At 44.3% G+C, this 57191-nt stretch overlaps 1 protein-coding gene across 1 annotated transcript; it reads right to left on the minus strand.

Annotated features, from left to right (window-relative positions):
• Positions 1-3856: 3856 nt before the first annotated feature.
• ZCCHC14 (zinc finger CCHC-type containing 14) lies at positions 3857-53735 on the minus strand. The gene is made up of 13 exons (XM_086469349.1): positions 53172-53735; positions 39676-39799; positions 16994-17067; positions 14155-14226; positions 13841-13950; positions 11885-11979; positions 11736-11790; positions 9987-10260; positions 8651-8742; positions 7333-7460; positions 6786-6926; positions 5226-6701; positions 3857-3933 (listed from the first exon to the last, which is right to left on the minus strand). Exons 1-13 carry the CDS (start codon positions 53733-53735, stop codon positions 3878-3880), a joined length of 3261 nt encoding a protein of 1086 aa, XP_086325475.1. The 3' UTR covers positions 3857-3877.
• Positions 53736-57191: the final 3456 nt, after the last annotated feature.

The following is a 57191-nucleotide window of genomic DNA, read 5'->3' on the forward strand; positions in this document are numbered from 1 at the left end:
GCCAGTAAGCAGCCAGCCAGCCAGCCCCTACGCGGGGGTTTCAGATGACGTCACTTTGATTTTGGGGAGGAGCGTCGCTCTGCCGAATACCACAAAAGACCACGTTTAATTTTGGAGTGCCTTCACCCTGAAGCCGGCCGGCGAGAAACGGTTTGGTGAAACGCCGGCGCAGTTTGCCCAGAGAGGCGGTAGAAGCCCCATCCCTGGAGACATTCAAGGTCAGGCTGGACGGGGCTGTGAGCAACCTGATCCAGCTACAGCCGTCCCTGCTCACTGCAGGGGGGTTGGACTAGGCGAGCTGGAAAGGCCCCTTCCACCCCAAACTCTTCTATGAAACAGCATTTTTGGTAAAGGTCTAGCGCCAGGCCGTGATTTTCGCAAGCCCGGCCCTTCATTTGCCAAGGTTTGATGACGGCGGAATGAAAAAGCTCCACGAAACGTAGAGCGCGACGCGCTGTTCTGAGGAAAAGCACCGCGGAACGCTCCGGTCGACACCTCGCTTGCCAAAACGAGGCTTCCCTCTTCGCTCTCCCGCTGTTCGCCGCCGAGCCTGGCGTATTTATTAACGCTTCCTTTGCAGACTGCCAGCGCGAGGAGGAGTTTGCTGGGAATTCCGTCCTCTTCCGAGTATTTCCATCACCAACGCTCCCGAACGGAAAACACCTCTGAAGCTGCACCGCCCGTCGCTCGCTCCCCCGAGGGAAGACTCGTCGCTACCTTCTCCGTGCCCCTGCAGGGAGATGACTTGGGATTCCCTTCTGCCTTGCACTTAAAAATCGTTCCTGTTCCACAGTGAAATCCAGTTTGAGAACTAATTCTTTTTATACTTTTAGGACAAAGGTAGGAATAAATAGCGTTCTTTGAAATCGCCGTCTTTCAATGTATAAAAATAGGTTTTAACAACGGGTTCTTTCAGCCGGCGAAGCCGAACTACTATTCTAAAACAAGCTGCCTTTCTTTTTGGGGCGGGGGGGAAAGATGGATTTGTGCCTTTTAAAAACAGCGGAAGGATTATTCAACGGAACTCAAGCGCTCCGTTGGGACTTCCCGGCTTTGGTGGCTCTCGGTACAAAGCGGGCAGCGTTCAGCGGCAGGTCCGAAGCCGCAGCTCGCTCCGACCGAGGGCAGGCTCTGCGACGGCCGCCGGCTCCGCCAACGCTTCTCTCTTACACTCGGGGCGCCTCAAGGTACTCAAGACTTCGGAACTGGAACTTGCTCTAAAACCAGACTTCACCATTCAAAACCGTTACCTAAAAGTACATCGAAGCCACTTCAAGAAACAGCATCAGCCTTAACTTTACACAAAGGAAACAATCCCAAAGAAAGCTCCGAAGAAAGGAATGGAACAGGTTGCTGGACAGAAGTTCAGTTTTACAGTCCTTTCGTTAGGGTTTCGGCTCTGTGATGAACATCAGAGGAGACTCTGTGCCCAGCCTTGGGCATGAAAACAAACGGCAACCGGTACAGAAACTATTATATTTTTTATTTTCTTTTTTGTTTTTTTTTGCTGTTGATTTTTGCTATTTCGAGAGGGTTTTTAACACTTGCACGTGTGTCGAAAACACAGTTTATTGAAATAGAATTCAGTTTTAAAATACTGCTTAAAAAAAGTGAAAAAAAAATTAAACTAAAAACGTTAAGGTTTGGCTTTCAGCACATGGTCCAGGCCACTGGAGAGACCCTCGAAGCTGTAAATAGTAAACGTCACCACTGCAAACTGCACGTTTCCTTCAGCGTGATACAGCGGGACGGCTCGTCCCTACCGTTGTCTCAAGCTCATTAAGGCAAAGAAAATTGCATTGTCAGTTTTCATCCCTTTAGCGTTGTAGGCCTGAAGGGTGTTCGTGAGAACACGGGGGTGACCTCCTCCAGCGCAGGCAGAGCCGACAGAAGCGTTTCGGTGCGCGCGACACCGCGGGCGGTGTGAGCTGGGCCGAGGATCCACAAATCCGGGGGGGCGGGGGGTGTGTTTTGTTCATTGCATAGGAATAAAAAACACTTTTTCTTTTGAAAACCAAACGGATTTGAAGCTTTTGGTTTCCCCCAAAGCCAAATCCGCTACGAGCCGCAGATCGCTGCCTGGCCTGAGTTTGGTTCCTTGCCCTCCCGTGTGCCCGCGCCTCTCCGGCGACGCTCGCTCCTCCCGCGAGGCTGCCGACCGCCCCGGGAGCGAGCGTGGGCCCGACGGACGGCCCAGAACGGTTCTTTCCTATGAACGTGGTCCAGGCGGGGCTCCGAGCGCCAAGCTCCCGCGGTTCCCCCCTCGCGCTGACGTTTTCCCTGCTCGGATCTCCTCAGGGCAGCTCCGCTCCGCTGCGAAACCTCTTCCTCGGGTCTGGCTTCCCTCGCTTCCCAGCGAAAAGTCGGCCGCGCCGCTGCGAGTGCTACTCATCCTGGTGTGGTTTAAACGGGTGTAAGAAATACCTCCAAGTGTAAACAAGGCTTCGGACTTGACCGGTGTCTTCCAAATTACAGTATGCAAATACCTCCGTGTCAGACGTTTTAAAGAGAAGGCCTCACCCATTTAATGCCGTCAAATTCCTCGGGTGAGCCGTGAGGATTAGTATCTTCTTTCAACCAGACAGGACCAAACTGTTTCAAATTAGCAGTTCGAGATTTGTTTGGCTTCCTCTCAAGTCCTAATTTAGATTTGTCACCCACGAATTATGTACGCTAAGTAGTTAACACCAAAGCTAGTCATCTACAATCTATTGCAACGAAGGAGGCTGACAAGAAATCCTTCAACGTCTGGATAATAATGAAGTTCACTACCTTTTACATGTTTGACTTCTACCACTTCTGAATCCTGTAGCAAAAGCCTTGGGGTAGGAGTCAGAGGTTGTTGGGTTTTTTTTTAATATAAAGTAAAGCAAAAGCTTCCAAACTCTGCTGCCAGAGTTGTTGTGGTTTGTTTTTTTTTTTTTCTTTTTTCTTTTTTTTTTAGGATGGTTTAAAATTCATTTACAAAAGCAGAATAATAAGGTTTCTGTGAAAGAGACCTATATACAGTAACAGGACGTAAAGGTCGTTTTGTGTATTACAGGAAAATATCCTTGAAGCCTCTATGACTCTGGAGTCTCTGGGACTTGGACCCTTGGAAACCAAGTTTATTCCACGGCTGGGAACCCAGCACTATCTAGTTATACGTGAGACAATGAAGCGCAAGTTTTGTTTCCAGAAGGAAGCGCCACCGCCGTGTTTGGAAGGGAAAGGAGAGACTTACTTCAGGTTTTTATTGTGTAGTGAAGTCACGTAGCCTGCTGGTGCCAATTTTGAAAAGTTGGAACTTCTTTGCCTCTTGCACTGGTCTCAGAGTGACACTGTCTGCTAAAAGTGCAGAAAGCTTGAAGAGTTTTACATTCTTCTGTAGTGCAATCCTTAAAAATCCCAGAGATTAGTGCCTGATCACTTTTGAAAAAAAGTAGACATTTTACCTAGCCCAGGGGTGCCAAAGTCCTTCGGGCGAACGGCCGCTCCTACCTTCCGCCTCCAGCTTCCACTTCAGAACGTAGCTGCCCTGGAGATCGACGTTTCGCCTTAGAGAAGTCCACAGACGGCAACATTGGCCGGCAAAAAAAAGTACCTCGGATGTTGTACTCGCGAGAGAACAGGCAGCTGGCCAGCTCCACCATCCGGCGGTACCCATCGCTCCTACGCCGCGCGGCCAGGAGTTCCAACAACAAGATCCAAGCTTGAATTTGGCAATCGACAATGGGTTCGATGCACCCCTAAGCTAGATTTTCTACCTAGTCTAATAAAGTAAAGCACCTTTGGATTAAAAAATACATTAAGCTTAACAGCAACTGGACGTCTCAGTTTTGTGTTTCAATCTCCTTATATCTCCATGGCTTACAGTATTTTCTTGCCGGGTAAAATATCAGTCTGTGGAGTCAAGGCTTTCAGAGGGAGGAGCGTATTTCAGCCTAAACGTACCTGGGGGAGAGGAAACAGAAGAATTAAACAACATCAACCTTTTCGCCCCCGTTAGGTCCTCAGAAGCTTCTACCCCCACCTGCTGCTTACTCGGCCGCCGGCTTGCAGCGCCGCGGTGAAGCCGCAGGCGAGGCCCGCGAGCCCGCCTGGGCAGCTGGGGGAAATGGAAATCGGAGCACAGCTTTGCACAGCACGAGTCACCGGCTGGGATGTAGTTTTAGGGCTGGCAAAAATGCCCAGTTTGGGGTAGTTAAAATGGAACTTTCATTAACGAAATGGAATTCAGCTTCGACAGACAGCGGACTACGGTGCCCAAGTTCTCCCAATTTGGACTGACGAGGCAGCGTCGCTTCTTCCCCGCTGGCCGCTATCAAAACATTAGCCACAGAAACTCCGCTAATTCATTAGCACCGCTGTAAATGGCGCTCTCAGAACCAGTCACTTGTTCATTTATACTGGCCAAATACTTGAGACCTTGCCTGCACTGTACAGAACCGAATAGGGACACAGGCTAGAGACCAGCCACAGCGTAAAACAGAACACCCCAGTGCTGTTCGCTCCGCTCAGGAGTCCGCATTTCATTTTTTAAGCCTACACCACAAATTATCTCAACACAGTATGTCAATCAAAAGAAAAAAGGGACTAGAAAGCGCTCTTGGTAAAGCAGCATTTCTCTCTTGAGCTGTTTCCCACCTGGAATTCAGGATTTCAGCTTCTTCCTGGAGAAGCCTGTGCTGCAACTGTGTAAGCAGCGTGCCCTACAAAATAATTACAGCAGCGAACACGGGACCCTCAAGAGCATTTGAGCAGGAATTCTTCGCTTCAGTTACTATTTTGGGGGGGAAGGACGAGGGGGAAGAGATGTTCAGTTTGTAAACTTGAGGGGAACTTGCGCTTACAACCAAAGGCGACCTGGGTGACAAGGTGTAAGCGGCAGCGACGACTCCTCTGCAGCCTGTCCGCGGAAGCTCCCCCCCTCCCGCAGCGTGGGCTTCTCCCCTCCCCAGGAACCAGCCCCACAAAGCCCCCGGCTCTGCCCCAGGGGGGGGCCTTACGTGGGCCCCCTCCTCCCGCTGGGTCTGCCCCAAACTTTCAACTTGGGCCAATACCAGCTCCAAAGCACCAGCTTTCAAGAAGGAAGATTCTTTTTTTAATGCCAAGCCAGAAAGGAAAAGACTCGGCGCTGCCACCGGGCTGCCTCCTGCCGCCGGCTGCGCGGCCGTGCCCCGGGCTAAAGGCGACGCTCGGCGCGCCAGCCGCGTCCCGCAGCGCTTCCCTCCGCCCGCTTTTACCTTGGCGGTTGAAATCCATCGGAGGCTGTTTGCAGTCCTGAGCTCTGTGACCACTGGCCCCGCAGTTGTAACAGGAGAGATTCCCGTTTTTTTTGTGACTCGAACCGTTGCCGTTTCCCATCATGCCCTGCGCCTGATACACCCCCGCCGTCCCTGCCATAAAGTTCTGCATCGGCGGTACCGCGAACGTCGACTGCCCCGTCATGACGGAGTCCGGGGCTATGCCGCTGTTGTAGGCGGTGTGGACCACGGGGAAAGTCGTGCTGCTGTTGTACTGCTGCGTGTTGATGTAGCCGTTACTACACAGAGGGTTGAAGGGCAGGAACGGAAAAGTAAACATGGAAGGTCCCGAAAACGGGTGCTGAAAATAGTTGGCGTAGCTGACGGTCATCCCGCTCGATCCGCAGTTCCCGCTACACCCGCAGGAGCTGCACACCATGCACCCGGGCGGCTGCGGCTGCTGCTGCTGGTGGTGATGGTGGTGATGGTTCTGGTTCGGGACTGGGATGCTCCCCGCGGATCCGCCGCTGCTGCTGCTGCTGCTGCTACTGCTGCTGCTGCTGCTGCTGCTGTAGAAGTTGTTCTCGGCCACGGAGGAGAGCGTGGGGCTGGAGCTGGGCGCGGGGCAGCTGGGCAGGTTGGCCATGGTTGCGAAGGACGTGGAGGGGTGGCTGCTGGAGGAGGCTGCATTGCTGTTTGCGCAGAAGCTGCCTTGCATCGGCGCCACTGGCACGCTGCTCATTGCAGAAAAGGCAACTTTGGTGTTGGCTGTGTACAGAGCAGTCCGGGGATTGATTATTGCAGGGGACACCGTTATTTGCATATTACTGGAGCACGAAGTCTGTCCGGCCATGGCAGAATCGGTAGGAAGAGACGAAGACACCAGGAGTTTGATGGGCGGGCGAGCCACGTGGAAGACCGTGCTGGATGTTACAGTGGCAGCAGTACTCGTTTCGACTATTAATCCCGGCTGCTGAGCTGTTTTGATCACTCTGTCCAGAGTCGAAGCGTGTACGACTTTGGTTCGAGGACCAAAGTTAATGGTAGACGTGGGCGAGCTGTTCTCGGCAGCCCCCGACAGCACTTGCAAGGGCTGGTGGGGAGAGGACGCGGACATGACGTCCACCACTGCATTCCCAAAGCTCTTGTCCATTTTTATGCTGCCCCTAGGACCAGGAGAAACTTTATTTCTTTCTTCTAAAGATAAAAGGGAATGCATAGACGATGAAAGGAGCTTCATGTCTGCATTGCCGCGGTCTGATTTATGCACCGAATTTAGCATCCGAATGGGGGTGATATGAGTCGAGGCCGCTGACATCATCTGCATTGGCAGCGTGTGGTGGCCGGACGGATTGGAGCCTGCGTCGTTTTGCACTGGTAAGACCTGAGCCGTGGGTCTGGCCGAGCTCGAAGTGAAATGGTTCAGTAACATCACTGGCTTCTCCTTTTCTGAGCCGTCTAAGTGAATCTCCAAACCTGGGGACAGAAACATCCATCAATACAACCGCGTCGCCAGACAAAGCTGGGCAAGCCAGGCACTCTGCGCTTGGTTCTGCTTACGCCTCTCGTTCTCCTCGGCGCTGTCCGAGCTCTCTTCCCTCGTCTGGATCCCCATGGGGCTGGAAGAAGAGCTGGAGTACTCGGAAGAGCTGCCCTCCCGAGGCAGCGGGTGGGCTGGCTGATCCACGTCCACTCGCAGCTCTGCGGATAAAGGGTGTACGAGCCGTCAGGGAAGGCGAACGAGAGCGGTAACGCCTACTCCACGGGACCCAGTTACAACCATTTCACCACACCTTCGAACACACAGCGATGCTCAAGATTTACAGAGACAGGCATCAGCTAAGAAGCAGGAGTCTGGAGGCGCAACAGCCGCTGACCAGTGCAGCCAGCCATGCGCACGGCGGCCACGAAGAGGAAACTACTTGTTACTGCACCCCACATACCCAGGAATCGGACTTTTTGATCGCTCTCTATTAAACCAGTGACATTTCGGATGATAAAGCTTAGGAGAGGTTGGTGAAAAAGCGGTGTAAGAACGAGCTGGCTCATGTGCAAGGACATACTCAGCCCCGAGAGCACCACAGCGTGCTCTGCTCCCCCTGCTTACCTGCAGCGTGGTTGCCACGAATACTCTGGATAGGCCCTACGTGCGTAGTAGGGGGAACCCTCGCCACGCCGCTGCTGGTAACTGAAGAAGGTGTTGTGGGGTTTAGGCACCGTTTCTCCGATTTTTCTCTATAGGGTGATGGAGAAAGGTATGAAGAAACAGAAACGGGCTAAAGCGCAACAACAGAGAAATCGATTTCTGAACGAAGCGGACAAAGCCACCGAATAATCCACTAGATGTTAAGCTAACTTCAAATGGGAACACGTGGAACTCACATCAGTCTTGACCACAGCTTCTTGCCAGCAGTTCCATTTGGATTATTTGCCATTTGGCTGCAATACCACTGCTCTTATTTGTGCGAGGCCAAACATCACCCAATGGTGACTGAATTCCATCGTGCCTTACGCAAGCGCGCCCCAAACCTCGCCACGCACACCGAACCCACAGAGAAGCCAAAGGCAGTCCCAAGTTTTCATTTTGCAAACACCCTCTGGAAAAACTACGGCTGATGAAAAACGCTGTCCAGGAGCTTTGATAAATGGGCATGGATTTGGATTTTTTTAATTGCTTTTTAAGTAACTGCAGTAGCTTCAGAATAAACATTTCCCTCTGAAGGGGAGATATAAAACCCAGGACAACCTGTTGCATCAGTTTCCCCCAAAGGGCTATTAATACTGCACAGAGCACTGGTCTTTTTTTGTATCACCTTCACACAAAGCTGTGATCTTCCTGGGATTGCCTGCAACAGCCCTGCCTTTCCGTGGTTGGTCCCCATACAAAGTTCAGATCCTGTAAGGGTATCACCTGGCACCCCGCACCCCAGCTCTGGCAGTCAGCAGAGGCCGGAGCACCTGCAGCAGCCACAGCTTGGGTCACCACGGGACACCAAAGAAGCTCTCAAAGTAGCTGGGCTCCGTCCACGCTGACTGGAAGCCCAGCAAATTGTCAGGTCTTACGAAGAAAAAAGCCCTGCTGGGCATCCTGACTTTCCGTGTGCATCCCCCTGAGCTTGCAAACCCTACAGCTCAGGGCTCGCTGGCCTGATTCCCTTTAAAACACAAATTCTTGGCATTTGGTTATCCTTACCACAACCCCCAACAGGCAACAGGAAACCCGTAAGCACTAAATATTACCCAGCGAGCCCCCGTTTCAAGAGCTCTTCCAAGTAACCAATGCAACTGCAGAGGAAGGGAGATAAGCATTATCCAGGTTTACAGGTGGGAATCCTGGTAGGTTTATGGTCTGGAAAGCAAAGACCGGTGTGAAATCTGCATTACGTAGCTTACGACCTTAAAAGACAGGTTCCCCCCCCACTTACTTCTCCAGCTCTAGCTGGGTCTTGAGCTTCTTCTTTGCTCCCATGGTAAGGGATTCAAACTTATTCAGATCTTCCTCAGTAAGACTCAGAAACTTGTAAAGAAAAAAATGCGTGCTTAGTTTTACAGCCTGAAATATTCTTATTTACATTTTCAGTACAGATCAATTCAGAAAGGCAACTTTAAAGACGTTTTTTTAACATATGTTAATTCAAAGAAACCCTCTACTTCAGTTTTAAATTATAGAATCAGTGTAGAATGGAAGTGTGGGGGACTGGCATGAAAGAAAGAACATCTGTAGATTAAATTTAATTAGGTGTGTGCTTATATTAACTACTCACACAAAAGATGAAGTAATTTGTGTACATATTAAAATAGAACTTTGTGCTATAAAGGAGTTTGAGGAGCTGTTTCTCTTAAAAAAAAATCACTCTAGTTTTCCTAGTTGTGTCATTTAACACAGAAATCAACGTGCAGTCATTGTCACGGTCCACTCAGTGGACTCATGATGGCTCGTTTGCTGTTTGATTGGAAAATATACTCCAAAAACCTCACTATGTATCTCCCCTCGCATGATGAAGAACATCAAATCGGAAGACTCTGGTAACAGCTTATAATTAAAATACGTACAACATGCTATAACCAGCACAGAGCCAGCCCAATTTAGACCTGGCTCAACCTAAGCTCTTACTCCACTGGAGGGCGTTCGAGGCTCAAAGACACCAGGAGGCCATGAATTTCACAGACGGAGCTGGGTAAATGCTGGAGTTCTATTTAGATAAAATCCAGCACACATAGGTATCATTCGTGACTCTCTACTGCGCAGATACATAAGTGATTGTTTTTCCACAAGAATTTCCAGAGAAAACCAAAACCTGACATCCACTTGCAGGGACGTGCGCACGCTAACGTTCACGTCAGAAGTCGGGGGGAATCTATTTTTTAAAGTAAGTTACCCATTTGGGGAGCAAAATCAATCAAGCAGCAGAAGTTAAAAACCCAACAAATTTTAGTTATCTACTGCACATCAAAGGGATGAACAGGGAGCCAAAGCAGAGCTCCTAAGGCAACACGCATGTTGGATCTTCAAGCATCCAGCGAAGAATTCTGAAACAGGCGGCAGCTGTCGGACAGCCCAGGCTCCGGACACAGCGCTGCTCAGAAATAGAAAGAAGGTTTTCATCCAAATATTACTGCTTCAAGAGAGAGCAACCCTTCGCAGCGTTTGCCAATGACTTTGGCAATTCTCAACGCAGGTGCTTGCAGCCCCTCTCTCCGCGCTAGGGAACAGAAGGACGATTTAAAAGCCGCCTCCCTTTTCTTAATCTACTGCCCTACCTTCTCCATCGTGAGCTGTTTGAAGACAGGGTAGTATTTGTGCAACCGCAGTTTCCTGAGCCAGTCTAAGATCCCGTTTTGCTCCTGTGTCTGAGGGGTCTGTGGACTGGAAGACATTAACATGGGTGAAGAAGAGGCGTCCATCTGGGTGCGATAGGCCAGCGAAGAGCCAGTACCTCCTGCATGGGAACAGTGGGGTAGTGCAACGGGAGCAGCAGCCGAGTGCTGAACATGATTCTGAGAAGCCTGAATGCCAGCCACTCCACATATAGGTCTGCAAAATAGTAACGTAATTTCATTTAGCACACTGAATCCAGAGTTCAGCCGCTACGGCCACGCAAATCTACCACTTCCAGGATTTCTGGTAAAACCTGCACTGTTTGGTGCAAGTACCTACACTGCCCAACAGCGCAACAAAACCAGGGCACTTTACGGCAAACAGTAAGCCTTCTCTTCAGCTCGAGCAGAGGTTTCCTTCTGTAATCGGAGATAATACATGTTCTACTACCTCTCTGTGATTTAAAAAAGGTTTAGAGAGAACGGCCATGGTTCAGCTTTGCATTATTAAAAAGAAGAAAAGAAGCCCAAATATAATCCTGTGGAATTTTTTTTTTTTTTTTTTACATAGGAAGTGGAAAAATAACCCACAATATTGGCTCCTTGGAGGGCTCTGGCTTTTGTTGGAGAAAATGAAAATTGCCTCTTAAAAGAATGAGTTTTGAGTTTGCTAAATCCTAACAAAAGGCAAAAGAATTCCTTTCCTCCTTTTCCCAAGGCTGACTTCTACCTCCCTTGGAAGAGGTTTCCTTCCTCCCTCCGAAAGTAAAAGCCCTGCTGTACAAGGAAACACTCAAACATGCGGCAGAGAGAAAAAACCCTTTCGGAGATGGTCTAGTCTGCCTTGGCCCGCGAAGGCTTATCCTAGGGATGGCCAGATCTGTGCCCACAATTCGAATGATCATTATTCCCTTTAAGTATGTGATCGAAACCGTCATGACCTTGGCGGCGAGCGGCGGATCACAAAGAAATCATCCATCGCCACCGCTCAGCGTTGAGGCGTTGATGCCAAATGGTAGTTACAGCTTTAAACGTTTTGAGAAACGCTGCTTAGAACGGGCGTTCACGGGTTTTTCTGCCAGCAGGAACGCTGCAATCGTCTGATCTCATCTCCCACAGACTGCTGGTCAAAAGGTTTCCCTAAATTCTTCCCTGAACGCACACGTTTCTTAGGACCAGAGAGCCACTGCTGATTTCATAACCGCCAGTGACGAGAGATTCTGTCAGGATGCTAGAAAGCTTGCTCCAATGGAAATTACATTTTATATCCTTTATTTTTGAAGCTGAATTCTATCTTCCATTTCCAGCCATTATATCACGTTATATTTTGACTTGCAAACTGCCTGTTACCTAAGTTTCGTTGTCTTTGCGATCAACTCACTGCAAAACCTTTCTTCGAGCCATTACCTCTACTGAGCTCTTGCAGTTATTATTGTAAGATGCGTTTTCTTAAGGCCCGTAAAGAACGAAGCGATGACAAGACTAGGAATGCTGGTAGTACCGAACACCAATATTCCCACCACCTGTCTGTTTTGGGCAGGCTGCACACTGAGGCTAGAATTTCTTAATGTCTTCTGCGGATGAATATGAAAGCGCAGCCGCAAATAAATCCCCAAGGGGCGACAGAGAATTACCCATGTCACGGGGTTTTACAACTAACCAGAACAAAGGTGAACAAAATAAGTATCTCACCTTCCAGACGTGCCCAGCGTAGTTCCTACTTTATAAAGGGAGGGGTTGCCAGGATCTGAAAACGGAGAACAGGAGTCACAAATGGCATCGGTTTCTGAAACGTACATCAGTACAAAAAAACCTCATTTAAAAACTTTACCCAAACTTACTTGAAGTCTGAAGCTGCTGTGAAGGAGATGAAGTGCTGAAGAACTTTCTAACGTGGTCATTTTTCACCACATGGGAAGGTAATGGTGCCAAATACCTGCACGTTCATCAAAAGCAAACAAAACCCCCGTTCCGTTATACTTGATGGCAGCTGCCGATGCAATCATGACTGTAGACTGTACAGGACATTTTGACGTTGCATTTGAAATTGTGAAACTAAAACGTAAAAGACCTTCCAATTTAATAACACCATCCAATTCTGAATCAAAGTAGGCTTGAAACGTATGGATATTCTTATCCCTAACACTACTGACACACGTTTAGCGTTCCAGCAAAGATGCTTAATTCAGGAACACCGAACACTCCTAAGGCAGAAAATGTTCAAATATAAACTTGAACATCTCCTTTCGAATTCACAAACCTGAAGACCAGAAAATATAGATGTATCTGTTATTTTATTTTCTCCTCTCCGAGATAAACAGCAGATGCAGAGTCTGGCAGTGTGGGGAAAAAGGCTGTAAAACTTATGTCACATTTTCCCTGGGATTGCTGTGCCTCTTTTGCTGGGAAAAAACCAGCAACGTCCTAAAAACTTTGCAACGCATAAAGCGTGTTCTACCAACACGCCTGAACTTCTTGTTGTTGCCACCTGCCTTTTGCCATCGATTTGAAAATGCATGGGAAATTGTTTAAAAAAGACAGCGTTTTGACCGTATCTTTGTCATTTTAAAAAAGGCTTTGAGTAAAAAAAATAATTCGGCTATACCCACACACAAACGGGCTTTCCACCTGGAAAAATCACAGTTCATTTCTGAATTTTTCAAGTACGCAGCACTTAACAGCTCCTTTCTCTGCTCCACAGATACCGGCCTTGCTGCGTAAATGCAGATTGCTGCTCTCTTAACCTAGATTTGCAGACTTGCTCGCTGAACAGCAGCAGCAGCAGCCACACGCATCCTCTCTCCCCCTTCCTAATTCTCAGCAACAGGCTGTGGTCCTCAGAGCACAGAAGGGGCTGTTTGAAATGGCAACGCTGTTTGCCCTGACAGAGAACCTAGGCAGGGACCTGCTGGCTCTGCCTCCGGAAAAACAGTATCTGCTGTGGCTCTGCCAACGGACAAAAGTCTGCCTTGACTTGGGGGAAAACAGGGGTTTAGCAGAAGCTCTAACAAAAATTAATTAGTATTTTAAAAGTTAATACTTTGCATAGATACAGACAGTAGCAGCTGAAAATAAGTGAAGTCCCTCGAATTTTCCTCGCAAAACTATTTCAGCGTTTAGAAAGAACGAGCTGATGTGACCTGCCACAGCTGATGATTTTTAAAATGGTCTTTAGCTTAGATAATGGCCAAGTGATTTGTGATAATGTGAGGAGGTACTACCTAAGGCTTCAGAAATGTCTTAGCTGTTAACGGCTTCCAAAAATTTAATGGCTATAATACCTACCTTCTTAAAATTAAAGTAAAATAAACACCACAACCAACTGAGACAACTGAGACAATAAAGAACTCTTGTGAAAGGGAAGGGCGGGGAATAAAATCCCCACAACCCATCCCTCAATACAGGAGTATGACTATTCAGGCAACTGTTTTTTTTCCAGAGTTTTAGGGGTTTTTTTAAAGCGGTTTTGGCTATTTTTTGAGCCCAAACCAACCTTCTGCAAAGCCCATGATCCTCTATTTGTTTTTAACAAGGAATGAGGAAATGTCAGCTCTCCAGGAAGATTAATACAGAATATTATTACCAGCTGTATTTCTGAAGAAAGAATTCCTGAAAAATTCTTATGCACTGGAATTAGTAGGACATCAAGAAATAACGCTTAGGATCAGGCTCTAATTTCTTGGAAGTAATTTAGAGCATGAACATAAAATTTCTATTTCCTGTTTTTTTCTTCCACTTGGTGAAAAAAAGCCAAGTGTCAAGATAAAAAACCCCCCACCACAACAAAGCCAGCATACCTAAGGTCCGATTCCAGGTCCATGTGGTTCCGCTCTAGGTAAAATGAATCTGGACCAGCTAGGCAAGGAATGAATTTCTCCAAGTTTTCTTCTGGATACAGCTGAGATAGCTAAAGGTGGAGTACATTACCAACAGTAAGTGAAAAGATGACTTGTTGCTCATGTGAGATTCAAGACAAAGCAATTTAGAAGACAAACAGTATGAAATTCAATCTGTAATAGCTCAGCACCTTTTGAAAAATGTCATTGAACAAAATTACATCGAGGGACAAAACATCTGTCCGTTTTCAAAGTATTTTTCATATCTCCTTTACCTTTGAAATAAATTCAGTCACTTCAGAGGAAGATTTGGTTACCAATGTCACTGAAGAATCAGACCACAGGACCTTAGGAAGTAAAAAGGGTTCAGTTTAGTAATTAAGTTTGGTTCCAAAAGATCAACAATAGGTATCAAACGTCCCCCACAGACTGCAAGAAAGTTTGTAACGTGTGACATCAATAAGGAAAAACTCGGGTTTGTTCACAAGTAGCTATTACTCAGTCCTGCCTCGCTGCCCGATTCTTGCTGTTATTGTACTTAATAACTATCCTGAATGCTTCAAAAAGCCCTTCATAGTTTACACAGCCACTGCACACTGCAGACATCCAGTATTAAGGGACAGACTACTAAGTAATGGAAATTCTTTTTTTCTTAGTCTTGTTAAAGAAAACAGCTGGTTTGTCGAATCTGATGTACGACGTGAACAACTCACCACAGCACAACAGTGCCTATTTATAATTAATCAACTCCATATGCCAGGCCAAGTTGAAGATGGCAGCAAATCACCCCGCTGCAAAAAAAAGGCGAAACCTTAGAAACGAAGCCTGCTCTAGCTCTGCTCTCCAGACACCATCTTGTCTATGCCCCAGCCGAAGGAAATCGGCCCGTATCTCTTCCCATACGCTTTCTGCATGAAGTCATTACATTCTTAGATACAGAGGCATTTATTGCTTGGTAGAGGAATAGTTGAACTGAGGCAAAAGTCAGGATTTCTTGGCACGAAGAGTATCAGCAGGAGACTGGCCAGCGATAAGTCCCTTCAGACTCAAGATACCTATTCAAGGCGTCTGGAAGGCACATGGATCTTCAGCGGTCCTACAGGGGAAGAAGCTGATTTTATGTGTTTAAGAATCAGGAGACCATCTTCTCACATGACACCAGTTTCAATGACAACTGAAAACATACACAAAGTTTTTTCCAGCCGTCAGAATGCTGCCAAAAAGACTGGTGAGAGGAGAGCATTTCAAAATACATTACATAATGAAGGAATTTCCTCTCTGCAGAGCTGTTACACAAAAAGTAAGGGGGGAAAAAAAAAAAAAAGAAAAGAAGGGAGAAAACTTGAGCAGTTTCTGGTTTTACAAAGCCTGTGGGGTTGTTTGGGGTTTTTTTGAAGTTGGTGATAAACGAATACTTTCTTTAGATTCATGAGGAATTTCAGAAAACATAGGAGAAATTTCTCTTTCTTTCTAGTTTTGTAATAACTCGACATTTGTTAGGACTTACATTTCACTAACTTGTTATAATTTTCAATACCGTGGACCGTAAATGCAGGGAACAATAGCATTGCGAAGTGATGCTGAAAACGCTCAATCGCTCTATCTATTGACCTATTCCCAAGCCACTAAACAAAACATTTCATAGTTGGGTTTCTAACCCTGCAAACAGCAGTTTATTAGCTGAGCTAAACGCTCTCCTTTCAGTTATGTCAAGTGAAATACTGGTAAAAGTAATTTCTGGTATTTATAGGAAAATTTGTAATAGGAAAAGATGTTTCACAACATTCTAACATGTAACTGGAGTCCAGACAACCGCATACTTCATAAAGATTTTTAAAACCCCTTGCAAAAAGCTTTCTAATATTGATGACATTTGGATCAACGGGATTCAGAAAATTCAGAACATTATCTGTGAATCAAGTCAGGCAGAGGTTAACACTGTCAGCATCACAAGAAGACGCTGGACTGATGCTCTGTCTTGGGTGGTAGTTTTAAAGAGTAACTTTTTCTTTGTGGTAAAAGTTGTAGATAATTGAAATTCTACTGTCCGTTTTCTTTCGGGTTCTCCTTTTCTCACCAACTGTTTGGCTCCGTCGCCTCATTAAGCAAACCAAAGACATTTTCTGGGCTTTGCATTCTGAATTTTGGAATACGTCGTTCCAATGAGACGGGAGAAAAGCAGTTTGTCATTCCTTCTCGCCAGCGCCCAGAATCCAGTCTCCGCTATTAACACAAGGTTTCACGGAATGAAGTCATTCCTCCCCAGAAATGGTGAGCGATGACCGAACCTCCGAAAGCTGCGTAAAAACAGGGAGGCAGCCGCTTCTCCTAGCAGCTTGTGGCTAACCGCTCTCATTCCAAAGAAACTATTCTCACTTCCAGTTTGAATTAGCCTGGCTTCAATTTTCAAACTGTTCCTGTCACGCCTTTTTCAGCTCCATTAACACCCCCTTTACCATAAAGTATTTTCTTCCCTTTGAAAACGCTTTTCTATGACACTGAAAGTCATCTTTTAGTCCCGTTCTTTACGTCTCTCGCTACATAGCATTTCCCTCAGGCCTTGAAGAATTTCCATAGCTATTTTCCGTACTCTTCCACATCCCTTTTAAAACCAGTAAGGCCTGAACCATACGCCACAGCCTCACTCTCCCCTCAATGCTCAGGGCAAAGACAAGTGACCATCCGACCTCCGTTCCCTTCGTGCAGCAGCGCCCTAAGAGTCTGAATTCTCGTTTGTCCCGATTAAGACTTCAATTCTTGCTAGCTTCTGCATTCCAGCCCACAGATAACCATTCTGTAAGTGTGGCATGGTATTTTCCCCTAAATAGTTACTTTGCCACAACGTGCTGCATTAGAGCGAGTACATTTGGGTTTGGCCCGTGTCCCACTTACCAGCCAATCTCTGCAGCATCCACAACTGTTCATCAACAGCCACTTACAACTACTTCCAGATCACTGACTGAAAAATACGACTACCATTTATCCCAAAGGAGCTCCACTTGACCAATTTCTGGGATCTAACAATAGTTTGAGAGTTTCTTTAACTCCTCCTTACGCATTATCCTCCCTTCTGTCATAGCGAAAAAAAACCACAACCCAATCACCAAAACTTACCTCAAAGGAATATTCAACGTTTCTTTCATTCTTCTTGTGTGCCAGTCCCTTTAATTCCACTTTTTCAACACTCACTATGAAAGAGCAAAGAGAGAAGAAGAATGAGGAGGATATTCTTAAATGCAGGCAGAAGGGATGGCTCCTCGGTAGTGCCAGGAGTTGCTCCGAGAGCATGCGGCGATGCTTCGGGTGATAGGAAGGCTTTCAGTTCTAGCCTCAGCGAGGTTTTGTTCCAACCAGCACCCAAGCAACAGACTAAAGGCAAAGTTCTTTATTTCCTCCCAGCCTTATCATCCCGCTCATCGGTGTAACCACAGAACGCCAGACAAACACGCGTGGATTTATCTTAATAACATCAAGTCGCAAACACCATCGCTCCGTGGGAAAACTGGCACACGGAGAAACGAAAGACGGGCAGAAGTCTCCATGTTTTCAGGGGCTGATTTTGCAAGGAGTCTAGTGTGTTTTGACTGCTGTGTTGACATCACGACTCCTCCTGGACTGCTGTTTCATGGAAAATGTTAGCCTCAATTACTGCAGTTTGAGTAAGTTGTAAGTAAAAACAGGATCTTGCTGTGGAAAGGGTTGAACAACAGTACGGGTCACTGCTTCCATCCCCACATACGACACGCAGCCTTTAACGACAGGATTTTACGCATCAGACACTTGATGTGCCAAATTCTTGGAGACTCTTATTTCCCAAATCAGAAATTCCACCATGCTCCACTTCATGAAGATTATTTTACCGACTTTCTATTTCTCTTGCAAACTTCTCCTGCCGTCTGACTGCACGCATGGCGACACACACAGAAGATTTTTTTCTTAGGAAAAGCCAACATACATCGGCTTAAAAATTCAAAGTCTCCAGAATTTTACCTCCAAGCGACTGATGCTGGAGGGATGCATGCCGTGTATGTTGTCTTTTCACGCAGTGGTTCTAACAAGCAAAACCCAGAGCTGTACCATTTTGTTTCTGGGGAATCACCATTTACAAGATGCTTACCTGTTTTCAAGACTATTTATGAGCTATATTACCTGTAAGACTCCAACCTGTTTATCACATGTAACTTCCTCATAACACAACTGCCTGACAAATTGCAGTGCAAAAGTCACAGCGACAGCATTGCAACAGGCAACCTGTTTCTTCAGCCTCGCATCTCCCTGTTCCCCACGGCGAGGCTTCAGCCAAAGCCACCCTCTTGCCCGGCTGGAGCTCGATTTTCCTCTACCTTAACACAATCATGAGCTGAAGTCTTTATGGTGGCCATTTAAAATGTTTTGTTGCACCCTGTTGGTTTAAAAATGTTACAACCTAGGGCTTGGCTGTTTTAAAGACCTCCTCTTTGAGTCTTACTTATTTGCAGTTGAAATTTTTAGAACTGGCAAGTTTTAAATAGATCTATAAGGTTCAAGCCTGTCTTTAAAATACAGAATTAACATTCCTTTTATGATCATCTCTGCCATTCCTTCTCTACGTAATTCCCAATGACAACAACATAAATCCCTGAGCTCATGAATAATGTCAATTCATTACTCACTACTTTCTCCTGCATATTATGCTTTTTTGTAGAGACTTGCTCCTCTTAAAAGTTTTCCAGTGGATTCCTCTCACGCTTCTGAAATGATTTTACAGTACTACCGCGCTGCTACACCACATGCTGAGCGCCGCAGGAATAAATCTTCCGCGTGCCAGATATTGATGAGCTATCTAGAGAGTATGTAGTGGCACGAAGAGTCAAATAGTCACATGGTTCGGAGGTTTTCTTGCCATTTCAAGAACAATCTACCTTGGCACACTTATTTAAAAGAATTCAGGGCACCCTTAATTGTGATCACGGTTAAAATACACTGAATAGTGATTGGAATTATGTGTACTCCAGAATTGTGATTAGAAAGAACTTGTAAAGTGGATATTGAGAGGGGGTATCGCTTGTAAAGTGGATATTGAGAGGGGGTATCGCTATACTGTTGGTGAAACAGCTGAAGGATGAGCAAAGAGCCTAGCGTCAACTGCTGCATCATCTGTTTTTGGAGTGAGACAAAGAAAGCCAGAAAGACACAGCAAGTGTTAGTTAACATTTGGCCTCTACAGCAAATCCAGTGTCACTTTACTGAAGCTGTTCTTACCACTGGCATTCCTGCAGTATTCAAACACCACCTATCTGTTCGTTAGCCCTCGGCAGCGATGGAAGCGACAGAGGATGACCTATCAATATAAAATAACGCCATTTCTGTTCTACTACGTGGGTTAGTAACAAACTCTAAATCACCTCCTGGATTTTGTTGTGCTGACGCTTACGTGACCTTTTCACGCTAGAGTTCTGTTCTGAACTTGTTCAGTTAATATAACCTGCTGCAGTGAATTTATCCTCTGGAAAATGATTGCAATTAGCACGGTGAACCATTAGGTAGATATTTCTGCACTGACTGCAGGGATCCGAAACTGAATCTCGTAAGATTCGGTCTGTTCTAGAGCATGAAATACAGTTCACTGTGCAGCAGCAATATGCTTCTAGGGACAACTGACTGGCTAATTTCTGATATTATACAAAGTGCTCTAGTAATTTTCTCCCAACAAGCTGAAAAATATCATCCATTTAAAAATTCTGGAGTTCCTGTTTAATTTGTCAAGTTGTATGTTTTTGTTACTCTTCATATTATTTAACTTGCGGTTGATTTTATTAAAATAGCCTTCCTAAACCTACCATGAAGCTTAACTTTATTCAGAGCAATCAATCATAGAAAACTCAGGAAGAAAAAGGTGCCATCTACCAAGCAGGAGTGAGTGGATATTAAATTTGCCAGTAACAAATTATTTAAAGAAAAAAAAAAAAAAAAAAAGAGACTTTTTTTTACTGTATTTACTCTCAAAAGCATAGGAAATTGCTCAAAGAGCTGACTCCACCCAATATCACTATAAATGATGCCATGACCAGAAAAAGCTTAGTACAGAATTAAGGACGCATGATACTGTTGTCTTTTCAGGATGCTGCATTCAGCAAAACTCATGCTTCCCAACTCAAAGGGTTAACAAAAAGTTAACGTTTCCAATTCAGGAGACAGCCAGAGCGCATGTATTTGCACTCCTTTGAACCTGAGCTTTCGGTCTGGAACTAATCAACGGGAACTCATCCACCAGCAGTCCAGCTCCGCTCTCCACGTTAGGCTTTGCTGTGGTGCACGGGGCAGGCACTGACCGGAGCAGCTTGGCAGGTATCAGCCACGAGACAAGAGCCCAGAGACGTACCTTGCTGTCTGCTCCTCTCCCCCAGCCCTCCCCTGTGAAAGGAGCCAAGAGAAGCGCTTGTGTGTGCGTGTGCGCCTCCCTCGCTGCTAGGGTTGCAAGAGGGGCACAGGAGACTTTTTGTCACGGAGATTCAGCCATAATTATCTGGGAAATGAAGGCAGGTAAGCGAAACAGCGGGATGAGATGACAAACGACATAGGAAAGAGCGAGCGAAATACAAAGGAGGGTTGTAGAACTCCAGGGCTGTAGGAGAGGCTGCCCTCGAGGCTGCGGCACCGCTCAGAGGACGCAGCCACACAACGCTAAGCATTCGTTCGTAGGCACCAGGAATGGGCTTGTTCAATAGCTGAACCTTTGGTCTTTTGCTGAACTCGACTTCGAAAGGGCAGCAGATGGTACAGAAACATCTTCATCCACTCACAGCGATTTTTCTGTAACAAATTTCCTAGGGGCTTTTTTAAAATGATTATTACTACTTTATGTGCTGCTTGCTTTTAAACACAAACCAGAAGCATTCTTCCTGGAGTTTGCACCGGTACTGAGAACTGTAGCAAGGAAGGAAGCTTGCATCTGAAATACTACAGCACAGAGGCAGAACCGCAGATCACAGCCCTCAGGAACCGGGTGATCTTTTCAAACTGCGCTCCCACCCCACCCCGTTCCAGGACATCCAGGTAAACCAGATGCAGCGAGTTTGAAGACATTTCATTCAGTTCTGTTTTCCTTTTCCAGCCTGTGATTTTTTTTACCCGTTTGCCTGATATCAGTGCATTTGTCATCCGACCAAGTGAGTGTTTCTGTGAAGGCACAGGCAACCCCTCCCCGCTCCTCACACCCAGGTATGAAACCCTCTGGCTTTCCTGATGCCAGCCCTTGACCTGCCTCTCCCTCTGAAAGAGCAGGATCTTGGACACCCTCCTCCTCCCCAAATGTCAGCAGCTACATGAAGTGAAACCCCAATTCAAACGCTTTAGGACTAGCTACTCCCAGCAGGTCAAGGTCCGGGTAAAACATAGAGGGGATGTGGGCAAGAGTGGAAAAGACTTCATTTTTGGAAGTCACCTCAATATCCCATTGGAGGTTGTGTGTGTTTGTTGTTTGTTTTTTTTTTTAATAATTCCCTTTTTTCAACTTCTGGATCAAGGCACAGTTAACTTGTAAAAGGACGAGGCAGATCAAGGTATCAACCCCCACTGACAATTGTTTGTGTTCCTCCTGAAAAACGTAAGAGAACTCAATCACAAGTGTTGATTGAAGGCTGGCCCTTTTTCACAATACCCAGTATTTCAGCACTAACACCAGCCCTCTAAATTAAACACCCATTCCATCCTTCACCAGTTTACTGTGCATACCAGTATAATTTGTACCAGTAAGTTTTTCCTTTGATTTCACAAATAGCTTACACAGCATTTTTTTCCCCAAGCAGTTTTCTTTACCAAAATAAAAAAGCCATGAGTTGAGAGCTTTTTCTGTACAACACTAGATGAAAACTACAGCTAAGGCTGCAAGCCAGAAGCACATCACGAGAGCTGAGCAATTGTAAGGTGAATGACACTGAAACTAGGAGGAGGAATTTACCACACAGTCTGAAAGAGTAACTCCTACTCCTTACCTACCTAAACATTTTCCTTTTTATTAAATCACTGCATGTAGGTTCTGTTTGTGTGGCACTTGGCATGGAAATACTGTTCTCCAGCATTGAGGTGGTAAAATTTGAGTGTCATAAGACCACGCAGCTCTTGAGACACAGCACTTGACAAAAAAGCAGAAATGCTTTATTTTTGAGGAGGAAAAAAACCGTAAGTAAAACCCTTTAGTTTGTGTTATAGAGGAGGCCAAGTACATAATCATAATTGATGCTTCTAGATTTAAAGATTTATTCATTTTTATTCATGAATTTGTGCCTTCATGGAAGCAAGCACTCAAACACAGCAACTCCAATTTCTGCTGAAAAGGGCTACCTAACAAAAGGGAACTAACAACATACTTTCCACATCCTTGTTTACACAGAAGTGGTAACCAAAAATGCAACACCAAGACTTTAACACGCCATCTCCTCTTGGTTTCCTGAAAGAAGTACTTCAAAAGCAGCATTACTCAACTACTGGTGTCCACTGGACATGGGAAGGTAATCCCAAGTGACTGCACAAAAACTGGAAACAAAACCCCACACTGTTTCCCCACTCAACCCTCAAACCCACCAGTATTTATATTCCCATATTCCCATACATACAGGCAAAAGAGAAGGAAAGCAGAAGAAACAGTTTATTTGCTAGTTCCAAAGGATATTTATGGCAACAAAGCACAGGAAATTACAAAGTTTGGTTGTTTGGGCTTGTTTTTTTTTTTTTCTTTAAACAACCAATCAATTGAATTGAAGCTGAGAAACTGCCTATAATTATCAGGTTAAGACTTATTTTTTTGCTTGTTTTTCAGAAAGCTTCCTGCTTTCTGATCTTTTTAAAGCTTTTTATCTAGGTTCTGATGGAGAAGGAAGAAAAAACTAAGATACACTCTTCTTACCAGCAAATACACCGATCCTCTTCTGCTACAAACATACAAGACTAGAGTTTTCTCATCAGCTAAATTTATTTTATTTCCCTAGCCTCCTACTTCTCAAAACTCGAGTTATTCATCAACTGGAATACTGGAGGCCTGAAGAAAACTTGCAGAACCAAATATTGCGTTTTCAAAGCACATACAGAAATGGTTGGCCAGAGTCTGTAGGATGAGCAGATTAGTGAGAATCGAGATCTAAATAGCTTGGGTAGTGATCAGCATCTTTCAGGTTGCCGAGAACTTGGAGCTAATGATATGCCCCAAGACCTCAAATTTAGTAAATAAACATGAGGTCAGTCTCCTGTTTATTTACCAAAATGCCTTTCAACAAAGCAGAGAACCACAATATTAGCTTGTCATAGTTTTGTCATTAAAGCCAAGAAAGACCTGGCACTGTTGATCCGGCCCTGAGGCTTCTTCAGAGGAAGGTTTCACTGGAAGAGTGCCCCCAAAGCCTCACTTCAAACTTTCAAACTCGGACCTAACAGGTTCTGAAGCACTAACTACTAAAAGAATGAGTGACACCATTCAACTTGAACTCTGCTCCATTCAACCACCAGCGAAAAGCACACCTTGGATCGTTTCATGACACATTAACTCACACACAAACTGTTCATTTTCAGAGATACCCAATCTGCACCCAAATATTGATGGCCAGAGGCCAAATAATGAGTAATACGAGATGCTCGCTGGTATGTTATGGTCATACTTACAGAAACTGTGCTTCTGGGGAGGGGAAGAACAAGAAAAGGCAGGACATACATATATTCTTAAAATGTATGTGTGTCAAACAATTAAAAAATACCAGAAGTAAATTTAACTGAAGCGACAAGCGCATCTCTCTGCTACGAGCCTGCCCACCTGTAGCTATACAAGAGGGGGAAAAATGGTTTGACTCAAGACCGTCAAGAACTGTGTTTAGAATATTTCCTTAGAAGTGAGGGAAAACAGGTAAGGAAATAAGTGTTTATCTTTGAAAATGATCTTATTTTACTGCTAGAAAAAGTGAAATACAGGAAAGGATGAAGCAATTCTCTCCAGTTCACTAAATCAAGTTGTCATGTAAGAATGACCTTTCGTTATTATGTTAGTAGTGAAGAGAAATGACATCTCATCCTCAGAACTCTCCAGACACAGCAGGGTAATTTATTAAGATATTAACATGTTTTCACAGAATACAGTGGTTATGGATTGAGAAAACATCATGTGAAGAGGTGTAATTGGGACATTTAAGTGATCCCCAAACCTTTATGCAAATATAAAGCTACTGCTTTCGCTAGGGACTATTTAAATTGAACCATAAGTTATACGGCATTTACCTCCTCCTTCTAAAAGATGGCAGAAGGATTGTGGCCGATATGAAAGCACAGTGAGGTCTTTGCTTATTTTTCCCACATCAGCTACCTTCAAAATACTCCATGGAGCCTGCCCCATGCAGGAAATCAAAGACTGCGTCCCAGGGAGAAGACCTACGGCATTTACAGGATCTGTGGAACTTCGCAATGACTACAGCGATACAAAAAAATCACCGAAACACTCCTGAAGAGACTCCAGAAGGAGCAGGCATTTTCTGATTACCAAATTCTTGAAAGCAAGTATCCTGCAGGAACTAATTCTGCCCGGCGAACACAGGAGACAGCACTAATTACCATCACAGCTTTCATTTAGAAAAACAAAAGAGGGAAAAATTTAGAGGACAAAAAGGGGCCTCCACTTCTCGCCCGTTCCTGTGACTGAAGCTGACGAAGCAGGGCTTGCCACAGGACACGACCCAAGACGACTGGTGAGCAGTTACTGAGCACGTCACATCACTTGCTGCTCCCTGCGTTTCCACTTTGTGGCCTTTACTTGAGATTAACAGTTTGTGGTTCCTTAAGAGTCAATATTAAATTGATTTTTTTTTTTTAAGACAGATGGTTCTGTGGAGCAAAGGGGAGAAAACTCAAGTTTAAGGTATGTTGGACTTGTTAGGACCCACTTCAACCTCCTAATGGGGTCCACAAGTGACAAGTTAATCCTACTCTAACTTAAAAGCAAGACTGATGACTATGAACTGCAATATTCCACAGGAAATAATGACACAGCTTTTTTAAAAATCAAGGACATGAGCTTATTTTTGGCCACATATAGGAAGCAATAATATGCCGGGATTGTATTGCTTACCTCTGATCAAACTAGTAGTTTTCATGTTCCTGCCATTGCCTCAATTTGGCTTATTTAACTTGCCAACTAAGTGTCCTTCTCATCTTTCACCAAAAAAAGCAGATATTAAAAAAGTCTGTATATCTTAGCTTTTAAGATTTTAATTGAATTCATACATTGTTTTGAGTAAAACTGAAGGATACTGTCAGCACTTTAGCCAACCACAAAAGCCAATCAACCTAAAGAACGGTTTCGCAACTTCATTGGATTCAAAAGCTTAAATAAAACAAAAATCTGTCTGCACTGCAGGCTGGAGAAGACTCCCATCTGGACAGGAAAACATAAAACCCAGAAGAATCCACCAGCTGCTTTCAAAAAAATCAAGATACAGCTTCAAACACTAATTTTGAAGGTTTTTCTTACCAAATACTTCAGGCCAAGAGTACTAACTTTAGCATTACTGCTGCTGAACTGCCTGCCATTGCCACTGAACAGACAACTGCCTTACAAGTTGCCTTTTTCTTTTCTAATGCCAGAAAAAGCTTTTACAGAATAAATTACCCAGAAAGGGCTGCTGTATTGGACATATTTGTGTAACAGCTCCACTGCCTTGCTAAATCTGAGCACCAACACATGTCAGTAAACAGGTGCTGTGCCTTGAAACACGTACTTGCCGAGGATATGCTGTTGAGATATATGAAATAATGCTCTGAGCAGAAAGAGAGCCGTGATGCAGAGCCAAGAAAGGCTGCAGGAGCTTGACAGTAGTTAGGGACCACTGAGCCACAGGTAAAACATATTCCTTGATTCAAGTAGCTCTAGAGGTACCTCTGTCAGGCAGAACGCATCCAAAAAGGAATCCTTAACTATGTTTCTTAACACCATGGAAACACTTTGGCATTTTCAAGCACGATTTTGGGTAAACACTAGCAACGCTGAAGCCGTGAAGGTATCCTGCAACAAATTCAGAGACACTAGTCAGTGTTTGAGATTAAGCGTGTGCTCAGCTTTTGTTGCTCGGGGGCTGGGGAATGGCTTGTTTGTTAAAGGACTTCAGAATTTAATTTGTGAAATGTATTTACTGCCTAATTCCCCAAGCTGGGTAATTCTACATGTAACTGCATCTAATTAACTATTTTCATACAACTGAGAAAAGCATGTGTAGGTTATGAATCCAGCTGTGTACTTGATTTGCTCAGAAATCCAGCCCAATGACTCATCTTCCTTCTCCGAATTAACCAGAGTAGACTCCTCGGAGGAATGTGCAGCTCATTTCGAAAAGCACTCCTGCAAAAGTGACCCTAAGCCCAAACGCTCAGTTTGAAGGCAGCTTCAGTAACCACTAACGTACATTCCCGTATAGGCGATTAAAATAAGCAGGCTGCCCATATCTAATTACGCAGTCCACGCTTGTAAAAATATCTCTGCAATCAAGAGAGATGTTCAACTTTGTATATAAATACTTCTACTTACCCAGTAACACGCCGTTTTATATTTAGTCTAGTTTTATCCGATCAAGGGGTTTTATTTACTGTTCTTAGATCACTTTTAAACAAAATTGGCTTTGTTTCTTATTTTTAAGAGAAGGTTAGCTCATCCTAGACAAGTCTTATGCTTCCCTAGAAAAGGCTTTTCTCTGGCACATAATTCACCGAACCCCCGCAAACCCGAGGCAAGCCAGATGATTAGTTCTAATCTGAATGCTATATTTACCTACAAAACTAAAAATGCAAAGTCAGTTTTCCATGGAAAACACTCTTGGTAGTGTAGGCCCTTTTCCTAATCACAGTTTTTGTGCTGAAAGTGTACCAAACCCCAGCAAACCCAGGCTTCCCTAAATCCCAAACATCACCAGAGGAAACAAACCCAACGCAGACGAAGCCTTTGAAGTCTGAGCGGAACAGACACTCACCCTGAGTTCAGAAAGAGAGTACAAACCTCGCCAAAGCACCCTGAGAGGAAACCAGATGGGGAAAACATGACACATTCAGGTAGTCACCGCAGCTGGGAATCTGAGCTGGCATTTGCTTTGAAGTTTTGAGCAGTGTCCTAAATACAGATGGACAAAGAGAGTCTCACGCCAACACACCAGTCCCACCAGTGAAATAATGCAAGATGCTGCCTTGGGTGAACCAGCAACAAACCGCTCTTTTGGAGGGATGCGGGAAATGGGAACCGAGTTAAAGCTGCCTATTTCCCATTAGTTTTCCTTCATTGCACAAGATTTTATTCATTTAAGTCTTCAAGGTCCCACTTAGATAATTATAATCCACTGTCACTCCATTAAAATAAAGACCCAGTCCCCACCGCATAAAAACAATTACAGTTGAAATCAATCACAGTTGCATCCAGTGAGGATTTGCCCAGCACCACTTCAAGCTTAAAAGTCACCAAGTCAGGACCTTAAGTCTGTATATACAGATATTACATGGGTATATATTAATTATTATATACATGTATGTTTATAGATATTTTTTCCCTGCAGCACAGTCAAATACAGACTGTGGGCTGCAGGATGTAACCATATAGCGGCACCGATGGACCCCTGTCAGGGAGATTATAACGCGGCAGCTGCTCAGCCAGCACGCCCTGGCTTGAAGGGCAATCTGGTGATAAAACACCAGAGCGCTGAGATCAGATGGCCGGCTGCTCCAACCTTGGCCAAAGGATTTCTTCAGCTACCTAAAGGAGTTCAGAGTTTCCAACTCCAGAGGAAAAATAGAGCAGAAACGTGCATTTCAAACTCAAAGGCACATGAATACACTCAGCTAGTCTTGTTCGAAAGACAGCTACTCCAGGCCAGCATAGTTTAATGCTCATGTAAATAAGCACGTGCTGTTTTCTGCATTTTTGAGAACAGCTATCAGCATCTTGAGACTCATGACTAAGGCTGCAATAGCAAGCAAGTATGAGCAGCAAGGCCAAAATCATTTTATACCAGTTCAGGGTTTTTTTCCCTAAAAAATTATAGCATGAAAACCCTGTTAACAATGAAAAAATACTCAGTTAGCATACTACATAAAAACACCGGACTAAGGGACTGATCTAGAGTCTTGAGTACATACAGTCTTGCCAAGAGTCACAAATGCATTCAAGTGCTTAGTCCAGTGAGAAACAAATATCCCTCTGCACAACCACTCCTGTGAGGTTCCCCTTTTGTTGGCAATTACGTCCTTCTACATTTTCAGGTCTCTGGTCTGGGGCTTTAATAGTCTTGTTCCCCTTTATACTTTTTGTATAAATCATTGTTCCTTCATCCTGGATCCCAGACAAGATTTAACCAGTAATTCAAAGAGACAGAGAAAAGTTCCAATTCAGCATTTAAGCTTATTTTGAGATACTGTACAACTATTAGACAACTTTCTGAAACACATCTATGAAGCAAATACAAGAGGGAAGAGAAGACCAAAGTACATTCTATTAGTATTTGCCAAGGCGGTGAGAATGCCCAGGCACTGAAGTAAAAAGAACAGAAACCAACCCAAACCCCATCCACTGGAATCCTGAAGCTTTGAATCTCCATGCTTGCCCCTAGATTCTTCAGCAGGCAGCACAGAATGAAACAAAACACGCCTGTAGCAAAGCTGGAGTCGAAAGCTCTAGTTGCCCACCATCCTTTGCAGTAGTTGGGTATCTAGCAAATCCCTGAAGCATTTAATTACAGGGACAGGAACACAAACTTCGAGCTCCCCGAGCCACTAAGACCTCTTTCATACCTGCTGTTTTTGCAGACAAAGTTCACTTACTACACTCTTCCACAGGACGGTTTACAAGCAAACAAAGTCTGAAGGCTTTGCAAATACAGTGGTCCGACTGCATCTCTGCTTGAATGAGGCACACTGAATAATTCATCCACAGAAGTGGAAAACACAATAGGCAATCTTCTAAGGCACTGTTGTGTTTTATGCCATTTCCTTTCAGCTGTGTATATTAATGATGTAATTTTAGCAGGGCTACCCCTTCGAGTTACCGTTAAAAATAGCATCTGCACCGCGCACTGATGAAACGCATCCAGGCAGTGAAGTAATGCAGCAAGTCCACTGCTTTTTTTCCAGGGAGATAAAAGAACAAGGCAGAAAGGAAGCGAAATGTTAACCTTTTAGCTTAGCATTTCTGTGCACCTGAGAAATAAAGTTTATTTTAACCAAGCCCATTGTTTTGCGTAATTACAGCCTATGACTTTCCAGCATAAAAGAGCAAGAGCAGATGAAATTCGAAGGGAAATCTGACAAAGCACCTCAACAACGCCAAAGTTGACTCTCTGTCTCCTCCTCAACTTGTGTGGCACGCAGTAACAGATATACCATATGGGTCAGAGCATCAATTCCCCTATTGCAGGAACACGTCTGACAGTGCCAGCAGCAAATGCTTAAGGAAAGCACAAGATACCCTGCTACACGCAGGTTTGGGGCAGTATGACCCCTCAAACTTCTCCCAGTTTCCACTATCTGCAATCCCCAAATGAGACTTTATTCTCAACTTACTTCTTAGCCTCAACCCAGGAACAACTCTAGATGCATTCACTACCCGTACAGCTGTCAAAACTCTTAAGCCAGGTCTCAGGATCTGGCTCTGCTCTGGCATTTTTCAACAGATGCAGTTTATGAAAAGTATATTAAGCCTGCATTAAACAGAAGAATCCAACTTTCCTTAAACCCCAAGTAAAACTGAATGAATGCACAGAATTTCACTGCTTTAACTATTTCAGCTTCATTCTTTCTTCATTTTGATTCTATTTCTAATGAACCCAATGTTAATAGCACCAATTTCTTGTTTGGTTATTAGCAAAAGGAGATACAAGTTAGTGAAAGCACAGATAATTTAAGAAATAGTATCTAACTATTTAAGCAAAACAAAGGGGAGGAACCTGCTTCTGTCAACAAAGAACGTCCAAAAAGCCTTTCTGAGCACCAATCACAAAAATCCCAAACAGTCTGACATAAACCTGAGGGTTTTTTTCCCCTCAGCCACAGAAACATTAAGCCAGCCCTGATGAAGCGAGACCTACCCTAGCTTGGTGGGTATGTAAACAAGACTCTACAATAAATCACAAGCAAAGCCGTATCTAGAACACAATCTGTATGCACAGTGATCCTCAAAGGACACGAGGCACTGGTTCCTTCCAAGCCTGAATCTGCGGCCGAAAAAAGAATAAAACCAAAATCACCCACTGTCTTCTGACCTGTGAATCAAGGCTGGCATCAGCCGGCAGTCAAGGTGCAGGAGAATGCCGCTTAAAAACCACCATCGATGTCCTCCCCTCTAACTGCACATGTCCTGCAGTTACTCACGAGTTACCATTTGCAAAAGGTCTCTCTCACTAGCGTGAAGTATTATTACACGCGTTGTTTCTTCTTTGCAGTCCATCTGTTCCCTTGTGCCAGCTACCAAATGTGAGAAATCATGATCACTTCCATGGAAATAACGTGTTGTCATTTACTAAATAAGGTCACTTCTAGATTAGAAAGGAGGGAAGCAGAGTAAAGAAATATTTGCTGTAGTAGGAGGGGAAGCAAAAGAAAATTGCTGGCAAAGTAAACAACTTTCCTTGTGACATGTTCTCATCCTTCCTCTCCACCCACCTCCTCATTTTCAAACCAGACCAGTACGTCATGTCACTGCTCAGCACTACAGATAACACATCTCCTCCTGTGACTTACTGCCCTACATGAAGCCAGAATTTATTGTTTCCAATTCACAACATCACCAATTTCTCTAATGTGGTCTCAAGTCCTACAATGTCTGCTGTCTTTTTGCTACTGTAGTCAGATTCCTTTGAAAACTGCCAGCCTCCCGCGTCTGCAGAGAAAAGCCCCAGCGTGAGAATCCTAATGCCGACATCAAGAGTCCAACAAAACCCCTAAGATTTCCTTTTAAGTTCTCAGGAATTTTCAGATCTGGACCCAAAAAAAAAAATCTGTGAGGGATGACAACATTTCTAACTTGTATATGCAACTACCTGGATAAACTCCAGCGACCTATTGATAAAATTGTTGTACTTTAAACCTATTATCCTCAGGGAGCCGCCTTTTGGGGGAAAATGTCAAGGTATATGAAAACCAAAAATGCTTTGGAAAATGGGGGATTTAACAACAAGCTGATAAGGGAAAGGAAAGAACATCTATCAGCTAACAACTAACCAGCTATAAAAGCTGGTCAAGCATGCCACACAAGAAAACTGCCATTTAGTCATGAGTACACACGACAGTACATAAAAAACCAGGCAAGGACATCATGGTTTTCTAGTAATATACATGTGAATCACTCCTATTTTCTTCTTTAAAGTGACTTTTTTTGGTCCAATTTAGTTTAGGGGAAATGTAAGCCTAGACAGGATAAGCAAGCCATTTATTTTAAATTCTTGTATCCCTCTGTTTATCATGGCAGTGAAACGGGTTATGTCAAAACAGAAATTTCCAGATGTTGAAGGGTGTTAAGTTCTAAAGAGATGCAATGAACAGCTGAGCATTTCTGAACATTTCATACATCCCTTAGCCTTCAAGCAGCAGACACAGAAACGTCCAGACCTCTGGATGAGCTATTTGCCATCAGGCTGCAGCAGCAATCGCCAGGAGACAAAAAATCAGCAGTTTGTGTTCAGCTTTGTTTTTTCTCAAAGTCCTGCATGACATGTTTCGTAGCCTTCAGGAAGTTTTCAAATTTCCAATTTCCTCTCCCCACACCCCCTGCCTTTATAAAGGCCTCTCAGTGTAAGCGCAGGTTTAAGCGTTAGTCCCACCAAGAGGTACAGCAGCTACAGTTTTCACAAGTCGCTTTATTCTGACTCCGCTACGTTTTGTCAGAAGATGCGCTGCATTAAGGCACTACCTAAAGATTTGAGAAAAACTGGGTGTGCTCATTTAATGCAATTTTAATTAAAAGCTCAAGTTGCTTATGTTGTTTCCATTACTGGCAGAAGGTCACGCTATTGATTCCATAGCTGTTGAGGTAACGGCTATTAACTTCATCTGCAACAACAACTCATGTGCCATAGCAGGCACTTCCAGGACTTCATTGCCATGAATTGGCAACACAGGAGAGTCCTTCTAGGAACGCACATGCCTCAGTGTTGCCTCTGTGCTTCTGAAGAGCCATGGAAAAAAAGGCAAATAGTATTAAATAAGAGTTTATCGTCCCACACTAGACAGTGACAACTACATCATCATTCTCTAAGTCCAGGAATCTGCCTGAAGAACGCATTACAGCGAGGCCAACTCCTTGGCACGGCTGAATTTACCAGCATACTAGTCTTAGAATTTTTATTTTCAGAGTAGCTTGATTCTAATTAATGATAAACAGAAATATCACCCAACTCCCACTAAAACCAAACTGAACAGGCTTCAGACTACTCAAGATCAAATCTTATTTTAACAGAATGCCAGTCATTTTCTAATGTTTAATAAGAAAGTTATATTGCCCAGTACACAAATTCTTATGTCATGTAAAGACTTGTTCTGAATAAAACCAAGATTAACTAGGAAGGAACAAAATGAAGCCTTGTTTCCCATGGATCCACGTTGTCCGTCTCCTCCTTTCTGCAGAGCCTCCAGCCCCATAGCCCCTACAACACACCTACAACAATACTACTTTCCCTATCTACCACACCTACCTTAAATTTTGCCAGATTTCCCCCGTATTCCCTAAACATACACACCTAAGTAGCTCCCTGCCTTCCCCAGGCACTCACCATTGCAAGACACCCGCCTCTCCTGCACACCCACTTACTTCTGCAGGATGCCAGTTCAGTCTTGCATCCCCTACAGTGATGTGCACAGGACTCTCTTGAACTGCCAGCTGGGCACCACTCAGCACACGCTGCCTCTAGGCCAGGAGAAAACCACACTCAGTGAGCGGCTGGGCAGACAGAACAGGAGGGCTGAACTGTTCTGACCTCTCCTCTTGATGGAAGCATGAGCGAGTCCCATCTCTCCAGACACTACTGTAAACACAAACTCCAAATACCTCTGTCAAATTTGAATTTAACCAACAGGCTCAAGGGTTAATAAGGTAGGGACTGACAGAGCTGCCTGAGCAGAGTGGAAAAACAAGCCAGAAGCCCAAACTAGACCGAAGAAAAAGAACCACCCGGCAGATTCAAGATAATGCCCTTGGGTATATGCTCAATATAAGCATTATTTTTGGTGAATGTGCAAACAAGGCATACGGTACACACGCAATTAAAAGCGCTTATAGGAAATGCACATTAGAGAGTCTTCTGTCATATGAACTCAAAAAACCAGAGCCACTGGCCAATACAGACAGCATGACTTTCCACTGAAGGCAGCTCCCTGCAGCTCCCGGCCAAGGGGCAGAACTTTCAGTCTTCGTGTAAAGCGCCTGTGAACCACAAAGGGCTGCCCTGGTGAAGGAATCTAGGCCATGAATTACAAACTTCAGTAAGAAGCACCTTTAAGTATTTGCACAAAAAGGTTATGACAATGCCTTGCATGAGTAGGCAGATCAGAAGCCTACTTTTCATTCAGCTCGAAGAGCCCCCACGCAGCTTTCCCCTCCTCTCCCTTTGTATCTTGTCAGAGCAATCCCAGATCTCCCTGAAGTTTTGTTATGGGGAAAGGGAGGTAACGAGGATGACAAAGAAATAGTGACTCCAACCTCTAGAGAGTACAAAAGTTAACTTATTAACAGCTAACAACATAAACTTGCCAGAGTCCAAGTGCAGCCCCAGGAGCGTGGAACTCTACTCCCAGCTCTGACACAGCCCAAGGGTGAGCTACTTAACCTGGCCTCAGGCTTTGGGGACATAAGATGGGCTTCTGTGTCTGCCTACATAAGCAGAGTACAACCGCACAATCAGTAAAAACTTGATACGAAATGCCATGTGTTTGATTTTAGAAACTAAATTAAAAAACTCATGAGTATTGTCTTTACTGCAGAGTTAAGCCTCCGACCTTAATTGAACTTCAGCTTAAACTACTGAAGACCAAGCTGCGTGATTTATGCAACACACAGGCTTCAAGAAATTTCTTAATAATCTTCTAGCACAGGGGAAAATATGCAACATCAAAATATTTTTTTTAAAGTACACTAATCCTTGGATTTGATTGCTAGAATTAACTCTAAATACTTGATACTCATAAAACAGCTAGTACATTAGAGACAGTAAGTCAGGAATGCAATGCTTTGTGTGTGATCTAACCACCTAACATCGCTGAAGTTTAGAAGCGGGGTTCTACTTCAGAGTGAAAATGAACAAAGACATATACAAACAGCTGAAAAATTATATACAGTTGGTAGAGGGAGATTTTTCCTGAAGGATTATCATAGCCTGAATATTTCTTTAAGCCCTACCCTAACAGTAGTTGACCCAATATTGTTGGAGATGATGTATTTACTTAAAAATAGAATAATCCAGCTCCACAACTGATGCAGAACAAGGCACTATAAAGTCTGGACCCTGAACCAAAAGGCCTTTTTTCCTCCCCCTGTATTTTCTCCTTGCTTTCAACAGCCTGAACAACTGGCGTCAAACATTTCAAGAGGAAAAGCCTGTTGATCACCATTAACTGCTCCTGCAGCCTAGTTTCTTGTGGAAAAAGAATGAGTCAAGGAAGTGGGAGACAAAAAAAAAAGGTGCAAGACCATACAAATACATTTTGCCAAGGAAAATAAATTGGGTAGCAAAAATAGCGGTTAGAAGTTCTGGATAGCTTGCACCACACATTTCTGCTGAGCACTGTAATGAAACAATTTAGCTACCAAAGCTTGCTGCACATACCAGCCAGCTTAATCTACCTGCAAGTCATACCCTACCTGAGGTCAAGGGGATTACTGCAAACAAGGATGTATTTTACATCCTAAGAGTAATCCAAAATTAAGTCAATACACTACTGAGATGCATTTTCTCTAAAGTTTGTTTTTCCCTGTGTCCACAGACAGCAGCTCCGTTTGTCCAGTAAGTCATGTGCTGGTCTGTATTCATTCTACCCTGGGACACCATCGAGACTTTGCAGGACCCTCTATGTGCACTAACAGCACGCCTTCAATTAAGCAAGAAGTTTTCCCGTGCTCAGCAGGACTACAAAACGGAGCACAGACTGTCAAATAAAGCCTCCTGCACCCATTTTACATCGAAAAGCTTTACTCCTCTCCCGTCCACAGAAAGCAGTTTGTGCCTATCATTAGATGCATGTGTTGCAAGAATTGTGATTCAGCTTCACTATATAAGGATCATATTTGAACAGTTCCTTCATTTGAAATCAGACTGGCTCGGAGACAATTCTGAGGTTTTGTGTGGCAACAGCGGAAAGGCAAGATAAATATACAGGAAACAAGAATAGGGGAGTTTTTGTCACTTCGCAGAAAAATGAGACTTCTTCAGTCAAGGAAACCATCTTCCAGACTGGAGGAAAAACAGGGGTAAGTGCCACCTGCAAAGGCTCATAGCAGTAATGAACATCTAAACAGCATCACAAAACTTTCACTGCAGAAAATTTAAAACAGAAGCTGTGACAAATCAAAATTTTACCGAGCATTATGAGAAATTACAGTATGAAGGTTGCACAGTCTTCGTACTGTAATGTTTTGCAACTTACATTGCCTTTATTATAAAGATTCTTTTGTTCTGCACTTCAACATCTGGTCTAATGTACTTTATTCCACTGTGCTTTTGGAAAATATGCTGCGGTCACCGACCACGTTTAATACGTTGCTAAAATGTGTCACATGCACTTGCCTACAGTGCTACCCACCCAATGGCCAAATCCTTCTGCTCAGACCCTTAGAGCAAGAGTAATTAATAACATCTCTGGTGTACAGGAAATTCCTATCGCCTTTTTTTAAAAAAAAACCAACAAAATAAGCAGAATTTTTTCATTCAGCTATGATAACCGTAACTATTCTTTTGGGAATTGCCACACAAGGTCAGAACAACTCTACATCCATAGGCTTGTCACAAATGAGCTCTGTGAATGGGACTTCCTGCAGGTCAGATAGCTCCTTCTGGACTTTGGCATAACATCTGAATTTCCCTTAGCTACCAGCACAGGATTGCCTCCAAAACAAAAGCTGCGAGTGAATGCACTATTTTTAACCAGTGACCTTCTTTACCCACCTGGGTCACTTGCTACTGGGAAAAGGTTCTGAGGTGGCTCCTCAGAAAATGTCGGGTAAAATCCTAAATTGAAGACAACCAGCCTCAGTGCCTTTCTCAGAATCCCTCCAAGTAAGTTTGCTGACTTTGCTGGCATCGTGCTGGAAAAGACAAACCTGCCTTTAGAAGGGACCATCACTACGCAGCCGCACCGTTGCTAAAGTATGTGCCTACCTACTTCAGCAAGCATCTGCAAGCATGAGATCTCATCTTTAAAACTGGAATCAACACTGACACTGACACCTTCTGCAGCTACATTTGCACTGGTTCAATTCGTGTAGTATTGTGGAAAAAAGCCAAGGGTGCAAGGAAGACAGCGTGGCCCTCGATGCATGCAGTAGGCAAGAAATACTCAGGCTTCATTTGAATGGGATTGGTTTGTTCAGATCAGTGTTAAAACCCTAGTTAAAACCTGACTACGTTCTAGAAACGGTGGAAAGAGACAGAAAGATCTAGCAACACATCCCTCTTGGAATTTCAGCTACAGGTAACACAAAAATCCATCTGTATTTGCCTCTCTTCTCCTTGACCAGTGAGATCTGTCAGTACCTTAAAACCAGTAAATAAGCCTGTCCACAGCTTACCAAGACAACAGCCAGCTCCTGAGAACAAGGAAATTCTCCACCTCCCAAAGTTACCTCCAGTTAAAATAAACTTCCCCATCTGTGAGAACAAGTTCGAACAATCCTAAAGCACTGATCAAAAAGTATGAGTAAAAAGCACAATTTATACTGCACGTTACAACTATTAGACTCCAGAAGAGATCCACATCTTTCTATGCCAATACCCATCCGTATTTTTATTAAACATGCACAGGCCACATCTTTGAACTTTATTTCACAAAAGGAAAGCCCAGATAAGCATTTCAAGTATCTGCTCTGTGTCAACAGGTACAGGATCTTCCTAGTGTCACAGCTGTTTACTCTGCAGAAACATCCCTCTGGTTTACCCTGCTGCAGCACTGATACATGCAGAAGGGAGAAGAAGCTTTAGCTAAGACCAAAGGACCAGCATAGAAAAATTGGCAAATTTTGCTAAATAACCATACGATCACCCCCAGCTGATCACTGCTCCCAACAACTTGGGCACGACAGGATGGATCCAGTACCCCAATGCCTGTTCCCACTGTTAGCTGGGCCTCTGCGACGAAAGGAAAGGTCTATGGACTTCTCAGACTGACACTCATTTTATAAACTTGTTTCCCAAGGCAGCAATACTCAGTGCAGATAGGATGGGGAAATTATTCAGAAGTTCTATATTTGACAAGTCTCTACACGAAGCACGTACGAATGTTTCAGCTCACCACTCACTGCAAACACAAACGCATGCAGGCTTCCCCCACAGTTTCCTAAGGAGTATTCAGCGATATACGCCACACTTCTCATCTCTCCCGTGCAGAAACTTGAAATATTTTATGCTAAAAGCTAGTTTCAAAGTGCGGATTAGGGAAGATACAGCCACTGAAAGTCTTCAGGTCCAAGCCTACTACAAACCCATTCACTGTTCAACTACATACAGAGTACGTACGTATTGCTGACATTTCTACAAATCAGGATTAAAACCATTCACTGGATTAATACAAACTGTCTCTAATCCAACTAAGCACAAGGGATACTGCACCTTTTGTGAGCTTTCTCACTTTTCTTCCGTTTCAACTACAGCTTTTTAACTGAGACACTTCCAGCTTCGGTACTTTGCCAAGAGAGGAAGGACAAACTTCGGCAGCTCGCTATTTCTGACCACGAGCAAGAAGAAATCCTGCCCTCTCAAGCTGTCTGAAACAAGACTCACTAGAAAGTATCAACACAAGAATTACACAACTGGTCAAGCAACCTGGCCAGGCCATACTCTCATGACTGAATTTCATGTGCTCTAGGTTAAAAAGTAGTGGGTCCTGCTAACTCAAGCGAGGTGTCCGTTCGCTATGGGAATCAGAAATCTGTAAGCGAGCAACAGTGGCTCCAGGCTGGCAAAAGATCTTCAGTTGTACTCCAGCCTTAAGAGGCAGAACTCCCTACGACAGATCATCATGTATCAAGAACTCAACACAACCTTTGCTGCTGGTGCACCAGAAAGCAGCATATCAGTAAGAAAACTGTATTTGCTCCACAAGTCCTTTTACCAACTATCACTAAGGCAACCTATAAATTAAAAAGCTACATTCTCTGAAAACTAAGCAGGTATTCTATAAGAGAAAAACAGATCAGAGGAAAACCTAATTAATTTTCACAGTGTACCATGACTAATCTTGGCATATATGGTCCTGGAATAGCAATCACTGAGTACAAATGAAAACAGTGTTGAACTCTGTCCTATTTTTAATCAGATGAAAGCCACAAACCTAGCCCTGCTTCTGCTTAGTGTTGCAGTTTCTTCTACCCTGATAGCTTTTACAGCTGGAGAAATAGCTACTTACAGCACTATTTTGCTGTAAAAAATTATTGCTACTTATAGCTACTGGGATTATAGTTGAGTATGTCACAGAAAAGGAGGTCCGGTGGAGGCAAGCTGAGAACATTTCCTTGGGACGTTTAACCCTTTCCAAGCTGTATCAGTTCCTCTGAGTGAAGATGTGATGTGAAATTCTTGATCACCATTTACATGGTGATCTTGATTCACATTTACATCACCATCACATTCACACAATACAAAACTATTTTTGCAAGGTTATGCAGCAAGCCAGGGGCAGGGAAGAAAATGGAACTCTGAAGAGAAATTCCATAAAAAAAGGAAAAAAATTTACGTGGTCCATGGCAGTATTTTAATGATATTTGAAGGCAATATACTAGTGCTGCTAATGTGACAGTGTATTTCCCCTGCATTAGTTCTGCCATACAGAGCTGTTTTTATTAACACCACAAAGAGTTCACAAAAGCTGTTCTACACAAATAGCAGCTCACAGTTCAAAGACTTTCCTCACTTAACAGTGCTTTTTGTATGCATTAAACAAAAATACTGTTAGTCACATTTGAACTTAGACATTTTAGTACTTGTAATCATAGCCTGGAGGGTAGGAACAGAATACATAACTCAAATTTGCTAAGCCCAGTTTTTAGCCAGGTCAGCATGCAATATAACATTACAAAAATATACTTATTTTGTAACAAAATTCAGGGTGCACACGTGTGCCGAGAAAGGTGCAAGCTCTCTCTCCTGTCCTCTATTCCTCTTCCCTCAGCTTCTCACACATTCTTGGGAACCGAAAGAAAGGTGGAAGTGGAAGCTCAACTGCTGTTTTAAATGCCTTCTCCCCAGTAAAGCAACACTCATCACCATATGCTTCATCCAAGAAATAACCTGCTACTATAAGGATGGGAGGTGGAGTGCCAGAGATATTTACACCGTGAATATAATATTTCATGAGAGCTAAGCTGGTATTTCAACTCAGAAGGAACTTTCTTGCTCATTTCCCAACAGAAGAACAAGCATACCCGTCTCTCTCTGACCATTTTTCACTGATACACTAACACTTCCTACAAAACCCCTTCTATGACTTCCTTTGCTCAACCCAACGCAGAAGCAGCAAAATTCCAGTCTCCAATCACAATTAAAAGAACGCTAATTGCCATGAAGAGCTAGGAGTTTGGTCCCCCACTGGAAGAACGCATGCGGAAAAGGACACACCTTTGGAGTGTTTCCCCGAAGGCCTCTTGGGTAATGACTCCTCAATGGAATGTGTTGATGTATGAAGTACATTTTCCAAACTGTTACTGACACTGTTGATGGGGGTCTCAGACCTTGGAGTGACCTGGAAAGAAAACAACCACAAAAATGCAATAAAATAAACTGAGGGAACACACAAACATCACACCTTCCTCCGGAGCGAGCAGAACCACTTTGAAGGCAGTTACAAGACGTTTTTCTTCTTTTAAAACCAAGGGGTGTTACTATTGATTTTCCACAAGTAACAGTTCAGGGAGGTTGTTTTAGTCAGCAGCTATTCACAAATCTAGATTATCTTGGCTAATCTATAAAGCTACTTAAAGTATAATTCTTTTTTAAACAATAGTCACACAGGAGTCAATTGCAGAGATATTGCAGGACCCTTAACCTCTCCACGCTGCAGTTCTTAACTTTTCAACACAAAAACTAGAGGAAAAAGGCTCTTGGAAAATATCATTTTTATGTTACATCACCTATCTACACAGGTGCAGACTCGAGGCATTTCAAAGTATTTCCACACAGATGACTGGGAATGAATTCCCATTTACCAAAAACCTAATTTTCTTGTCTTTGCCATTTAAAAGCCTGCTACCATCATCGTATTTCAATGAAAAACGGCACACTAAAAATGCCCAAGCAGAAGGCTGCATCATCAAAACAGACTTCATGGCCTAATATGTACCTTCTAAACTCCATTTAGCATAAGAAAACATATTTTCACCATTACTTAAAGCTACAGAAACAAACATAAGTCATTAGAAAAGGCAGAATTGAACACTGCCCACTTCAGCTGCTGTCCACAAGAGCATTCACAATTATGAAGCAACACAAACACATCTATTACTTGTAGTACATTCAACGCCTGCCTCATAAGCAAGGCAATTACTCTCTTGTTTTCTAGGTAATGAGAAGCAGAAGTGGATAAACAGTTACATTAGCAGCACGGAACACAAGGGTTTATCTACCTTAAAGAGGAACAAGGCTTTCAAGAGGTAGTTAAGACTAACAAAAGCACTCCTACCAAGTAATGCATTACTTTAATTTCAACTGCCACGTTTTGAATCGACTTGAAAACCTGGTATGGAGAGCTGTAATTAGACTAACATGGATTTTAGCCTTTCACAAATCACAGGAGAAAACATGCATCTCAACATAACAAAAGAAACCATCCTTTATTCATGGTAACGAATACCCGCGGCTACAGGTCCCTGTAAGGAAAAAGGCTCATTCAGACCCTGTTTACTTGAGATAGTGCCATGAGGTAGGACAGTTTACGCTCAAAACAATACTTTGCTCCCTCTACCATTACCTTTACACATTGACATTAATCAGAATACACAATGCAAGTCAAAAATAGCACATCCCTACTCTATACAATTACCTATTGTAAGCTCCATTCCAAGACTGACGTTTATAGATTTATATGCAATTTAAGGCAGTAGCACAAGTAGAAGACATGGTGTACTTGACACCCATAAAAAAAGCTTATACGTGCAAAGAAATCAATCCAGCAAGACAGATGAGTGTCAGAAGAAAGCAGGATTACGAGTACCTGCTTTCCTTTTCAGCACTGTTAGTCTGCTTTTTGATCAAAAAATAAGGTTTACTCATATGCTTCTTCAGCACAGCCTTCCACCAATAACAAAACCTTAATATCACAATTTCCCATCAGAAAGTCCAGCCATTAAAGTTGAAGCTGGGGGGGCGGGGGGGGGGAGTAGTTTAAATCTCCTTGCCAAAGTCAGTCTTTACCAAAGCTCACACATCTCTCCTGGAGCTCATTAAACTCTCACTCCAGTGGATTGCTGCCGAGAGGAAGTTCCAGCAGACTGAGCAATGACACCACCATCCTCCTGGCAAGGGGAGACTTCAGGAGACTAACAGGGCAAGCTAGAAAATTAGATTTAGGCAAAACTATGTTATCCTAAACAACCAGGTTCCAAATTTTCAGAACAATCAGCAAATATTGACACTTACAGTACCTGAAACCGAGTAAGAACAGAGCCACATGGTTTCAGAAGAACCTCTGAACCAGCAGTCTGTTCCAATATATTGCCTCCTATCTTGTATTCCCTCCTCTCCACTATCCTTACAGTACGCATCGCGTGCAGTTTAAAATTTGCATTTTGTTTATACATAACCTCCAATTCTTCCCATAAAGATTTAATTTTTCTATGCTTGGTAAAGATTAATTTAGCCCATATGTCTTGACAGACTGAGCTCATATACTATCTGATTCAGTCGCACATCAAAGCAAAGCAGTTTCAAATTGGCCTAGAAAAATCACAAAGCTCTGATTAGTTCCAAATGGAGCACTTTGTTAGTGAGCTGACTGGTGTTATAACCAGTGAATCTGGCTGCTTAAAGCTTTCATTCCAAATTTTAAATAACTTTTTCCACTGACTTAAACATACCAATACTGTAAAGGTTCAGATTTGTTTAGGAAAAGTAAAATGCAAAATGTTTTGCAAATCAGAGTTTTATTTCCAAAATAGTAACAGTTCGTTTGTTGGGTTGTTTTGTTTTTTTTTTTTTAAATTTGAGGCCAAGCAACACAGAGGAACAGTAACCCATCAGCTATGAACTGCAGAAGTACTGTCCTGGGAGGGCTGGGAGAAACACTGGCAAAAGCTTAACAGTAGATGCCCAGCAAGGACTTGTCCAAATTCAACTGTAGGAACTCAGTGTCAGGTAAATCCTGGGAGGAACGTTCACCATATCTAAACGCTATCCTGTAATCCCTAGTTTGGGCTCAGCAAGTAAGAAGTGGCTGCTAGATTCTGAATAAAGAACAAGGCATTCCAGTCAGAAAGGTTGAGAAGCGGCAAGCAAATTGTTTTGGACCTTTTAGGATCTGTAACATCTCTGAAAAAAGCCAAGATGCCATTAAAGAATAAGCACGAACTGTTCAAGAACTGGTAAAGGCTTGTTTTCTAGAGCAGTAACAGTCCACAGTAAAGGTGGACAAGCTGGCATCACAGAAACCAGAAATGTTCGGGCTGCCTATCATAACAAAGTACAGGAGTGACATTTTATAAATGCAGAGAAGTTCATGAATCATTCAAGGTCTGAGAGGGTACAGCATCAGACATTTGAACAGAAGACTTTGGATCTTTCAACTGAAATTATTTGAGAACATCAGCAGAAACAGTCCATGAAGACTAATCAAATACAACAGCAACCCCAGAGAGTTAAAGCAATAAAAATATTCTTCACTCTGTTCAATTCTGTCCTTAGCACAGAAAAATGCTGTAGAGGGCCAGGGAGAAGGAAAGCCCTGTTGCACCTATCCATGGTTTCATTACAATATTCATAAATTGTTCTAACACCAGAGTGACCTGTAGGCTTATTCAACGACTTCAGAAGAGGCATCACTCAAATAGGTGCAGAAAGGATTCTTAGACTATTTTTACTCAACTCTGTTGCATCTACTCCCTCCACAGCAAAGCATCTGGCTCACAGATGAAGTTCTGATTTTCCAGATTAAAACCTAGCTTCTCTTGAATCTCGAGTCAAAGTAATAGCCACAACTGAAAATAACAATGAGAATTCATCACTGCCTATTGACTAACCGAGGCTCAGCCCGAATGCTTCTGTGCCTCATTCTCCACAGTAATAAAGGCAGGATCAAAACTGGTGTCAGCTTTACATTCCCAACAAGGGCTAGACAGAAGGATCATAGAATGCCACCCTGAAGCCCTCCACCCCCAGGAGTTAACCAGGATGAGAAACAATTGCTTTGACTCAGGGGTCAAGGACAAACATCAAGGTAACAGAGGTCACTGCTAGAATTTTAGCCATTACTGCATTTTTCCTTTTCACCTGCCAGCAAACAGTAACATTTTTTTCAGCAGAGCCCAGTGATTTTCTTCTCAGCAGAGGTGTACAAACAGGCATAGATCTTCTTGGGACAACAAAAAAAGTTCTAGGAAGCTCTCCAAAACCCTTGATCCATCAAAAAGCACACAACAAAATCACCAGCAGCAGTTCCTTCAACACGTGGTGTTTCTCTTCCAGCCACCCAACATGGCTCTGCCACTACCCAAGACAGTGAGAGTCAGTATGGAAAACAGCAAATCTGTGAGGCCAGATTCAGTAACTGTCAGCTTCGCTCCCCAGGGACAATGCCCAACATTTAATATAGCAAAGTCGTTCATAAAAATAACAGGACTGATAGAAGTCAAAGTGAATGTGGTAAGAATTTTACCAAAACAGCAATTATATGTTCATTTAAAAAAAAATAAACAGAACACAGAAAATACATGGTTTAATAGCAAAGTATTTGCTGACTTAGTTTGAAGTGGAGCCAATACTAAAAATCAACATAGCTTACTACCTAAAGTGTAACATGACTTATAATTTAAGGAAACAATGATACAGGATCTGAGGGAATAAAATACTGACTTCTGTACCTAGTTAGGTATGAAATTTAGGTCATGCATTACACAGGAAAAGCAAACAAAAATATAAAAGCAACGAGTCAGTTAAGCGAGATACCAGGACTGCAGCTCAAAGCCACACAAACACATTCTCCCATTGATCACGCAGGAAAACCTTTTCATATGATGTTTAGTTTTCAACAGTAGCCAATGATATACTGGGAATGTCCCACAGATAAGTGCTTCTGCCCATACTCGCTTTGGAAGTCTCCATTAAAAAAAAAGGTTTTCCATAATCACAAACTGACCTCCGAGCTTGGGGCTGGTGCAGGTAACGTGTAAGAGTGCACTGGGAATTTTGAGTACTGAAGTCTGGGGGGGAGGAGGGGGGACAAACCCCCAGCCAACTCCATTCCTGCCAGTTTCATATTAGTGAGTATTAACAGCAGCTTATTTTGAGGTTAACACCAAGGTCTTTAACACAGTACAATCCTGTTTGCAAAAATACTCCAGCAGACGCTTGATGGCAAGGATACAGCCCTTGCACGCTTAGGCAGATAAGCTGCTATTTCCCAACACAGGGACATAATTCAGGTTCCTAAATAATTAGGGAAAAAAAAAAAAGCATTGCTAACATTCAGATGTCAGCCTACTGATGCATGAGATTGCTCAGTAGGCTCTGTCTGAGCCAGAAATAAGAGCAACCAATGCAAGGACCTGAAACTCAAGTCTACGGAGACTACAAAACCAGGAGGAGCAAGACTGAGCAAACATCTTCCTCTTAGTAGCCACAAGCCATTCGTCTGCCCAGCTGCACGTGAAACCATGGCCTGAGGCACCAGTTCTGCATTTACTTACATATGCAAATACCCGACTGTTCTCCCACTAGAACAGCATCAAAACCTGCTCCTTTTGAAGATCTGGGCTCTTCCACAAGGGCCTTTAAGGAATACTCACAAACACACCCAGCTTTTCACACAACTAGTAAAGTCCTCAACACTTACATTTACACTTGTTTAGTTGCCTTGTTGGACTGGGACACGAATGCAACTGAAAGTGTTTGGTTTGTGCTAGAAATTCATGCAGTTCCAACAGCCAGGGTCTACCAAAAAAACCCCAAAGACATAAGCACCAGGAGCAATCAAGTCAAGTGCGTCCAACAGCTACAAAAGGTCCCACACCTATTCTCATAGGAAGCTGGTAAAAAGGTATCCATCTTTGAACACAAAGGGTGGAGAGGCCATTCGCAGTGAAATGGGATAATAGATCAGATGCTTTTGTCCTGGGAGACTATTACTGGAATGAAATGAGGCATGCAGTTCTTAAACACTATGGGACAATCACACCTGCTACAAGGCTCCATTATAAATTCAGTAGAGCAGATGGACCAAAAAAGCCTGGGTTGTATTTTATAGGCTAAGTCATTTCCACTAAACCCCCTTTGCTTAAAGAATTGTGAATACTTTATTAGTACTAGGAACATAAATCTACGACAGAGTAACTGGACTTTAACTACACTGTGCTGTGTGTTTGCCATTCAAGACAGTCAAAAGAAGCAGCTGAAGACACCTCTCAGCTCTAGTTTGTGCAAAGACACACACTCAGACCGCAAGCCAAACAAGTGAAGTTGTGCTCTGCAAAGAAGTTTCAGAATTCTGCAATATTAGCTAATTTTCTGCCATCACTACACTGTCTCCAACAGTCAACCATATGAGCTTGCCAAATGGGCATTCCAGCTGAAAAAGACAGAGTTAAGGTTTTAACTCAGAAGTGAAAAACTCCCTATAAGAGGCAACAGAAAACCAGAGTATTAATACAAATAAACTACAACACAACAGCCTGTTTTATCTACCTGTTCTTCCACAATTTTCTATAGCTTACCGGACAAGCTGCAAGTGCAACCAGTTCCCTCATACTGGGCTAATTCAAGGCATTTTCATTCCAGACTTCAGGTGCATCAAGCATATTTCAAAAGACAGATGACAAGAAAGGTGGTGTTTTTTGTTTTGAAGGAAAACCAAAATCAAATCAAATCTGAATTTTACAAACCAATCGTTAAAAACACCTCAAAATCAAAACAGACAACTGCTTATAACCAGACCTTGAAAGAGGTACTACTGCTCCATATCCCAGCACTGATGTACGAGTATGTCCCTGGTTCTTCTCCACCTGAGTGCTACCAAAAGCTAAAAGCACAGCCATCAGAAGGGAAGATTACCATACCCTTCCCAAGAGAATTCAGAGCGTAGCATGGTTCTATCTCCTATACAAGCCTTTAGCCCTTAATGACATCTGCCTTTAAAATGTTAATATCATGTTGACTTCAGAGCTACCATACTTACCTTGCCAGCACATGGGTGGGAAACTGCCCCCCCCAGAGCCAGTACATACATTTGGGAGGTAAAAGGATGATCAAACAAGCAACTTGAAAATCTGCTGAAGTATAATCCAAGCAACGATACGATAAGCCTTTCCCTGGTTCATTGCCATTCCGGTGTCTTATGCAACAATTGACAAATTAACAAGGTTGGCAGAAGTTATCTGCCAAGTCACAAACCCACTGAATTGTATTTCTCCCTCCTTCCCCTCCTCAATGTCCACTTAAGTCATGGCACGAGTGTAATAAAACTAATTCTGGTAGAAAAAACAGAAGAGACTGGAAAAGAACTCATAATATGCATGAAGAATGTTCACTTTCACTATTTACCATCATGACTTGGCAGGTCTTTAATTAGAATTAAGATCTTACTCTTAAGTAATTGATCTTATTATTTCTGGATCACTTCAGCTATTTACAAAAATCCTGAAACCCTATATTGGCCAGAACACCTGTTAAAAAGTTGATCCCTTCCAATACTTATTATTGGATAATCATGCCAGTGGGACCAAAGGAAAAATTCTATTTTAGCATGAGGCAAGAGCAAGGAATGTAGACATTTGCTCATTACAAAATCCACGGAAAGAAATACCATATCAATATCTCTTTGCTAGATTTAATACCCATTTCAAATCTAAATAGGGAACAACCTCAATTCAACTTGCTTCAATTCTTTTGCCAAAGAGTAAAGTCAAATTCTAGTTCAAGCATGACAATGGTTCTCATTTCTACAGAGGAATTAGATCTAGCATTTCTGTAAGAAGATTCTGTACATTCACAGAAACGCTTTTCTATATTCTTGGGAGTAACATTCCTATATTTGCCTTTTTTTAGGAGAAAAAGGACTCAGTAAAAGGGACACTGCAGTATTTGAATACAGAAGATGACTATACACGTCCCTTTACCAGAGCACGCTTAAGAGAAAAGTATCACAGGTACTGCAGCACTGAAGTCCAGAGAAGAATCGGAGCTCTACCCTGCCAGAAAGAGCCAATGCTGTATCCAATATCCAGCTAAAAGACTATAAGATCTCAGTTTTAGCTATTCCAACCTTTAAAAAGCTAAACCAAATGGTTAAATACTTCCAAATAAGGATGCTGTTCAGTACCTTTGAAGTTAGACACTGGAATGCTTGTTAGGTGTGGTTAACTACTGCTGGCTCTGCTCTTCCAGGCAGGATCTGCATACAGCTTATACACTGATTCAATTAAAACAGTTTGAAGTCTGGTACAGTTCACAATGCCCAGCACCTTACAATAGGCATTTTTATTCCAGAAGAGACCAGGCCTACTTCAATGTTGCTTAACTGACAACTAACAGTTACAAGGTAATTAGTGGGGAAAAAAAAAAAAAAGTAAATTAAAAAAAGTGAAGTGGAACACACTCTTAAAACAAAAACTTCATTCAGGCTGCACAAAAAATGGGAAAACAGCTCAGGGAAAAACCAACATCATTATTAGCTCAACACAAATTTTTTGGCTGCTCTGTCCCTGATGTTTGGATGTACAGTCCATTTCCCAAGCAAACTAATTTAAGTCCTTAAATTCAAGTTCATCATCTAACATATGATTAGGCAAAGTGAATTTGGCGGTAATTAATACTGAAACTATACGAGACTCTTGTCTTTCAAAGATTCCTTTCTATATTAAGCTCGTTTCTGAAAATGTTGCAGGTTTGAGACAGAACCATTTTATCCGAGTCACAAAAACTTTCAGACAAGAATATCAGTAAGAAACAAGCCACAACAGGAAGCCCCACGTTTCTTAACTGTAACATCAAGAGGCACGTGTAATCCGTGTTGGATATTCAAAGGACATGCAAAGATTGGCACATGTCACCAGCTGGAAGCTACAAGACTGCCCCTACAGCTCCCAAGGTCAGTTTTCAGGTGTTTCTGAAAATGAGATCATTCCTGAGATAGCAGCTACTGATATCAGTGAGTAAACACTTCTAATCCTAGCTAGCAACTGCTATTAACATGGTAATTAATCTACTAAAGCTATGAAATACTTTCAGTGGGTTAGGAGGCTAAAAATTGCGTGTTTCATTATTTATTCTATCCCTACAAATCCAGCGTAAAAGCCATAAAGGCAGCTGACACAGAACACGTAACAGCTAGATCACTCACTCTGTGAGGACTTAAGGACTCCGTTTCAACCCAACAAGTAAGAGTTTTTTCCAACTCATCATTCCACAGATGAAATAAAAAAAAAATCTCTGAATATTTCTAAACATGGCATCTGTAACTTCAATCACCTGCAGCAAACGGTGCAGAAAGGTGAAGGTCTCTGAAAAGGAGTCCTCAGCACATCAGCTCTACACGGCTCCCAACATACAGTCTTCAGTTATTTCTAAGTTTTAGATGATCCTATGGAATTAGCACGGGTGAAAAAATAGCACCTTATGCTATCAACTTGAAATAGCCATTGATGCAGTATTTGGAAGCTGACTAGGCAAGAGCCTTTTCCCATTCACAAGATATCAACCTGAAACAGCCGCATAACGACAGTGTCACTGACTGTTACTCCCTTTCAGCTGCAAACCAACCCTGGTCAGACCTGCTATTTATGACCCTGGTTCTGTGGCTGAAGCCACGACCAGGTCATCGCACTGACTGCACTGAGGGGCTCCTGTCAGTCAGCTGGCAGAGCAGGCGCTAAGTAGCCAAAGCATTATCTTATTTCCCTGTTTTTACAGAATTATCTCAACAAGTAGATGAAACAACTCCAAGAAATACAAGGCGACAGATTCATTAATAACTTTTTCTCTAGTTCTGGAAGTTATCTCCTTCGTGTTCCTAATGCATGTAGACCTCTTCAGAAAGTTAGCCCACACAGATTCATGTCATTATGGCTAGATGAGTTCCAGTATCCAAGTCAGTCCTGGCATGCCGTTACCGACCAGACAAAAGCTTAAGGAGTTCTGCAAAGACACCATCACTGCAGCCTCAAAGCAACCAAGAATGAATAAAAACATTTAGTTTTGACCGACAACAAAGAGAGATGTTCATTGTCAAAAGTCATACACCACAGAAGTCTGAATGGGTGGTTCAAGAAGTTGGGAGACAGTTTTGAGCCATTTCTCCCTTCCCTTGGGGGTCACAAATTGACCAGTGGCAATTTGCCTACGTGCAGAGCAGGAGACATTTGGCTACCGGTTTCCACGTGCCGTGACACTTCCAGCTCCCCCTCCTCTACAAAGAGAGCCGCGGTTTGCAGCTCTAAGCACTACACATCAGCTCAGAAATGATCCTTCAGATGCCAGGCTCTAAGTGCTGGCCAGAAAACCATCCTTTGTGGCAAAGGTATAAAGGACAGCTGAATAGCCATCTTGAAGAACAAACCCAGCCTGAAGTCTCAGTTGCATCATTTCCAGTTAAAAACAAGCCCATTATGGCTATTAAATACCCAATTCTTTAAATATGTGCCTTGGCTTCATTTGAAGACAATTTGCCCTGTTCCCATTTTTAAGAACCATACGACCACCTTGGATTTTAAAAAGTTTGAAGAACCCACGACTCGTGTCCTGCAAGTGTTGGCACCAGTCAAAACCATAAGAAAATACCAGACAAGGCAAGGGGCAGAAGTGATCATCTTTATAGGGACTAAAGCAAAGGTCTGCTATAGAGAGGGCAGCGTTCTCCCTACTTCAGGCAAGGAAACTTAATGTTCCTTTTGCACCACCAAGTAGAAACCATGAATCTAATAATTACTGACCTACTTAAAGCCAGCCACAGCCACCTTCTCCTGTAAAGTTAACATTCATATAATCCAAGAACAATCTCGAAAAGCCCAAGTTAAAGCAGAAATGTACAGAGCGCTGTTTTGAACCTCCCTGTAATCAGCAATTGCAGCAGACAGTAAGAGACAACAGCAAAAAGCAGTGGCTTGCATCACTAACCACCTTGAAATGTGTTCACCTACCCCAGTGCAACTTGAAGAATCATGAAGCGTTTACAGTGGATTTTTTTTTGTAGCAACTGTTCAATCTCTTCACTATTACACACAACTCATTTTTGAGAGATTTTGCTGCAAAACGTGAAAGACAGGACATGGAAAGAGGGCTGCAAGCTCCAATCCTCTGGAAAAAAGCTGTAGCTAACATCAAGTTGTGTCCTATTTTAATAGGACTGACTAAACGGAAGCAGCACATTTCCACTTGTTTCTGCAAAGAGGACAACATGCACTATTCAACCGCTTTGCTGCATCTCCCTGAATAAACAAGTGAAATATAAGTCCCCAGAAATTGTAAGGGACCTCTAGTTACACAGAAAACCAGGCAGTCACACCAGCGTTAGCCCCTATTCCCTCACTCTGCACAAGGGAAACGCTGAAGGAGAACCAGCCCCGTTCACAAAGAGCTCCCTATTTGCACGCCATTACACATCCACCCCATTCCAGCTTCCAAAAGTTTCCTCAGGCCCTCAAATGGTGACCCCCTTCTCCACCTCGTTTTCGAAGGATGAGCTCCAAGAGGTTTGTGCTTTAAACCCGAGCTGCAGCACTTGTACCATTTAACCCACAGCGCTGCCTTCAAGGACCAGCTTCGCGTAGCTCAGGCTGTAGTAAAGCAGTAAGAGCGATGAGAAAGTGCTGGCACCGGGGAAGAAATTCTCCTCCAACTCTGAAGAGGATGAAGAGCGCAGGATCTTGGCAGGCAACAGCCCAGCCCAGCTCACTTTCTCTTGACATCGGCATTGTTTTTTTTCTAGGTGATGTTACAACACGAGTATTGTCACAACATAACTTGGTAACATCACAAGATCTAAGTCCATGGCGTTGGAATGTATTTGTGCATATTTAAACAGGGCTGAATGGAGAAAGACATTGTTTTTTCCACTTACTTCATCCAACTCTTGCTTTAAGCCAACGGCTTACTCTAAAAGTAGCAAAATTACCCAGCTATCAGCATCGAAAAAATTTAACCATCTTAAAAAAGGAAATCTGCATCTGTTCAAACAAAATGCCTATTCCAGAGACTATGAAAGCAAAGTCACCTTTTTTGTTCCCTCTCGACTATTCCGTACTTAGCAACCGGTACTCCTCAAGGCCAATTTCTTTAAAAAAAAAGTACTGTTAAAGAGACATCCCTTCAATGAGTTCAGAAGAAAAAAAAAAATGAATCAAATGACTGTCCTGTATGCCTTCTTGCTGACACAAAAAATGGTAGGATGGATTCTCCGTCCATCTTAACACTGACAGAAATAGTGCCGGAGTTTTTCAGCTACATAAATCTTGCACTATTTGTGAAGCTTTGAAAGCATACTCTAAAAAATATTCCTGCCTGCGTAATTTTATCTTTTTTTGCCCATCTTATTTTGGGAAAACTTGTACATCATTTGCAGTCTTTTCCTTTCAAGCCTAGGGTCCTCGCATCTTTTGAATAAGGAAGTTGAAGCAGTTAAGAACGTAAAGGAAGCTTTTTCTGGTTCTAATTATACCCTTCTACATTCTGTGTGAAATATTCTTTCCATCGATATTTTATTCACGTAGCGGTTTAAACTGAATAAAGAGGCATTCCCATACCCTGTCCTTCCCTCTTAAAACAAAATGTCAGGAACAAGCACTGTTTAAAGACACAGGAAGGGAAGATTAAGAGAAATATGAAGTTTAATAATACTCATCTAAGTTTCCCAGTTAAAGCAGCAGCATTCAAAGAAACACAAAATTGGAAGGAAATCTGTATTCAGAAGCAGACCAAGCACGCGTTTCTGTCTCAGTCTGAAATTCAATGCTCAACTTAGAGCTGTTTCTGAGGGCTCAGTACAGATTCCATTATTTAGGATACTACTCCAACACGGGGATTTTCACAGCCTTTAGGTATACACCATCTTTCCCGACAGAAGGGTAACGTAGTTACTTGCTGACTGAGTCCATACATCCTCAAAAACTACGGCCTGTTAACTGATCACATGCACCCACTTAGCTGGTACTTAGTGTGAACTTTAAAGCTGGTTAAATTCAGTCAAGAAGACTCAGTTTGACTCCCTAATTTGTAGCAGGCTAAGAGCACTTAAGCAGCCAGTAACATACCTAATTACTAACAGCACCTCTTAAAATGTTACTGTCTAGCTTAATTGCTGGCAGTTGAACGAGCGAACAGCAAGTTAATGACGGTGAACCACTGACACCAGGATCAATACCTGAGATATTCAGGGTGACAGGCAACCACAACATTTAAGTTCAGTATCAGAAACTCAAAACGTTTGCCATCACATCCATCTAAACAAAACCCAAACTCACTGAGATGCTTTTGCCACTGGACAGCTACTCCCAAAGCTGATTCTCCTTTCCAACTTCTAGGGAAACTTTTAAACAGATGCTTCTTTTCGAATCTAGCGATATTACGCGTTTGTTTCCCCTGCTAAATCGCTGGTCTTCCAGGCAAGTGGCAGGACTGTCCCCTCAGCAGATGGACTGCCAGAAGCAATCAGTTAAGGTTTACAGCGGTGCCTGCTGATGAGCTTATGAACCCCTTCTCATTTAAACATCACGAGCCTGTAAAAACTCCCTGTGTCCCCTCTTTTCACCCTCAGTTGACCACCCCCACCATCAACCAAGCAAGCGATCACTGCCAGCCTCTTAGGCTGCCATTTACCACTAGAATGCCTGCACTAAAAGGAAGGTTTAAAATCAGAGCTGAAGACACAACCCAGTGCCCAGCAGCAGTGCCATGATGGTGTGCAAAAGCAGGATACCCACCTTGTGGCAGCCAGGATAGGTTGCCATGGTGTTGAGGGTAGAGGTGCTGGGATTCTTGCTGGTGCTGGCCATGATATTCTGGATCTGGGTGAGCTCTTGCCTCAGCACCTGTTTCTGGTGGAAGCTGAAAGCAGGGTGGTTGGATGCCATCGTGAAGAGCAACAGGAACTCATCCCCTGTGCGGCCCTCATTGAGTTGTAGCCCGTAGTTGTTGATGACCGAGTCGATGTGGGTGAGGGTACGGAAGAGGACCCCGGCCGCCTCTCGATGGGCAGACCCGAGCAAGGCGAGAGAGACCAAAAGTTTGCTGCGTACCACCTCGTCCGTCAGATTGGTGAGGCTCCCCAGGTCGGCGGGGTTGTTGGCCTTGATTTCGGAGTCACGCAGCGAGTGGTAGTCCTTGCGGGCCAGGTCCTCCAGGCAAGCGCCCAGAAAGCGCAGCTCCAGCGGGATGCAGAGGTCCAGGAGGCCGCAGAGGAACTCCACACGCTGCGGGGAGGGCAGCTCGGAGAACCAGCGGTACACGCCGTCCCGCTGCAGCCGCGGGCACCGCTTCTCCACCATGGTGTTCCGTCTACCCCCGGCCCGGAGGGAGCACACCCTGGTGGGGGCAGCGGCGGCGGCGGCGAGGGCGGGAGGCAGCGCCCCGAGGGGGGCCCGCAAGGCCGGCGCCCCGACACCCCGCAAGCGGCCCCCTCCGCGCTCCCGCCCCCCCGGCAAACCCGCCCCCCGGGGGGCGAGGGGGCCCGGCGGCGAGGAGCGCGGGGGGCAGCCCCCGGCGGCGGGCAGGGCCGGGCCGGGCCCCCCCGAGGGTGGCCACCGGCGGCGGCGGCGGCGGCGCCGGGGGAAGCAGGCCCGAGCGCTGAGGCGCGGCCTGGCCGCGGGGTCCCCGCCCGGCAGGGCCCGGCGGCCCCAAGCAGGCCTCTGAGCTCCCGCGTCCTCCCTCACGGGGCGGCTCCTTCTCTCAGCCAGGCGCCGGCTGCCTCCATCCTCCGGGCAAGCCCGTCCCGCCGAGCTGGGCCCCGCCGCCGCTGCCGGAGCCGCCCCGCCGCCGCCGCCACAACCGCGGGAAATAATCCCTCGCTGGAAGGCAACGAGCAGGCGGAGGGGGACGGGACCGCGCGCGCAACGCCGGTCCGCGGCGGAGGGATCCCGCGGTGAGAAGTCCCAGCCGGGAGCGGAGCGACAGAGACAGAGAGAGAGAGGAAGGAGCGATGGAGCGCCTTCACTCCCGGCCTGACCCCGCGGCGGGCCCCACCCACCGGCCTGCCGATTGGTCGAGATATCTACTCGCGCCCGGGGATTGGCTACCAGCGCGCTTCCCCGCCCACCCCTTTCCTTGCGTATTGAAGCGGGATCGAGGGGGCTTGTCAATCGCCAGCTTTTAGCCCCTTTTAATCCCTCCCCTGGCGCTGATTGGTCGACAGGGCCGTTAAATAGGAGAGGGGCGGCAACAGCCACCTTTTGTCTGGGGCCGTCGGTTGGTGGCGGAGCAGCGTGAGGCGCTGGGGACGGGGCGGGGGGTCCCTCTTGGGCTCGGTGCTGCCTGAGGGGCCGAGGCCTGAGGTAGTGACACCCCCCCCCCCTCAGGGCAGAGCTGAGCCTTGCTCTGTTTCCAGGCTGACCCCGCAGAGGGGCCGTGGTGATGAATTTGGGCCTGGGGCTCCTCTCCGTCCCCCTCAGGGCAAGGGTTGGCCTGCGGCCTGGCCAGCACCAGCCTGGAGAGGTGCCTCAGGGAACTATCCTGACTGGCTTCCGATGTCGTGTCTGACCAGCTGCATTCTCCCCCTCATGGTAGTCATGTTTGCAGGCTGTGGGCTTGCTTAAAGAGCGCTACCCATGCGTTTTGCGTGCCTTTTCCTTGACTTTTCTGTCAAAAGCATCCTCATTTCAACCTTAAGGAGTAGAAGAGGGAATGGCTACACTGCCCTCTTCCCTTAGCTGTTGTTTTAGCATGGCAAAGAGCCTCCAGGATGGAGCAGAGGGGTGCAGTGTGGCATTAACTCCTGCGGGATACCAAAAATCCTGGTAAAGCTTTTGGCACCAGCGTTTGCCTGAGCCGTCTCGCCAAACCAAGCTGCACTCTGCAGTCGAAGCCAATTTGGCAGCTGACTTCAGATTCTCTTTAAATACAGTACGGAAACAAAAGAGATATTAACGGCCTCTTAAAATGGTAATTTTTCCCCCCTCACCACCACATTCCTCTCTCCATTCTAAACCAGGATCCTGGCTGCCAGCGATGTAGCAATGCGCATTTTGAAGCAGCTTTATCGTCTTCAGATTTGCCCACAGATTGCACGGATGGCATCCAGCGGCCAAGAAGCGAACACATCATTTCATTTTTTTTTTTTCCTAATGTTTTTCCACGGGCCTCGGCCGTGTGTCTGTTGTAGCCCGGCAGCCAGACTGCACATCAGCTAGATAAACGATACGGGTGGAGATCTTTAAGTGGCGCAGGCCAGGAATAACATTTTAAAATGCAGCCTCAGGCAGGCAAAGGGATGATTCCAGACTTGATTTTTATATGAATGCAATCTTCTTGGAAGACGGACCGTGTCTTTTATTTCAGCAAGTGCAATATTGCTGCAGCGCAGATAAACAAAAGAACTAACGCCGATGTTTTTATAACCACGACTGCATTTTGTCTTGAGTTGATCTTTTCGGGATGCACACAACGCCCAAATGCGGGCTTTCTGTCGCATGAGTTGTGCGAACGCTTGTGTTGGTATCGTATAAGAGAAAAAAGGCCGATTCCCTTGGGTGACGGTTTATTGGAAATCTCATTACACACCTTGCGAAGATGAACTGCTGCACCACAAAAATTCCAAATGCTGGTGGTTTATCCTGTTTTATTTCCCTGTGGAATATCGTAGACCATCAACTGCACTTATTGAAGTCCTACTGAAATGCAAGAGTAAGCAGTCAAAGAACACTTACTGGCGTTGCATAATGTCATATATTCTAAAGCTACACACCTCTGCCTCTGTGCTGCAGCCTCCTGCTGTGAGAGGGTCCTTGAAAACCCCACGGCCTCTCCGCGTCCTTTCCTTGCCGCAATCCGTCATGGAGCGCAAACCGCCTGTGCTTCCTTTTCCTGCCGTGCCCAGCATTGTCCATCGGAGGAAGGGATGTGTGGAAAACAGAGGAAGTGCTCTCAGTCCCCTAGGAAAGGTTTGCACTGAATTGCAGCGTGGGCCAGGTAGGAGGCACGAGGACGCCGAGTTCTTTGGCAGCCTTTCTGCTTCTATCGGTGTCTTTAGCCCGGCGTGAATCCATCCTGAAAGCACTACGCTGTGCTCAAAGTCAGGTATCTGACGATTGTCTGGTCTGTAGCGAGGTGAAGGTTTAAATTTTTCGGCTTGGGAACTAGGGCTTAGCTTAAGCCCAAATGAAAGTTTCAATGTGAGTTTCGCTGCTAAACAGCGAGTCTGTGGTTTACAGCCAGAGCAGAAATGGTTTGTCTTTGATGCCACATAGTAAGACAAACTCTAATCTGAAGTGTAGTATACGAACTTGGAGCCTTTTCTCTGATTAGAAGTGGCTTTGGGTGAAGCCCGAGGAAACCGAAAGGAGCATGACATATAATTCTGTCACAAGCCACCAAGAATTCCTGGCTAGCCAGAGGGCAAAGCAAGGAACCGCCCTCAGCAAGATAAATCAACTTTGAAAGAGCTCGTGTTACCACTCGCTCAAGGCAGCGGGTTGTGAGTGAAGGTCGTTCTGGGGTGCCTGCCTGTGCAGGCAGGTTCCCGTAAGAGCACCCACGTTCCTGCAAGAGCACAGCCCTCAGGACAGCGAAACCGGCTCCTCGTTTCACCCCCAGATCATCCTATTTCCTGCATCTTCTCTCTTTGTGTAAATTCTCCTTGGGCATGTTTGGGACAAAACAGCTGGGGACGATCCTGTGTCGGAGTAATCAGTAAACAACAAGTGAGGGTGCAGTTATTTTCCTCTTTTTGTGTTTTCAGAACATGCAGAGGCTGTTACTGAATGTCTCAGTCAGGCGAGGGGAGAGGAGCC

The sequence above is a fragment of the Leptosomus discolor genome, chromosome 8, assembly GCF_034619465.1.
Source record: "Leptosomus discolor isolate bLepDis1 chromosome 8, bLepDis1.hap2, whole genome shotgun sequence".
Taxonomy (NCBI): Eukaryota; Metazoa; Chordata; class Aves; order Leptosomiformes; family Leptosomidae; genus Leptosomus; species Leptosomus discolor.

Coding starts and splice junctions, on each gene's coding strand:
- ZCCHC14 (XM_086469349.1), bottom strand. CDS start 53,735: ATGGTGGAGAAGCGGTGCCCGCGGCTGCAGCGGGACGGCGTGTACCGC. Junction 7,461..8,650: donor ACCCAGCTAGAGCTGGAGAA/GTAAGTGGGGGG, acceptor ATCACCCTATAG/AGAAAAATCGGAGAAACGGT. Junction 3,934..5,225: donor GATGGATTTCAACCGCCAAG/GTAAAAGCGGGC, acceptor CCTCTCCCCCAG/GTACGTTTAGGCTGAAATAC.